General features: G+C 41.0%; 1 protein-coding gene and 1 long non-coding RNA gene across 3 annotated transcripts; both read left to right on the forward strand.

Moving 5' to 3' along the window:
• Nucleotides 1-25853: 25853 nt before the first annotated feature.
• hes4 (hes family bHLH transcription factor 4) lies at nucleotides 25854-28203 on the forward strand. 2 transcript variants are annotated; one of them, XM_086068574.1, is made up of 4 exons: nucleotides 25854-26228; nucleotides 26317-26412; nucleotides 26517-26604; nucleotides 27238-28203. In XM_086068574.1, exons 1-4 carry the CDS (start codon nucleotides 26121-26123, stop codon nucleotides 27807-27809), a joined length of 864 nt encoding a protein of 287 aa, XP_085924700.1. In that variant the 5' UTR covers nucleotides 25854-26120; the 3' UTR covers nucleotides 27810-28203. The 2 variants fall into 2 exon arrangements, with proteins under 2 accessions (XP_085924700.1, XP_085924699.1); XM_086068573.1 differs by having other exon boundaries at nucleotides 25865-26228; nucleotides 27235-28203.
• An 874-nt stretch (nucleotides 28204-29077) lies between these two features.
• On the forward strand, nucleotides 29078-34563 carry LOC147178504 (uncharacterized). Its single transcript, XR_015094261.1, has 3 exons — nucleotides 29078-29397; nucleotides 31721-31940; nucleotides 34061-34563. It is a non-coding gene; the product is annotated as an uncharacterized LOC147178504 (long non-coding RNA).
• Nucleotides 34564-69419: the final 34856 nt, after the last annotated feature.

Below are 69419 nucleotides of genomic sequence, written 5' to 3' on the forward strand. Positions count from 1 at the left end.
TAAGTTCACAGATGCAAATGCCAGCCATGTGATAATAGAGGTAAATGAAAATTAATTGATTCTCATTCAAAGGTCTTTTCACTTGTTTGTTCTCCCTCCGTGTTTTCTTAATATGCAAACCTTGTCCCCTTAACAATACAAGCTCTCCCTGAACCTTAACTTCTCAAACACATTGCAATGTGCTGGCCATTGCTATGTAGAGAGGACGACACAAAGCAAGGGAGAATGGTGCCCCGCCGTAGCTAAGCAAGAGATGCATATCTTTGCTTTCTTTTTTTTCTTCTTTTTTTGAGAGAGCTCAGTATTGTTCATTGTTCGACATGTCATCATCATTGCTCTCTCGCTCTTTTTTTAAAATTTTATTTATTGTATTTTGTATGTGCATGTGCGTGTGTGTGTGTGTGCATGTGTGTGAGTGTGTACTCATTAGTTCCCCTAAAACCTATTAAAAATCCCATACCGTTCACCTAAACCGAATACTTCAGAATCCAGCTAGAGTCGTGAGGTTGTCAGGAGACCCGAGGAAGGATCAAAGAAAAGAAAGGAAAGTGAAATCCAGCACCGGCCAGACATTACCTACTACTACCCACCGGGTTACCAACCAGAGTCTTTCACCAACCCCAGAAACATCTAAATTCCAACAAATTAGGGAGACCTCAAGAGACCAAAGGAGAGACTGATCTTTGCTTGCTAATACTGGCCAAAGTGCAGAGGCATGGCCTGCTTGGTGGACGTTTAAGGCAATCACTGCTCGAGGTTCTTTATTTTTTGGACGCCACATTTAATAACCTGTTTCCACTTATGCGACAGGTGGAAAGCATTAGAGACCACCTATAAATGTTCTCCCTTTGCCAGACCTCACACATTAACAACACATTGATTCCACTTACATTATTCTGTTTTATATAGTTTATTGAAGGGTAAGTTCATATTAGTTGAACCATTTTTAACAAACGTGTAAGGACGGTTGAAGAAAACTGGATTCTAATGATCCAATCTGGGCAACATATTCTAGAAAAATATGCCACTCAAGGCACAACATGGGCAGCCATGCATGTTATTGCACGTGTTTACATGGCCTTTCAAAACCCGAATATTGCCAATATTCGGGTTTTAAAAGGGTTATTGCCTGCATGTAAACGCAGTTGGTGCGTCTCAGCCCAATTACCATCGTAGAGTCAATGTGTGTCTTTTTGAACTTACAGTTAAAAAGTGACAGTGATGATGTTTTTGTAGACGGTGACATGTCTCCCAAACAGTAACATTTGTCTCTATCACTTGTCACGAATCAAGTAAAAGTTAAAAAAGCGATTTATTCACTTAAGGTTTTATTTTAACTTTGTTTTAGTAAGTAAGCTTTATTTCTATAGCGCTTTTCCCAGACAGAACTCACAAAGCGCTTCACAAAAAGAGGGCAGCCTCGTACAAAGCAACATAAAATACAATGCCATATAACAAAAACATACTGTATATATAGACAAATGTGTAAAATATATGTACAGCATAAAAATGCAATAAAAATCTATTCATTCTAGAAAGCCTTATTAAAAAAAAGAAAGTTTTTGAATGTTTTTCAAAAGTCTCTACACAATCCAGGGAACACAGAGGGAGAGGGAGTTCATTCCAGAGACATGGAGCTACTGCTTTAAAAGATCTGTCCCCTCGCGTTTTATAACGTGTTCCGAGGGACCATGAGCAGGTTCTGGTTTGCAGACCTCAGGCTCCGTGCAGATGTGTTTGGCTGGATTAGGCCAGTAATATAACATGGAGCCTGTCCATGCAGAGCTCTTAAAGTCAAGACCAGGATTTTAAACAGGGAGCCAATGCAGTGACTTCAAGATCGGCGTGATATGGGCCTTCCTGTTGGTGCGAGTCAAGAGCCTCGCAGCAAAGTTTTGCACGTACTGTAGCCTGGTCAGCTCCTTCTTGTCTTTGAAAATCCAAATTTGGACCAGCACTAAAGTGAACGAAGGAACTGTTTGGGGATACACACCTCTAATTTACTGTATGTCTGAATTTGGCATTTAACTCTTTTACTGCCAAAAACGTGAAATAACGTTTAGTAAAAACCTACGATGGGACGTTAACTCTTTGACTGCCATAAACGTTATAAAACGTTTAGCATAAACCTAGGGAAGGGCGCCGAGGACGTTAAAAGACGTCCCCTATGTTTTTTTTTTTTTTTTTCAAAAACGGGTGCAGGAAAGCCTTGGGCAGCTGTGCTGAAAGAATCAGGCTGATCTGATTAGTCAAAGACTCGTTTTGGCCCCTAGAGGGCAGCGATGACTCTCTTTGCACAAGGTTGGATGGGCCGCCCACCGTGGGCGTCAGTAGAAGACGTGAGGCGGAGCTAGAGTGTTGAGGAGACAATGGCTGATCCAAGCCACAATGGCTTGACCAAGCAACCGGTTACAAGCAGCTCAGCTTGAGCATTTTTTTCAAAGACGGAAAGCATCAATCAATACTAAAAAGCGCATTGATGTCAACGATGATGATGACAACGAGCTCTACGCCAAAGTTGGAAGCTTTGGCCTGTTACTATCACGTAGTAAGCCTCACCGGCTACGCGCGGCTAGCGCGGCTAGCGCTGCTAAGGCCGGAAAACGCGCACAATAGCCGGCCGGGTACTTCTGCACAAGCGGACATTCGATCGGACGATGGAGAGTAGTCGAAAAGCATCGACCAATGCACATTGATGATGATGATGATGATGACTGCGAGTTTGACGCCAAAGTTGGAAGCCTGGACGTGTTTACGATCACGTTGTAAGCCTCACCGGCTACGCGCGGCTAGCGCTGCTAAGGCCGGAAAACGCGCACAATAGCCGGCCGGGTACTTCTGCACAAGCGGACATTCGATCGGGCGATGGAGAGTTGGCATCGACCAATGCAGATTGATGATGATGATGATGATGACTGCGAGTTTGACGCCAAAGTTGGAAGCCTGGACGTGTTTACGATCACGTTGTAAGCCTCACCGGCTACGCGCGGCTAGCGCGGCTAGCGCTGCTAAGGCCGGAAAACGCGGAGCTGCACAAGCGGACATTCGATCGGACAATGAAGAGTACCCCGAGTCCAATGCATATTCATCGGAGGAGCGGGTACAGTCTGATCACGGAGAAGACACTGTTTCTGGACTACGATGCCACCATGAATGGAGTGGATAAAATGGATCATGCAAATGCTGTTGCGTCTTCTTGCACGCAGGAGAGTGTTACACAAAGAAAAACTGTCGTTGAAACATCCACATATTTGTAAATAGCACCACAGTTGCACACATTTGTAAATAGTTTGCCAAATTGTTGTCAAATTGTTACACTGTTGAATGTAAATAAACGTATTTTGCTATCAAAAAACACTTTTTCATTCTTGGTGGTAGTGTTTTATAGAAGTAAAGCACTATTTAGGTGTTTGTGGCATCATTCATGGACAAAAAGAAGTGTCAAATTCACTAGAATGCATGAAATAATATCGTTTCACTAAAAGCTTGATTTCTCCGTATTTTGGTCCAACACAGGCGAAATTGGGTCAAACTAACCATTTTCTATTGTTGATTACTAAAGAACGGAATAAGGTAGAAACAAACTCTTTTTTTCTGATGAAAGATGAAAGTCCAATCTTTCATTTGGTAGTACGTGTGTTTCCATAGTCCAAACAGAACATTTTCTGTGGACCTTGAAAATCAGTCAAAATGCTTAAATCGGCTGGCACTGGCGGCATCCCTTTTCTGAAAACGTCTGGCAGTCAAAGAGTTAAAAGACGTTCACTATGTTTTTTTTGTTTTTTTTTTAAACGGGTGGAGGAAAGCCTTGGGCAGCTGTGCTGAAAGTATCAAGCAGATCTAGTTAGTATAATGACTCGTTTTGGCCCCTAGATGGCAGCGATGACTCTCTTTGGACAAGATTGGGTGGGCGTCAGTAGAAGACGTGAGGCGGAGCTAGAGTGTTGAGGGGACAATGGCTGATGAAGAAACAATGGCGACCGGTTGCAAGCAGCTCACGCTTGAGCATTTTTTTCAAACACGAAAAGCATCGATCAATACTAAAAAGCACATTGATGTCGACGATGATGATGATGGTGACTCCCGAGGTTGACGCCGTAGTTGGAAGCGTTGACGCGCGGCTATGATCATGTCATAAAGCCTCACCGGCTAGCGATGCTAACGCCGGAAAACACGGAGCACAACGGAGCACAGGCGGACGTTCAATCGGACGATGAAGAGTAGTCGAAAAGCATCGACCAATGCACATTGATGATAACGATGATGACTCCCGAGGTTGACGCCGAAGTTGGAAGCGTTGACGCGCGGCTATGATCACGTCATAAAGCCTCACCGGCTAGCGATGCTAACGGCGGAAAACGCGGAACACAACCGAGCACACAGGCGGACGTTCAATCGGACGATGAAGAGTACCCCAAGTCCAATGCATATTCATCGGAGGAGCGGGTACAGTCTGATCACGGAGAAGACACTGGTTCTGGACTACGATGCCACCATGAATGGAGTGGATAAGATGGATCAGAACATCTACCACCCGGTATAGGAACTGAAGGACATGAGGAAGCCAGACGTAACACCACCGTAACGTAACCGTAGCATGATCCTTAGTAGACTTGATGGCAACATGGCCAAACACACACTGCAGTATATACTTGCTATTCCCCGGAAAAAACGGCCGGCAAGAAAGTGCACGCGAAGGGGCAATCGCAGTGAAACTAATCTGTTGTGCAAATCCTGTTGCGTCTCCTTGCACGCAGGGGACTGTTACACAAAAAGAAAAACTGTAGTTGAAACATCCACATAATTGTAAATAGTACCACAGTTGCACACATTTGTAAATAGTTTGTCAAATTGTTGTGTCAAATTGTTACACTGCTATCAAAAAACACTTTTTCATTGTTGTTGGTAGTGTTTTACAGAAGTAAAGCACTGTTTAGATGTTTGTGGCATCATTCATGGAAAAAAAAGGTGTCAAATTCACTAGAGTGCATGAAATAATATTGTTTCACAAAAAGCTTGATTTCTCCGTATTTTGGTCCAAAACAAGAGCATTTGAGTGAAACTAACCATTTTCTATTGTTGATTACTGAAGAACGGAATAAGGTAGAAACTAACTTTTTTTTTCTGATGAAAGATGAGAGTTCAATCTTTCATTTGGTAGTATGCGTGTTTCCATAGTCCAAACACAAGCTTTATTCAGCATACATTAATTTTTTTTTTCTTGCTCTACAAAATTCCAGTTAAGCTGTTCCATAGCATTTTACAACATAAGCTTATGATAATCAATCTTAAATACAGGAGAGAAAAAAAGGTCATCTCTGAGTGGTAAAAGACCAGTTTCCTTTTTTTAATCAGGCCATAATAATAATGATGTCACATGTTGACGATTCTCCGCCGCTGCCTGTTTGTTTACCAATCAATTGATCACCCTCTACCTTTTGTCCTTAACCAAGCCTCCTCGTGCACCATTTTCCTTCTCGCCTTCCTCCTGCGGGCGTGGAAGCAAGGATTGCTGGTGAAACATTAACCAGTAGGAGGTGAGGCGACAGCGTTGAAAAGGGCCGCAGGGATGATGCTGTTGTTGTCTACCAATAGGACGATTGTTCTTGGGCCTCTAAAATGTTACTGAGGGTCAGCTGAGGGGTCACATTGGCTTTTCAGCCAGTTTTGATGAGACAGACGCTCATTATGCTGATATACAAGCACATGTTAGGCAACTACAGAAGACTTTATGGCTACAGGCCTACAAATAATTGGAAGTAGTGTGATGACCCACTTTGAATACTAAACTGAAAACTGAACTCCCAGAATGTCTCATTCGCATAAAAGTAATGCGTTAACTAATGAATTAATCACAAAAACATTATCGCATTAATCACACGATTAATTTTGAGCACAGATGATCCTTTAGCTCAATGGCCGGCGTCCTGCAGGTTTTGGAGGTTTCCCTGCTGCAACGCTCGTTACCAAGCTTATGCAGAGCTTCCTGATGAGCTGATCATATATCAGCTGTATTGGAGAAGGGAAACATCCAAAACCTGCAAGACTCCGGCCCTCGAGGACCGAGTGTGCCCACCCCTTCTTTAGCTTGACAGCGGATGGTTACATTAAAGGTAACACAAGTTGTGTTTGAACAATAAGCATAACTACATGCACAAAGTAAAGCATTTAATAAATGTTTGCGTATGACATTCAAAATATTTCTTCATGTCAAACTATTGTTTTTTTTTTCATTTTAAATTATGCAAGTAATTAACTGATTAGAAAAAGACGAGGATGAGCGGGTGCAGTGGATACACAATTTTGAAGACGTCCTCATAACATTAAATGTAAAAAAAATTAACACATAACAGGTGCTCTTTAAAAAAGTTTTTTTAATGAAGCGATTAATTGCGATTAATCAAAAATTCCAAGACGTGATTAATCTGATTAAAGACTTTAATCGTTTGACAGCTCTACATAAAAGTGAATCACATTCCCACTTTTAGCCAAACCTGGCTAGCTCTACATCCTTCCAAAGACCATACCGTGAGAGCCGAGCACCAATCAAAGTAACTTGCACAAATGTGCAAAAATAACTGCCTTCTAATGCTCTCTACGCTCACACATACAAAACGCGACACGTTGCGGAATCCCAAACCAATCAAAGCCAATAAAACCAACAAAGCTGGGCGTGTTTATGAAAGAAAAAGAAGAGATGGCCCTTCAATAGAAACTAGTGAAAGGACAGCCATTTGCTAAGCTATCATTCATTGCGCTATGGCTCCCATGCCTGTACAAGCTTGCTCCCAGCTCCACACACTTGTTGTCACTTTGACACGCTGGCAGAGTGAAGCCTCTGTAGTCTCGGAATCAATTGAGAGCCTGACAACACCACACTGAACCAGTGTGCCATTTGTTAGGGACCACCACCCCCAACCCGCCCCACATGGAAACCCCCTTCCTTCTCTTCCCATCTGTCAGGAGGCCTCCGAGGCACTTTTTGTGTCCTTGGTGGACGTGTGAATGTAAGTGGGTGGGAAAGCGGAGGTTAATCAAGATTTGGATGCGGCGGAAGAAGGTGGGAGGAGGGTGCGCATATGAGAAATTGAATGTGTGTAAGTCATTATGTTGATTTCCTTTTTCTCTCTCTCCACAAGACATTGAAAGAATACTTTCTTTAATGCTCCTTTCTTTTCAGCCGGACAATCTTCTACCTCCTGTGCTGCCCATTTTTGTGCCCAGAGGGGCGGATATCTGGGAATCGGGTCAATTAAAGATGATGGCGTGCTGATAAGGGTCAAGGGAGTAAAGGTGCTGTTATTTTAGAACTCTGCTTTCACTGTATACATCTATGGTCATCCCAGTATGTCCAAACAAACTTCATAGCCTCCCATAACCCCAGCATATAGCTACACTAATTAATTAATTAACTAATCAACGCAACTAACTAATTAATGAAAAAATAATAATCATTTGGTGTAACCTGAAAGATTTACCTTCAAGTAATTGTATTTATTTTAAGTAAAGCAAACCAATTATTTTGGTTGTCCTAATTTAAAATATTTCGATTGGATTCATTACATAATCCTTTCAGTTTAACCTGAACATTTTTCCTTCATGTAAACCGCAGATAACAAACTCAAGGCCCACTCTGGTGGCCCACAAAAGCAAATCATGTGTGTCGATTTCATGTTTCTTTTAAATTGTCATTGAGATATAAGCTATTGCAAGCAATTTTTGTTACCGATCCCCCCTTTTAAATAAATTAAAGAATAATCAAACAAACATTTTTTTTACTGGCTTCTGATTTTAAAACTAGTTATCCATCAATTTGTTGTGTATACAGTATGTGATAATATAAGACGATCATGATCATGTATGCCGGTTCACAGCAATAATTGCCACCAGAGGAACATCATAACAACCATGTGGCCCACTATAAAAATGAGTTTGACGGCCCTGACGTATACTATTTTCACTGGAAGTTTTAAAGCTGCGCATGCACAAATTATAAATCCTTTGGTCAGAATGAAACATTTAAATTTGGTGCTCCACTGTCAATTTACAGTACATTTAACCATAAATATAAATTAAAAAGTTTACTTGAAATGAACAAACTACTATTTTTAAACAATTTGAATTTAAAAAAAATTTAACAAATGAAATTTGTTGTATGCTTTTTTTGTCAGTGCACCATGACCTTGAAAGCCCCTCACAACCTACAAAAGCAACGCTCTACTTGGCTGACACCCTCCAGACTAGGACCATTTTAATAGTAGGTTTATTGTTGCTCTGGTGTGCACACTGCATGTTTGACAGCAAAACAAAAAACATAAATGTCATTCATACATCGTGAAATTTAATGACTTTTCCCAAAGTGGCCAAAAATGCACACCAGCATCAGATTATGAACCATATCAGGATTATTTTCAATGTATTTGTTTAAACCAAGTATCAATAGACAACCATTGAGTCTTTATTTGAGTCAATAGCAGTAGAGTAGTGTTTTCATGATTGAACCACAATCTGCTGCGATGCTCCATCAGCAACTTTTTGCATCCCTCATGCACGCACACCTGCAAAGAATTAAACCCACAGTGCTCACTTGGACATGTCTGCGCTATTGAAGATTCACAAAACACAGAACAACTGTTTGTTCTTCTCCTCTCAGGCTAAGCTCACGAGTCGCTGGCCCTAAAAACAAACTGTTTCCTGCTGACCGCAGCCTTAGATCGGGGTTCATGTTGGTTCTAGTTCACAATGGGACACGTGGTGACCTTTGAGCCATGGTACTGACCCCACTCTCTTCCAGGGGTTAGGTGGAGAAACAGATGTGGCTCGAATACCAGCATGAACAACAGAATGAGGCCCGCTTGTCAAATAACTCGGTTTTCTCCTTCATGTGGGTGAAAGTGAACCTCAAAGTGGAAGAAGGTGGGTCTAATTGGGATATTGCATTCTGCTTGTGTCACTAATTGGTGCATGTTATTTCACTCTTTTGTACACAGCCAAACAGAATACAAAGCTGGATTTTTCTTGTGGTGAATACATTGTTCAGTACTCAGTTCTGAAGTGTGCAACTGGCAAGGTCCGTGTTACACCAGTAGGTGGCACTCTAGGCCTGAAGGCTGTTCTTGTCTCTGCAGTCTGGGAATGGACCTGTCACTCATGTAATGAATTGTGGGACATTAAGTTCCACCAAAAACTGTGCATTTCCTTTTTTTTCTTCTTTTTTTCTTTTTATTGAGATAAGTAGGTCAAAGTATTAATTGATCTCATTCGTCTCTTGTTACCTGTTATTATTTTTCGAGCACATAGTTAAGCAATGGTTCTCAAACTTTTTACAAGTCGTAGCAAAAAAATAAAATAAAATAATAAAATAAAATAAAAGCATTAAAGCATTAAAATGCAGCAACATAGTCGGATAAGTGTTCATCAAAAACAAAACAGAGGTGTTTTGCCTATAAAGTATATTTAACATTATTAAAGGCCTAAGGCACAGTTGAACATTAATACAGCCCTTAGACATACTGTATAGATAAATCTTAAATGCTGATTTAAAAAAACGTATGGCACGTAAAATAACCAAGACTTTTTTTTTAAAGATAGATAAACACAACTATCCGGAGGGGGGGTAAATACTGTTAGAAAAATCTGGTAGTAAAACAAATATTCAAGAAATTTACATTGCTGTTGCGTACATGGTAATAATGTAGTGTAATGTACAACATTGTTAATATCCATAACCCCATACTAGTGCCATAAATGTGTATTCAATGTTAAGATACGACCACAAAGCAGTGGCATTGATCGACTTACATTAACCTTCATTCATTGCTCTTATAAGTGTAGCATCTCAAAAAACCTCAGGAACTAATACTCTCTTGGAGCGCAAGCATTTCAATTAACCCTCCGTGTTAGGTTTAATTTAACTGGCTATCAGGCTCAGTATTGGCAGAAGACATGTTATTATTTTATTTGCCTGTTTGTGACCTCAATGTGATGCTAAGGCGAAGGGTCAAGGGTCATTACGTTAGTTCTACACCACGTATCCATTCAGAGGTGTTTAATTTTTTTAGCACAATTTAATGTGACTGCAAGTGTTGCACTGGTCATTTATTTGAACAAAGCTAAGCTACACTTTTATTTGGCGTGCGCACGCCATGGCACACGTGTGTGAACTTCTTTGTTGTTTCTTCAAAGTGTGAATTTGTGATACCGGTTGCCTGGGTTATGGCCGCAAATGTTTAGCATGCCGTTGAAATGCCATTCTGCACTTCCAGTGGCTCCCGTCTAATGAGTCCTGGTCCTGCTCATAATTAAAAGCATCATGAGACTGGAAAGCCAGTCGAGGGACAATAGCTGGGAAAGGTAATAACAGGCCATTTAAATCACCCGAAATGGGACACATGCTTGGACGTAGGGGAGACTTTTTCTTTACTGCCTGAAAATATAAGAGCCCGGAGCGGAATCTCTCTCCCAGCATGCCGCTGGAGCTATAAGGCCCATGAGCATCCTCAGCGTGAACCCTCTCAATTTTTTTCTCCAAGGCCAGAAGAGTCATAAATGTCTTGTTCCTATTGTGTGGGAACTCATCTTGGACATTGTCCAAGTAGCTCTGCCCACCAGTAGCCAATAAGTGGAACATGATCTCCTATCGAGCAGCAGTCTAGCATTCCTGACATTTCCAGTCGGCTGTCTGCCATAAGGTCGCAAGAGACAGCGTCACGCACCAAGACACCTTGTTGTGGTCCCTTTCCCTGGCGAGCGTGTCTCCACACTGGAATGCTTTTGTCTTGAGAGGAGGAGCAAACAACATCTGACTAACTGAGATGACTAGAGACATTTGAGATGTTCTCTTTCAGCAGTTTGAAAAGCTGCTGTGAGTATTTTACTGCTGATCTTAAGGTGGAACAACAGACCATATAGCAGTGATGACTGTGTCCCAGAAACTCGGAATACATTTTGGGGAAAAATTGTAATGCAATTTCTGATTAACAACAATCACAAAGTGCAATTAATTCGGCAACTCACATCCATGAGTTGTTGACCCGTTGTCCACAGCTTTTGCTGCAAGTTTGGTTAACAACAGCAAAGTCACAGATGGAACAGCCAATGGATAATGGATGGGCTTTTGCCAAAAACACATGTACAAATAAATATTTGGTAAAAGTCACTCATAAGCAATCCAGAAGTAGAGTAATGCATTGCAGTTCCCATAGAATATACATTGAAATTACTATCAACTGACATGTCCAAATTGATAAAAGTGCCTTTTTCGAGAAATAATTCCGCTTTTAATAATCAGCATCGCTGGGGTTGCTTCCTGTCTCTACTGTGCAAGTCTAAATTGAATGAGTGCATGCAGCAGCCTTCACTGCGCCGGATCCTGCCATGAATTCGACAAGATAAATGAAGTGAGAGCCTGGAGGACAAGTGATGAGCCTAATGTTCGCTCCGCAGAAGGGATCTGTCTGATTAATACTCGCGTGGGAGTCCTTTTTTCAGTTAAAACACCAAATAATTCCCAAGAAATGCAACTAATTGTGTATGGGTGTTTCTGTGTTATCTGTGTGCGTTATTCCCTTTCCCAGTTGTATCATTTTCCAGTTTCTTAGCTAGAATAAAATTACTTCCGTACTATATGTTTAGGGTCTACTGATGACTAAAATGAACAGGGAGAGTAGCCTTTTCATCGAATCTGGCGCACTTCAACGTGAATTCGGCAAGAGTTGTATTCCCTCATCTCCAGGCAGCTTCAGGAAATGTTCCTTCAGTTTTGCAACATAGCCAGTTGCTCTGGACTAGAATTGTTCAACTTGGCATTGCAAATCATGATGTTGAATCCTATCATTTAACTCAACTATAGCTCTATTCATAGAGCACGCTGTTTTCCTACGAGAGAAGCAACAGATACAATGAAAACGACAGAGGCCCCAGAATTGAACCTTGTGGAACACCACATGTTCATTATACAGGTGAAATAATTTTACACATTTTCGTTAGATCACTCTGTTTGACATATTAAGTGACTAAGAAGTACTTAATAAGTTGAATGAATCTGCATTCTTTATCTTTGTAAAGACAGAGATTGAATAAAAATGCCCAAATGTACCTAATATGATCATAGAGTTGGAGTAGGCTACTTATCTTAAACACATTAGTTCTTGCTGATGAAGCATATTTTCTGACTGTTCCCCTCACGTGCTCGTTGCTGCAATTCAACCCATTGAGGTCTCCCTCACTGACTCTCTATTCTCTGAGATGAGGAGAAAGTTGATGGAAGAATTTAACTCTTACTTGTGGTCATAAAATAAAGTGTAAAAAGGATAACGGCATGTATTGTGGCTTGTGAGACCCCAGGGTCTGGTGTTTTACCGCTCTGGGTTTAAAGTCTCGTTACTGGCAGATTATTAGACTTAATCTAGTAAAGAAGCGTAGCGTTGCAATCACCCTGAAGGCTCCTGTGAGACTCGTGGAACAGTAGGGGGATTCATCTGAGGCGGCCATATGCTGCCTCCCGCTCTTCAGGGGGTTGGGGGTGACTCAAGTGAAGTCCATTCAAATATCACCTGAGGCACTTTGCTGGCAGGTAGCGCCTGCGCTAGCAATTTCATGCAATGCAAAATGGCTGGGATGTTGGTGATGGAGCAGCGGGTCACCCACGGTGTGCACACAGATCAGGGGGGTGAGGGTTGAGCTTTGCCTCAGGGCAGGTGGAGGCGGGTTAGCTGTGGCACAGTGAGGTGCGGTGGAAGATCCTTTTTGAACTGTGGGATGCAAGTGGAATGTGCTGAGTCAGCAGGTCACTTTTACACCCTGCTTAAAGGATGAGCCTGGAGAGTCAAGCTAATGCTAATTGTGCTTGATGTGATGTGCGGCTGTGACGGAGGTTTACCAGTCATCATGACCTGTCCATTGTCCTCATTCAACACAACCAAACTCTCAAGATGTTTTCAATTCATGAACATATCAAATGATACATGGACGGCAATGGCTTGTTAGGCTTTTGTTTTGAAGTTGGACTTTGCTGCACATTCGCAGCGTTTCCTTGATGTATAGTACAAACAATCGTGACTCTTCAAGTGCCCAATTCACGCACACATGTGCTTCTGTGCGGCGAATGAAAGGTGTCGCTTTGATTGGCCATAATTTAAGTACGTTGTGACCACTCCTACAGCACCACAGTCCCCCTCTTTTAAATCCGACTGCCTATGCTCGTCTGCAAAATTACCAACATCAGGTCTAACCCACCTCTGTGCAGTTACACCATACGCCGCCTGGAATGTATGCCGGTAATGAAGAGAGAGCCGTCATACTCAAACAGAACTTTATCTACTCTGGTCACAGCCTACTGTATATGGAACTCTAGTTTGCTACAGTTTCAGCATACCTCAAACCCCTGTTTGCCCCCAGCCTACCTCCAGGTGGGCGTTACTAATGAGCTCCGATCGCTGCGCCGGCGTGGGCCTCTTCTTCCCAGGATTGGAGGGGGCCTCAGAGAGGGTGTCGGGGGTCTAAGGCTGGGTCAGTACCAGGCAGGGGGCGGTGGATGGGACAAGAGCAGGAAGGGTAGTTGGGACACTTGCACTTTTCAGGCCTTATTAATGGTGAGTTGGTGTACGAGTGTGGGAACAGCGAGTGTGATTCAAAAAGGTTGCCACATGGCACATTATAAGACACACGTCTGTTTTCTGTCCTTTCAGTTGTCTTGAGCTGAAGTAACCTTGTTAGAAAGGTTCCAAATATTAATAGTCATCATTATTATATTTGTCTATTTTCCATATCCACGTTAAGAATAGAGTGACGTCATTATATTTACTTCTGTGATGCGCGCATTGCATTCTGGGTCTATTACTAGTTGCGCAGCGTTTATTGTGCAGTTGGACGCCGCCACGACAGAATGTGTTGCGAGCTGTGGTAATTGTGTGCGTCTTTGACCAAAAGTGAGTACACTAAGTAGTGTTTTAGTTTACTTTGTATCGTGTTTATTTGTCGCACTACCGTGTGTCTTGTGAGCCTTATTAAGCTCCGACGCCGATTTGATGACAGCTCGTTGAGTACCTCTTTGAAGTTCGCTACGTAACTAATTAAGTGTCTTAAACACCATTTAATTACATGAATGTGTTCTCTTTCTGTGTGTTAGACATTAGTAGAGAAGTGCACTAACGTTTTGTGTGCTTATTTTGCACGTAATGTCTGCCGTCAGTTTGGGACATTATGCTCTCAATGCGCGGCACCATTACGCGACGAACACGGCCGTAGTCGGCCGCAATAATGTTTAGTGATTCGTTACGTGCATCATACTTTTGAGTAATTAGCTCATGTTTAGTATGTTGTACAACTTTTGTGTGTGTTTAGAGTCGTTGTGGATATACAGACATTCAAAACGGATAATGATCTTGTCTGTATGGCACAAAAAAATAATAATAATAAAATGACTGAATCAAATGAATGATTGTTACTGAGTCACATCATACCAAAGATGAAATGTTTTAAGCTTTTGGTGCCTTTTAAAGCTTGCTAGCGCTCACTCTTTGCATATGTTGGGTCTCCTGTGGTGCTGGTCACTCTGGCCTGCATCACGGGTTCAAGGCAACACCATTTGGGCTTTTTGTCACCAGTGAGTGAGGTCATCTCTCTTCTCCTCTGGCCAAAGAATGTTCATGGTCTCCACTTCTTATGATTTTGTTTAGTCCCCGCAAACAAAAGTGCAAAGCTTTGAATTATTCAGGAAAATGAATAAAGGATTAATTTGCATTGATTTTTCAGTGCAACAACGAAAAGTTTCTTTTTTTACGCCCCCCCCCCCCCCCAAAAAAAAAAAGAAGAAGGCAAAGTATTTCATTCACACACACACACAAATAAAAAACTGGACAAAGCCATCAATTGAACCGTTTAATATGGCCATCATGGTGGAAAAGCATTAACTTTGTCCTTTTTGTTATTTGAATTATTAGAGGATTTTCCCCTTAGAGTTAGGGTCAATGCTACTTTTGTGAATATTTTTTGCCCTTGTGGCAAAACTAACTTTGGCTGGAATGGATTGAACAAAGGTGATTTTTCTGTATGTGTTTCCTCAGATCATGTTGGACATTTAACAATGGATGGTCTTTTGACAAAAAAAAAAGTATTTGATTGACAAATTGGAAAAATATATAATGGTATCATTTTCAGGGTTTTTCCTGGCTGAAAATGAGGCAGAGGTGGTATCATCCTGACTATGATGGGTGACTACCAATACCTATACCAGTCTTATTTTAAGGTGTCAGTACTCACGGCAGTGACTGGCACCATTATTGGCCTCCCTCCTGCGGCCGTTTAACGATCAGACAAGAAATTAAAAATTATATGACTACAAAGTTGCCATTAACTTCATGCAGTTTTAATGAAAAACATATATTGGGGTATATAGGCCTTTCTTTAAACTCATTTGTCATTTATGGGTGGGGAATTTGATTTACTAGTGGTATCGGTATTTGGTATCAGTAGCTGTAACTAATCAAAAGTTGCGTATCGGTCGGGTAAAAAGTGGTATCGAACATCCCTAATCCTGACCCTGCGCCATGATGTGCATGTATTGTGTAAATTCAACTGACTGGCTTTCATTTTTTACAGGCAACATATAATAATTCCATGTTTCAATAATAAGAATAATAGTTCCAATAAGAATTTGACTTTTATCATATTCAAGCATTCTTTCATTATCAGTCACTCAGGCTGGAGGTGGTAAGCAAACAAGGTGCAGTTGGCTGCCTCTGAATTTTGTGCACAGGAAACCCCCAGATTTTGATGTTGTAGACTCATGTAGAGACGTTACCTATTACATAGAAGCACTAAGAAAAATACAATAAGGTAAACTGCTCACTCATTTAGGCATCCCGACAGACAAATAAAGGAGATGCTCATGGAGATGTTTGCTGAGCAATTCTGTTATTGAGTGATTATTACCTTTTTCGTCTAAGTTTCACTTGACACTTTCCTAAAAGGGAGTGACGTCTGCTTGTGTATCCTCACCACCTTATCGAAGTCTCACAGGAGTTTCCAACTTCAGAACTGATGATGGTTTGAACTTCAAGTTTAGTTTGAGTTTGGGTTCAACTCCAAATTTTGAATTTTAAGTTCCACTCTAATTCTTTCTTGAGTAATTTGTCTGATCATTGGATTTGGATTTGCCTTTCATGTAAATACAAAATGAATGCACATTATCTATCACATGATATGCTAACATACTGATCACCACGAAACCATTAATTGTCAAACCGGCAATTGCTTTCTTTCCAGCACTCCACGACCCTTGTGAGGAATAAGCGGTTCAGGAAATGGATGGATGTTTGTTTGTATTTTCGGACACAAATAATGTATCGTAGACATAAAAAGTCCAAACAGGTTTTGTCATAAAATTTTTTTAATAAAAAATCAGACTGAGGTAAATCATTGCTCATGCTTAAATTATGCTTTGGGCCTGATTTTCTTCAGCTGCAACTTTTAGGCCATAGTCAAAGTGGAAGCAAATGCGATCCATTCCAAATTGCAGTCAGCATTTGCACAAAATCTACACCCCCCCCCCCCCCCCCCACACACACACACACACACACACACCCACACACACACACAAATCGGGTTTAATCAGAGGGACTTAAATGGTGGCAGGTGTGTGCTGACTCCCATTTAGGATACATATAAAATGTGATTGGTTAATTCTGAACTCAGCCACATAGCCAGTTGTAAGAGGGTGTGAGCACAACTGGATTTTTAGATGAAAACAATAAACTCATAAATCAATTGAGTTGTCCAATTTATAGGTCGCAAAGGTGGAAAAAGTTATGAAATTATTTCTCCTGATCATTTTTTAAAATATATCACAAAGACCAGACACTTCAACAGGGGTGTGTAGACTTTTTTTTACATCCACATAAGGATACATTATTCTACATATTTTGCATACTAAACATGAAAGCATGCAAACAAATTCATATATCATGTTGGTCTCAAGACAATTTCTTTTTTTAGTCCTCCGCATTTGATCCTTTGTCTCGTCGGTGCCCACCCTCTGTTTTAAATCCAGGCCTTGTAAGCAAAGGGCTGAGTGTGGGGTGGGGCGATGGGGTTGCTCGTCCCATGGAGTGCAACCTTGTTCCAAAGTGGCCAAGAGGGCCATATCTGTCACAGTGCATTGCGCTGTGAAGCCTTAAAGCGAGGTGGTGTGCCCAAGCTGCAAGTGTGGAGCTCAAAGGGCTGCTGAAATGCTGTAATGTAATTATGTGGACAGTCTCTCATGTCCATTAGCTTCAATTGGTCCTGCAGCCCCCATTCAGCCAGTGGGGCTGCCGTGTCTTTTCACAGGGGGGGCTCTGAAGTCATCTGAAAAGGCCTCTGTACTCATTGTGTTCATTGTCTCTGTAAGCCTGTTATTAGAGGGGGCATCAAATTACAGCACACTAGTGATGAGAAACTCGGCAGACCTTACAGTAACAGGTGGAGGGACGATGGGTATGTGGGGAGTGTGGAATTCTTCACCGGACATCTGTGCATATGAATTTGATTATTTTTAAGAGGAAGTCATTATTTTCACCAAACCTCACGTCTCGTTCCAATGGATAAAAATGAAATTAATGGTTTTAGAGTTTCTTTTTTCTCTCTCTGTATTGGATTACACAGACCTGTTATACAGTATAAGACTTGTGATTTCCCCCCCCCCCTGTATACCTACATGACAAGGTTTTGTAGCTTGTTCTGTATTAATTAGAAATAATTGTGGTGACATGAGTAACAAAAACACACATTTACTTTTATTGTAATTTTAAATTTGTAGAATTTTTTTTGGGGGGGGGGATAAAATGGTAATCTGCTACTAACTCACATTATTATTATTATTATTATTAATAATAATAATAATAAACCAATATTTATGAGTGGTCTCCAGAAGTAGAAAATAACAAATGATCAAAATGTATGTAAAAACATACATTTTAGTACGGTCTGAGTATAATTAAAGGTGAAGTCTGCAATGTCCAATTAAGCTGCGAACAAGATTTGAATGTAGGCTCACTTCACTAACCCCCACCCCACCCTTGCGCCCCACTCCCCTCAACTTACACGTGTACAACGTGCGCTGTGCATAAGCCAACGTGAGCCAAGGCTTACGCATGTTGGAAAGTTGCCAAACATGAAATGTTACCGGTTTGATGTTGTATTATTTGGAATGTACATTTAATTAAAAATAGAAGAGAGCTGGTCAACTTAACTGACGATACGGTGAAAACGAGGATTGTTTTTTATTTTAAAAATATATATATTCTACCATCAGGCCATACAGACAGTTTTAACATATATGACAAAAAGTTTTTTTTTAGACTGCGTTGCCTACCTTTAATTAAATCAACACACAGTGTGCACACCGACTGAACAAAATCAATCCATCTGACTATTTTCATCATATACTGTGCATGTATAAAGTATACCTACTGGTAAATAAAAAAAAATAATAATAATCTATAGATAAAAGTAACTAACTAAATAAATAAATATGTTGAAATAACATTACAATTAGGATCTGAGCCCAACGATTCTTCTGGTCAATGGGTAGATAGTGTAAGATTAGGTAGGTACAAAAGCAAAGTCTCTTTGTCACCTAAATTTAAATATCAAGTCGAATAGTTGTTTAATGTTTAAATCCACATGCAAATGAATATCCTAACAGCAATTAAAAACAACTTAACAAGTTGCCTTGGCTCCCAAACAAGTGTGGTTACAACGATGCAGATTGCATTAGCCTTGTACTTTACTAAACAAATCGCTGACGTCTATCAGAGAATCGAGTTAAGGGTTCCACCAATTTGCGGAATTTGATTTTGCGAGTTTCAGCGCTTTGTGTTTACCTAATCTCTGGCATTCACACAGACAACCAGTGGAAATGTCCAAATGCGTCACTGCACAACTTTAAAGGCTTTTCCCATGTATTGCAGCCTAGTGACCCATTCCAAATAACCTATATCATTGGGGATCTGTGCTTTATAAAGAAGTCCATTGGGGCCCGTGTTGAAAGGTTTTTTTTGGAGGGGGTGCAGGCTTGGATAAAAAGTGCAAAGAGAAGGATAAAGGAAAAGTATAGGAGATGTCAGGACGCCTTTGGAAGGAAAACAAACTGCAGAGAGCACTGAGAGTTGACTTAATCTGATTAGGGTAACCTCATCAACAGCCTACTTAAAAGGGAGAAGAAAGACTTGAATTGGGGCGAGAAGCAAGAGAAAAGGCTCTCTCTCGGTCTGCAGAAAGCCAAAGGGGCTGTGTGAATACATCACATTGTACTGAGCATGCTGGTCTGCAGATGGCAAAATGACAACAAGCCGTTTGAAAAGTGAGGCAAATATAATTGATCACAGGATTATTTTTTTTCACCTTCATCTTCATCAGATATGAAAACAGCTGAGAGTGTAATAAGATTAAGGAAAGTATAAAAAAAAAAAAAACACCTGTGTGGGAAAATAGTAAAAAAATTTGCATTTGTGGTGCCTCACAAACATATTCCCAAACTTTGGCTTCACATCAAACAAGAGAAAACTGCTGTTTTAACACCAGTGTCAGCTCACGAGTCCCAAATTTGACAAATCCCTATCGCAGCAACACAAATGACAATTCTGATGTCGCCTGGAATAATTCCAATGGCTGAAGGGTTTTACTAAGCCCATGGCTTTACGTTTTAACACGTTTGTATGCCTTCATTTTTCTCTTTAATTACATTCCATAATAGGTTCATCAAAGCAGTGCTGTATGAATGCAGCAGCCACAGGTGTCCCCCTCACCCTTGAGCACAGATCAGCAGCTCTTGACGCAAATAAGACTTGAAGAAGCGGAAAATAAGTGAACCCCATATAAACACCTTTGCAAATGTTCATTTCTACTTTGTACTTATGGACATCCCACAAAAAGAGAAGCACAGAGCCTTCTGGGGTAGATGCCACGGACTTCCGACTTTCGGGTTTTACACATCAGCGCCGTTTCCGGCCACTGCTGACCGCGTTCCAACACTCGCACCCCCCCCCCAACCGCGCGGGAGGGCGTCTCGGCTATCTGAAATGCTTCGGACACTGAGACAGACACTACACACTCGCAGCCCCGCACCCGTCGACGGGAACGAGCAACCGAGGCGCACAAAGGCGAAAGCGCAAGTACTGGGACGCGGCCCACACGTCGCAAATCGGAAACGGAAACAAAGTTGATTGGTGAAAACCCGGAAGTCGGAAGTCGGAAGTCGGAAGTCCCGCCTCCTCCGTGGCATATAGTCTATTGACCAATTTGACGAATAGACAAATTTGATTGGCCGGCCTGTTTTTGGCCGGTGCCGAATGGCGTCTATGGACGCCTGTTCAGACCCACTTTCTTATTCAAGAAAGTGGGTGTGGCTTGCCAGGCTAGAGAATCACTGCATGGGAGTATGCAGGCATTTATAACGAAGAGTTAAATGAGCAAGGTTACTTTTAAAATGTAATCCGTTACAGTTACAAATTACCTGCTAAAAAATGTAGTTAGTAATGTAATCCAAGTACCAAAATATTAAAGTAATGTAACGTAATGTAATGAGTTTGATAACTCCAATATTGAGTATGCTCATAAAGACAAAATAAAAATAAATATCACCACAATATATATTCTATACAATGTGCCCCTGCTATTTGCGGGTGAGAGAGACCCGGGCAGCCTACAAATAGCAAAAATCTTTGTGTAATTAAAAAGCATGAAGGCGATTGATTGATTGATTGATTGATTGATTGATTGATTGATCGATTGATTGATTGATCGATCGATTGATTGATTGATTGATTGATTGGTTGATTGATTGATTGATTGATTGATTGATTGATTGATTGATTGATTGATTGATTGATTGATTGATTGATTGATTGATTGATTGATTGATTGATTGATTGATTGATTGATTGAAGGCCATATGCTGCTTTCGAACTGTCACTGAAAGCAACCACACCTCACAGTTTGACAGCTAGATGGATGGATGGATGGATGGACACAGACAGACAGACAGACAGACAGACAGATCGATCCAATGACGATAATGCGTGACATCAAGTGCAAAATGAAATTTTATCCCAGTCACAAGTTTAGCCGTGTATATGTTGTGTATGATGCTTAAATAGTGAATCGGAAGGTGTAACTCACATTATGGTTGTAGGCTAGCGGGCTAGCTAGCAAGAAGCTACAGCTCTCTCTCTCTCTATCTCTCTCTCTCTCTCTCTCTCTCGCTTTCTTTCGCACTCTCTCTCATCGTAGAAATTGTAATCCCTCGAAATAATCCCCATTTTTAATAAATGTATCTGTGATCTGATTACATGTTTTTTTTCCTGAAACTGTTATGGAATACAGTTTTAAAAAAAATGTAATCTGATTATGTACATGTATTCCGTTACTCCCAAGCCTGCAAATGAGCACGCTTAACCAATTTACTGTGATTTGTTGTACCTGTTTTTCGCCTGTTGTCAGGCGGTCATCTGTAGGCACGGGCTCAATGAATGACCTCTCTTCTTTTGTGTGGAATGTTTTGTGTTGAGTGACACACAGGGGGTTAGGAGGGATTTATTAGGTTTACTCGGCAAGGTGATATTTTCATAACCTGATTTGCCGCTTTGTCTGAATGAAATTTCCACAGTATTCAAAGGAGCATTATAACTGCATTGGTTGCTGTAAACATCATGTGAACACCTAATTGGAGACTGTGTACAAAGATTGGCCAGGTGACACCATCTAACACAGATTGAATTGACTCCCTTTCTGCATTCTGCGCATGGATTCCAAGAGGAACATGGGCTCATTGTGCAAGAACAAATTAAGCAGGCGGCAGTGAAAAGGAGTTGCTGAGCACAGAGCGGCTCCGGACAACAGACCACTGAAGTCTGCTAAATCTGCAAACACTGCTTCTCCCCGCTATGTGGGGCTTTTCATCTCCCCAGACATCTCCTCTATAGCTTCCAAGTCTGAGTCAAAAAAGCAAGTACTTTTGATTCTTTTCTGGTGAATGTTGGTGCAGTTCCTATTCTCTACATTCCTCGGCAAAGCCGAGTCGGAAAATCAGCTTTCATGATGTTCTAATGACAGAGTCACTCCAAAAGTGTCCTTGAATGAGAACTCCTCCAGTCTTTGTTGCCGCAGCCGGTGGACCTTTTAATATGCACAAGTGAAGAAGGGTGAATATAGTAAGAGTTGCCCGACTTCTTCAGGTTCGACAGGTGTGACTCCAACTATACAAAATGATTCAACCAAAGCCTGTTAACTCCAACGCAGCGATAGGCAGTTGTGTAATATTTGCATCATTTGGGGCAGATCCAAAAGCAAATAAAGCAAACGTAAGTCCAAGCACACACAGCTGGCCCTTGAGACTCAGGATCCTGGGTAAACAAGCGTCCGGCATGCCTCAGCACAGCTCAGCCTTGGAGGCACATGAACCACCCAACAATGGCTGATACACTCCACTACAGCGGGGCTTAGCAAAATTTTATTACATTTGGCCCCTTTCAATAGACTGCTCACCAAAAGAGGATCACAGAATTTGTCATCAGTTTTAAGATTATCTCGACATCTACGCCTTCTCACTCGGTAATGCTCCTTTTGTTGGAGAATATCCTCTGATTTAACATGGAAATCTATTCTTTTCATTTGGAGTTATGGTTGCAAAAGGTAGAAACAATGTTATTTCAGATTCTTCTCATAACGAGATTGAGTTTGTTATTTTTTCAACTTGTGGTTAAATGTTTGAATTATAACAACCCCCAAAAAATCAACTCTATCGTGCTATCATTTGACTGCTTTATTCTTCATGTTATGTATGTAACATATGCTGAAAATCAGCTGTTCTATGGCCTATGTCGGTCCCAAGACATCAAAATACAGATTTTTGATGCACTTTGTCGATTTTATGCAATAGTCGTTCGACATGCAAAAGAGGGCAAAACGAGCCATTTGAATTTGCTTGTCAGTGTAACAGAAATACCTTTCTCGCTGTTCCAGTATCTGCCCACTTCGTGGCTGCTCTACGTCTCGGGAAAAATGACTGAGCAACAATGTGGCTGCGTCTTGAGCAAGCTAAAACTTTTCGGCATCACCTGTCAACCTAAGAGGAGTTGAGGAATAAATGGCTTAAATTTATGTATTTTGGAGAAATTCCTAAACATTTTAGAACCTGTGTTCCGGCACAGAGCAATACTTTCTAACTTCTTAACATCAGTCCTAACATCTCTGTTGTTACTTTATTATTATTTTTTTATAAAGGCTCATGCTTCCCATCTCGCGTGTCTTGTCTGCGTTTGGGTCCTAAATGCACAATCACATGACAGTGATCCAATTTGAGCAAAGCTGATTTATTTGCATATCAAATATTCATGAGAAATCCATTTGTCAGCCAGGCATTTTGGACCAACTAGAATAGTTTAGAAAAGGGCATCCTAAATTATCTTGCAAAGCCAAGTTGGCATGACATAAAGGATTTTGTTTGAAGTGTGGTATGGGAGCGTTTAAACATTCTTGGGTAACTTGAAAAGCACTGAATGAATTATTTCTGGGATTTTTTTTTTACTATCATTAACTCCCTTCAACCCTGAACAGAATAAGCAATAGAAAAAAGGTCAACAATATATTATTGTTTTTATGATAGTTTTCACTGAAATGTCAAGTCTATTGTCACAGGTACAGTTTTAATGTAGTCATTATTTGCAAAAGGTTAATGTAAAAACACGGGTGATTATATGTTTAGGAGCATAACTGGTGCGGCTATGATATGATGACTTATTTTATGAGTTATTAGCAACAACAAACAGAACGTCTTCAGAACGCCTTTTACATCACAAAATCTACTACATATGCTAATTTTGAAATTTGACTTCCATTTTGATCTTTGGTTATACTGTCAGAATGAAGCAGGCATTTTTAAAGACATTGTTTGGTTTTTTTAAAAGACAAATTGCGTCCTTTACATCAGTGGTTCTCAACCCTAGTCCTTGAGGACCCCTATCCAGCCTGTTTTCCATGTCTCCCTCAGCCAAATCAGGTGAGGATCATTATCATGCTTCTCCTTAACGTGCTGATAAGCTGATCATTTGAATCAACTGTGTTGGCTGAGGGAGACATGGAAAACGGTCTGGATAGGGATCCCCGTTGAAAACCCCAGCTTTACATGGATATGTGAAGCGTAAAATCTCAAGCAGCAATGTTGTTGTTCTCTTCAAATTTACATACTGTTTTACATACATACTGTACATGTTTTGCAAAGTACGGTATTTTTTTGTATATATCAAGCTTGTTGAAAATGTGTTAATATCAGAAAATAGAACACCTTTGTCATTATTCCTTTGTAATCAGGCGACAGTGTCATTCATATGCATTAGTACAATCAAATAACTGGATTCCTGTGAGGCACAATATAACAAAAAACAGTCTGCTATTTTCTTCATATGATTTTTTTTTATTTTTTATTATCGTTGTGCATTCGATTAGATACAGATGCTCCTCCTTGTGGTTAACACTGAACGCACGCACGCAGACACACAACACACAACACACTCGCACGAACTCACGTTTTACAAGACTGATACATTTTTTAAATAAGATCTGCCGTTCTATGGATAACGTGCAGATGATGACAAGTGAGCACCACATCATTAGTTAGTGGGAAGTAACTTGCTGTCGATTGAGAAACGAGATTAAGTTTTCAAAATGGACGCCAGGTGGCAACCTTCTCCCTCCTCAAACCCTGGCGCGTTCAAACATACTGTTTTGTTGTGGGCATGGATGTGTGAGGATTTTTCTCCCACGTGATAGATAGATAGATAGATAGATAGATAGATAGATAGATAGATAGATAGATAGATAGATAGATAGATAGATAGATAGATAGATAGATAGACAGATAGATAGATAGATAGATAGATAGATAGATAGATAGATAGATAGATAGATAGATAGATAGATAGATAGATAGATGGATAGATAGATAGATAGATAGATAGATAGATAGATAGATAGATAGATAGATAGATAGATAGATAGATAGATAGATAGATAGATAGATAGATAGATAGACACACACGACCTGTTATATACTGTGCATCATCATTTACATATTTTATTTATTACTTGTGTAGAGTTGTATGCGCTCAGAAAACCATTTGCAGATTATCTGAGACTATTGGCACGCGGACAGACGTGCCCCCCACCCTTTCCCTGCCCACCCCTCCAACCCCTCTCTTACCCCGCCTGCCTGAGTTTCTCCCGTGTCAGAAAGATTGACACGGAGCCGTTCAGGCAGCCAATCGGAGATAAAAGCGTCTCATTTGCATGAAGCAGGCACTCGCCATTGGCTGGCTGCATGCTCCGGCTAAGTCCCTCGCGTGCCATGATCCAGCAGACGGCGCACGTCCAGAAGTTGACATAAAAATAGAAATGTATTCAAAACTAAAGCTCGTTCGTGTTTACATATATTCTTTGTTATAAGACCAAGAAGTTGAATTTCGCTTAAGGCAAATACTGTAGTGAAAACATGTAACAAACAAATAAATAAACAAACTGATAAATAAATAAATAAATAAATAAATAAATAAATAAATGCGACGTATGTACTTCGCTTGTGTCAGAGATGGGCGCAGATCAAAACAGGCGTCACGACATTTTGCTTTTTTCACGAGCACCGACTAAAGTTGGAAGCAAACATCCAAGCGCATTCCCTCGCTTCTCACCACCTCCCGACCCAGCCGGTCGCTCCGCGGGCTTTGTTGTTGCTCCCGGCGGGTTGATTGAGCTGCGCGTGACTGACGGCGCGCATGGAATGTGGGCCAATCAGCGTCCGGCCTCGCGCCCACTTGACGCGGCGGCGCTGCCATTGGCTGGGTTAAGTGTGGGAAAGAATGCAGAGAAGCTTTCACACGCTGTGTGAGCAGGCGCGCAGATATAAGTACGATGGAGTGTGTTGTTGGCTGCAAAAGTCGAGAGAGACGCCGGAGAGACAATACTAACGACGGGAGGAGATTTTCTTTTTCAACGAGGCTGCTCGGTGGACGAAAAAGAAAAACTTCCGTCGACACCTGAGTCTTCCAGGAAAGGATTTATCGATTTTCGTTGCTCATAATTGATTAACGATGCCAGCTGACACCATGGAGAAGCAAACGGCGTCTCCGATGGCTGGTTCCCCTGCAAACGGATCACACACGCCGGATAAGCCCAAAAATGCTAGCGAGCACAGAAAGGTAATTGACAATTTATGTTTCACGATGTACAGTGCATCACGTAACATCGACATTTGACTTACCGTTATCTTATTTTCATTCGTTGCAGTCGTCCAAGCCCATCATGGAAAAAAGACGCCGAGCAAGAATAAACGAAAGCCTGGGCCAGCTCAAAACGCTTATCCTGGACGCACTAAAGAAAGATGTAAGTTCGACTTTGGCATTTTCACCTCGAAATATTACAATTTTAAAGCCAAAATGAACACACACATGATTGCCATTAAACATGAAATGCATCTTCCCATGCAGAGCTCCAGACACTCCAAGCTGGAGAAGGCAGACATCCTGGAGATGACAGTGAAGCACTTGAGGAACCTGCAGCGAGCTCAGTTGAGTGGTAAGTTTTTCTCTACTTTTGTTGAGCCAAGGCACATATTTTACATTAGAAAACAGTAAGGGCACACCCCCAAACAAACAAAAAATAGCACAAAAATTTAGATAGTAATATTGCACATTTCACACTGTAAAAAATACAACTTGTTTTTTATGACCAAAAGCAGTTATTTAAGTTGTAGAAGCTTTACAATATAAATGACTGGCATTGAGCAACAATGTTAGTTCGTGCAACAAAGCAAGCAAGTTGTTTTTACTAAGTTTGGCTTCAATAAAAATGACAACTCTTATTTCTTTGTTATGAAATGCATCAAAACCATTTCCCCCCCAAAACTTAAAACATGTAGTTGAATTAACCAAATTAATTTGTTTTTTTTTTAAAGTTGGTTACCTTAAAATTTTCAGTTCACTACTGTCACTATTCGTCGCCATTGATGATACGTTATTTAGTGTAAATGAATGATAATTTCACAACCAAATAAGTGTAACCGGATAGTTTCCAGCACGGAAGTTTGGGTACTGGGCCACATTAAAATATGTACAGAATGTTTATAGTGAGGCATTAAAATGTATTGAGTAAACACTAAACAGTGAGAAGGCATCGCTAACATCAGTGTGTCTCCTTCTTCTCCAGCAGCCGTGCTCTCCCCTGATGCCAGCGTGCTGAGCAAGTACAGAGCCGGATTCAACGAGTGCATGAACGAGGTCACGCGCTTCTTGTCTACTTCAGAGGGGGTGAACGTGGAAGTGAGGTCGAGGCTGCTGTCTCACCTGTCCGGCTGCATGAGCCAGATGATGGCCGTCAGCTACTCACAGCAGGCTCCGTCGCAGCAAGCTCACATCGCCCAGCCCCTGCACGTCCAGCTCCCATCCACCCTGCCCATCATCCCCGGCGCCGGCATGGCCTCCAAACACAGCCCGGCCGAGGCCGCTTCGCCCAAGGTGTTCGGCGGCTTCCAGCTGGTGCCGGCATCCGACGGACAGTTCGCTTTCTTGATCCCCAATCCGGCTTTTGCAGCAGCAACAGCCCCGGTGATCCCCCTGTATGCAAACGCGGGGCTGCCCGTGGCGGTCAACGGGCCCTCGGCAGGCACCGCGGCTTCACCCGTCCATGGCATGACCTCCTTCTCCGGGGGATCCCAGGCGGTCAGCCCGGTAGGAGGGAGTCCCGGTCCAGACAGCGGCGAGGCAGTGTGGCGGCCCTGGTAGCGCCTCACTTGCCACAACATGGAAATGCGGGACTGCCAACGTTCCAATTCAGACCTGCAGCTGTTACGAGGATCTAACCTGTGATTTTTCAGTTATGCCGCCCTAAAAAACGTTCATGTGGCACTTCTTGTTGTTTCGTTTTATGGAACAGAAGCCTTAGATGGAATGTTATGATTTATGACCAGTTCCGGTTGGATGTTGGTGATAAACGACCTGTACATGCAGATATGTTGATTTATAGGATTTTTGCTACAAAGTACTTTTTATAAAAAGGTTTAGTTTTGTACAGGGTTGTTCTTTATTGCTATACCAAAGCTGTTTTATATTGTTTTCCTGTTTGTTAAAGGAAAAACTGGTGTTCTTCCAGTGGTTGAATAAACAATGTTGAAAAATACACTATTACTTGTAAAGTCCATTTTAGGAGCTTATGCACACACACACACACACACACACACACACACACGATATTGACTTGCAAACCTGAAGTAAAAAAAGCAAAAAACATTAATATTTTCTGTTTTTACTTATGTGCAATTTGAACTGGCAACTTTTTAGTCAACTTGGCAGGATTTCTTCACATCTGGCTTGACGTGGGACAAAAGGGGAGACATTATTTTCCTCTGTATCTGTCCTGTTTTAAAGTTAAGTTCTAAAAAGGATGTCATCCAATATACAGAGATCAAAAGTATTAGTCTATTCATGAGCCCAGAAATGTGCTCAGACTGCGGTTACTGTCACTAACAGATTAGCCTAATGAAAGAAGAATATGGAAGGATTTTGTCTTCCTTTTGTCTGCCAATTGTTCAATTCCACTCCCCTCCAGTGGGCATCGGGTAAAGGAAGACATTTAGCCAAGCAGTTACATAAATGTTTAAGTCTGACTGCAACCTTCGTTTACACTGCATATCAGTTGCACACTGCACTCCATTGTAATGTCACCTCCCAAAACGTTACCCCTCCCTGCGATAAAGTGGGTTCCAAATCCGGGGGATGTATTTCTGCGTGTGGCAGCGTGATGCTTGCCGTGTGTCAGCCACCAGTGTGATTTGCAGCCCCCCACCCCTTAGGGATTAAGTCACAGCAGCTCCTTTTTTTTTTTTTTTTTACGGGCGAGCATGCGCGAGCGTGTCTGGTGCGGAGAAATACGATTTTAGATTTGAGTGAGAGGAATTTTGTCATTGGGTTATTAGTTGTTTTTTTAAACAGTTGGGTCGTGTTTGCCATTGCGTGCGATTCTCATTTCCCTCTTCCGGTGCAATGCCCTGCACATGACACCCGTGTCTGAACGACACACTGAAAGTCTCCTTTGCAAGGAGCCACACACTCAAACAGCAGTTGGCAGCGTGTGTTGCCTCTGCGGTTTTTCATACTGCCTGCGCGTCTGAGGCAATAGTTCAACGATGCCTTTGAGGAGCTGAGGTCGTGAGAACTGAACGAACTAGTCCGCCTGTGGTCGGGCACGGGGCCAGCCATTAAATCCCCGCCCGCAGGCCGAGAGCGCAGCCGCTCGGCCGAGGTGTGGAGGCGGACGCCCGCAAGTGAGCCTCACGGTCCCGTGGAAATAAATAAATAAATAAAAAAGACTCAGGTGGGTGGAAATGTTTATCCAAGAGTCAACTGTTAAAACAAGTCGAGTGAGTCTATTTTTATAGCTATTAAGGCAGCACTTAAGCAGCATACGGGCTCGTGTTACATGAAATTATTTGACTGGCGTCCAGATTTGGTTTCACGAGAGGGAATTCGGTTGAACCAAATAGGCGGGAAAAAAAAACCTTCCCCGATGATGAAAAGGATTCCTTTGGAGGGTTGAATGTCCCTCGGGGATGAGACCGTCACATCCCATGGGAGTAGTGGCTATTGAGGGGGTAGGGGTCGTCAGAGGAGCCACAATCTATCACTCTCATTAGCGACTCAATGGGCTGAACGCGCGCAACGCGTTGCCGCCGAACGTTCACCATCAAATCTCCCTCCAAATTTACAATTGCTATTGTTGTTTAGACGCGGCTGTGTTTACAGCCACCACTTGAGGGCTTTTCGTATGCAAGTTGTGCTGCTACAATGACAAGTGCATCGCTCTCACGCCCTAGCGCAGTTCTCCCCAACTTTTTGCGAGGCGGGGAACACATTTTACATAAGAAAACAATTTATGGCACGCCATTAAACAATGTCACAAAAAATAGAGTACAATGATGTTGATAATGTTGATATTTTTACATCCATAATTCCTGTCTATTTCTATGAATTGCATGTATGCATATAAGCAAACACCTGTGTGTAAAAGTTGTGGTGTCAAACTATATACTGTAGGCTATTCCTAACCATGACTACAAGTTTTTCCCCTTCAATGTGAACTTGATAATCAACCAGCTCATTGAGAAACAGATTCTGCTGTTTGCTTTGTTCAGTGCACAAGAAAAGGTGAGAGTTGGGGCAGGACAACTCACGGCTTTGCAGTGATGAAACATTTCAACATAGTGAACAGTGAACCCAAAAATGTTCTTTACAAAAATATATTCTATACAGCTCCACTACGGCATTGTGATTACTATTACGTTGCGTTTGTGGAATATGAGATAAGCAGCAAAAACCACCCACTTTTGTCCATCTCAATGGGCAGCCATTTTGCCACTTGCTGGCGACTGAAAATGACATCACAGTTGCTCGGAGTCAGGTAAAGACCAATCGCAGCTCATCTGTTTTCTGAAATTGGTCATGTGACGTTCACAAGCTGAGCCCTGATGGTAGTTACCTGAGCCCTGATGTCATTTTCATTTGACAACAAATGGCAAAATGGCCACTCCCCCAGAGATGGAAAAAACAAGTGGATTTTGCTACTTTAATTCATATTACACAAACGCAATATTAATCACAATACTGCTTGTCATGGTTTGGGTTGGTTTATGGTTAGTTTTGTTTGTTTCTGTCATGAGTTGGATTTAGTTTGGCTTTTGTTTGATTTTTGTCCTTAAGTTTAGTTTCTGTCATGATCTGTTGTGTTCTGCGACGGGGAATCTTAAGTTTCAACAGAACGTAATCGAGAGGAAAAGAATTACCTGCAAATAAATAGCACTTGGACCAGGAATTGAACCGAGGTCCCCTGCGTAATGGACTTATCTCAGTACATGGTACAGGTGCGATACCACAGAACCGACCACAGCACTCATAAACTGTATGACAATTTATCATTTAGGGTGATGAATGAAAAATCAGCAGCCAAGGGCAAATTATTTTACATAGAAAGCATACTTATGTTGGATATATTTTACATCTAAGACATTTTCATATCAAGTGCAATGGTAGGATTTTATTTAATTTTAGAAAAGGGATCAAATGTTCACTTGCTGAAACAATGTGACGTTTGGAAACATTCAGGGGCGTAGTGGAACGCGAAAGGCAACAGTGACGTGATATTGTGTTTCTCGGACAGATGTAGGAACACGATTCGAATCACGTTCTGCCGGGGTTTCTGTACGTACCAAAACGCCGTTTCGATTTTGCCATCACAGTTTGGACTTGTGGGGCTGCGTAGAACATATTCTAAAGAAAGGTTTGGGGTTGACTTTTAAACTCAATCTATATTTGCTTCTTAAAGTGTAAACAATGCAGCTCCGAGAATTGAAATAAAATTTCCACGCAGGCATCATCAGTGAAATGTGTTCAAGTGTCAGTCTGTGTGTGTTCTGGTCAACCTTCTTTGCACCTGTTTACTTGAGAAGCAGATGAGGGCACAGGCGGATATGGAAAAGGAGATAGACAGGCGCATGGGGGTGGTGACATGTTAAAAAGCTGTTGAAGCTCAAGAAAGTACAATTTGATTCCTCGCCCCGTGTGTGACATGTTTGCAGGCAACACTGTATGAGGAAACTTAATCTTCATGACTTCACATTTCCTGTCTGTCTTTGTATTTATAGCCCGACAGCGCCGAACGTGGAGGTTATCCCGGGTGGCCATGTCGCATCAAGCCTGCTCAAGTATCACACGGGCCGTGTGCCACTTGGGCTCCGGTCGTTCCCACCAGTTGGTTACAAGGCGTGTGTCTGAGGTCATGTTTGGCTTTCCAGCTGCTTCTCCACATTCAGTGCACGAGGTCCGCAGCCTTTGTAACTCGTGCAGATTCCAGTAAAGAAAGTAGTAAGTTCCACTTGACACGGGCCATTCTTGAGACTTATAGATGACACTGAAAGAGCCTAAGCATGTTTGATTTATGTATTTATCTAGCGAGGGGTCATCCCTGCCTGTTCCCTGCAATATGGGCAGCTGTTATTCTATTTTAGTTCTAGATTGCTGCAGCGTCCCAGAGATAAATGCTCGACTAATGGCTGGCAATGTGAAAATTAAACGGCTTTTAACAGTGTTGAAGTCATGACCTTGGAGTTAGAACACCATTTAAATGATTTTTTTTAAAATGAAGAACCAAGGTAGTTGTATTTGGATTTGTACCTGCTATGAGTACACGGCAGACCTCCAACACAATCTGTCAATGTGGCATATAGTGCTGTCACTAATCTTTTCAAAATCGATTTTCCTATCAAATATTCCATCCATTAATTGAATTTAAAAAAAAGTTTAACCTCCCCCACCTGCCAGAAAATAATTGTTGGTGTTGTTAATCCCCTAAAGTTGGACGTAAATTTAATTGAGTGGCTATATCCATCCATCCATCCATTTTCTTAACCGCTTGTCCTCACAAGGGTCGCATGGGTTGCTGGAGCCTATCCCAGCTGGCTTCGGGCATACCATAAATACATAAATCAAACATCACACCTGGGGTCAATTTGGAGTGTTCACTTAACCTGCCGTGCGTGTGTTTGGAATGTGGGAGGAAACTGGGGTACCCAGAGAAAACCCATACAGTCACGGGGAGAACATGATAACTCCACCCAGGAAGGCCGAAGCCCTGACTGGATCTCACTTCCTCTGCACTGGGAGGTTGACGGTGCTAACCAGTCAGCCACTTCCAACTCCAACAAAATGTGCCTATGCTAACAGGTTAGCAATCACGATTAGCATTAGTGAGGTAGTGATAATTTACCACTTAAGGTAAACAAACACTAACCACCATTTAGTTCACACACATCATTATATCTACATTACACATTTAATACATGATCTCAGCCTCCTCAATATTTCGAATCAGATGCAATGCATCTATAACTGTTTTTATAGGCCATGGTGACATTTCTCTTAATATAAAATCACTTAGGTCATACCTGTTGCTATACGGAACTGAGCGGCAACCAAAATAATTCATTACATTCAAAGCGATGTTGACACATGTTCTCAGAAAAGAAAATACAGGCTAAAGAAGCAGTAGCTCCTGTGAGAAGGTGCTAGCCAGAGGCTATGTGGGGCCTCCAGACAACTTCTTAGCCTGCTTGGTTAATCCAGCCTGGGTAATGGCCACACCTATAAAGCCATGTCAGTATCAAGCACTCCCTGAAGGCTTCCGACGTGGCAGCTGGAGCTCGCTTGGATTCAGAACACTCAGTGGATTTCGTTGCACTGCAGGAGCACTATCAAATGTCTATGGAAGCTTACTCATGTCATATTTGGCAACAATATCATTACTAGTTTTTTTCCCCCACACATAGTTGGGAAAGCATTAGGCCCCCACAAGATCCAGCTGTTTTCCTTTCTGTATTTTATATTTAATACGGATTAGAGCACAGTGATAAAGTGGAAGGCACGCATGCCTCACAGTGGAGAAGTCTCAAGCTGTCAGTTTTCTCAGGCCTCCTCTACAAGACGAAACAAAACAAGACATATATGTTAGGTCAACTATATTTTCCATAGGTGAACCGAATGACTTTGGCTTAACACAACAAGTTGGCAGGCACATTGAAAGTGATAAGAAAAAACAATCAGAGAAACTTTCCTGATCTGTGGTGCTGTCTTTCAATGTTCTAAAATTGATCGTAATGTGTTGTCTGTTTGGTTGGTTTTGTTTATTACAGGTGTGTTTGTTGTGTTTGTCTGTGGTTGGTGTTTGTCATGTGTTCCTGATTTATTCCCCTGTCTCGTTATGTCTGATCACGTCCACCTGTGTGTTTCTTCCCTTCCCAGTGTGTGTGACCAATCAGTGCCCTCAGCCTATCGTGTTCCCCACGTGTCTCTCATTAGTGTTGGTGTATTTAGTCTGTTGTGTTTGTTTGTGTGGGAGCATTGTCAATGTCATGGAAGTAGTGCGTTTCGTCTCATCTCAGTTAAGTCTCCTTCGTCTTGTCACAGACAAGTCTTTTTCGTCCTTACAGCTAAGTTGCCTTTGTCCTCACCATTAAGTCTTCTTCATCCTCACTGCCAAGCAGCCTTCATCGTCATCACTAAGAAGTCTTCGTCACCGCCAAATCACCATCATCGCCACAGATAACTCAGACGACGTCCACGTCATAGTCAAGTCATCTTTGTCTCGGTCCAGTTGTCCACGTCACTGTTAAGTCACTTACAGCTCAGTCCAGTCATGGCGACCAGCCTCCTCTCGTCCAGTCCAGTCTTGGCGACTGGTCTTTGCCTCAACCCTCACCCTGCCCAGTCCTAGTCTTTGCGACTGGCCTCAACCCTCGCCCTGCCCAGTCCAGTGTTGGCGACTGGCCTCTGCCTTGGTCCCAGACCTCGCCCTGCCCAGTCCAGTCTTGGCGATCGGGCCTCGGGCCCAGCCCTCGCCCTAAGAAGTCTTCGTCACTGCCAAATCACCATCATTGCCACAGCTAACCCAGTCGTCCACATCAGTCAAGTCATCTTTGTCTCAGTCCAGTTGTCCACGTCACAATTAGAACATCTCCTGTCTCAGTCAAGTCATCCACGTCACTGTTAAGTCACTTAAGTCCAGTCCAGTATGGCGACCAGCCTCCTCTTGTCCAGTCCAGTCCAGTCAAGTTTAGTCCCATCCTGGCAACCAGCCTACCCTCGCCCAGTACAGTCCTGGCGACCAGTCTCTCTGCATGTTTCAATAAACATCCTCACATTGCCCTTTTTTCTTGTCTCCCTGCCGTTTCTCCCCGCATTTGTGTCCAACCTCATCCACGCATGCCCATTCATTACAGTTATTATGAAATAGCTAAGAATTTTTGTGTCATTAAGTGCATTAGCTTACATAAGTAGCTGTAGCCTAGAGTGTTTTGGGGTTAATTAAAAAAAAAAGATTGAAGGATCATATTAACATTTTATTTTGTAGATGGAAAAAAATAATCTAGATTTGGGAATAGACAAAACGATGCAAATAAATACTGTAATTTTACTATACTACCATTACACTTTTTATCTTGCGCACAAGGCTACTCTGCATAAGCCTGATAACGGTCCTGTTGATTGTAATCAGCTTGTTCTAAGAGGGAAACCTCCCAAAGCTGGAGGACTCCGACCCTTCGAGGGCCGAGTTTGCCCACCCCTGCAGTATACGCAATCAAACCTGTCACACTGTTTCCCACCATCTAAATCAGGGATAAGTGTTGTATTTGGCAGATAACATTCTGGCACCTGAGGGAGGGGTAATAAAGCTGTGCTTTCCTGAACAGCCATCCCAGAACACGGAGGCCTTGTCATCCACTCCAAAGCAAGTGGTGACAGCCGCGCTGTCTGTTTAGCAATGTGCGTGGAGGGTGCGGGCGAGTTTGGGATGAGAATTGACCCTTAAACAGGATGTCCTGGTGATTGCTCCCTTCTCATAGACTATCCTGCGTGTGTGTGTGTGTGTGTTTGTGTACATTTGGGAAAATCTTTCAAGCAGTGGTGGCCAGATATGGATGTGGTTTCAGCCACCTTTTAATGTCCATGCTCTTCCTTCTCTTCCCATGTCAACATATCACCTGAATCAACGTTGTCGTCCTTTTTACTGCTTTAGATTTTTACCCAAAACTATTGACAGTATCTCTTTTGTTATAAAACGATGGCATAAGCCATTACTAAATGATGACAATGAGATACTGGCATGACTTGTTAGGCACAATCTTTACACCGCATATATCCCACCATTTTGTTATTCTCTTAAATCTGTGATCCTCTGCCATCTTCATGAAAGGCAAATAACACCACTACATTCTCTTTCTGCAGTTGTTTTGGTGAAAGTAAACAAAAAGCATTGTGATTTATGGACAGTAATATTTAAATAAAAGTACTTCCTATCAAAAATACAGCAACTATATTCATATGTAAATTAACCATCTGCTTAGAAGAGGATTTTAATGAAAAGTGCATCAAGGGAAAATGTGTATTGTGAAATTGCACACACTGCATGCGCCAGTTAAGCAATGAGACCTGCATTTCCTTTTTATTTTTTTCTTCTTCCCGCTTCTTTATTTTCATACCCTGGGAAGGTAAACACTCTTTGTGTCTGCTCATGTTGTTCTTGTAGCAACTGTTGAACAGTGTGTGCCCCACTTGTGGTTTCATTGGCCGGATTGTCATGCAGGAGGCACAGGAGACAAGTGTCAATAAGTGGATGGGCCCTCGCCAAACAAATATGGCCAAAGAATGGGCAAGAATGCAGCTGGGTACACACACATATGCACACACCTACACGCACACACTCAGATTGCTGTTTAAAAAAAAAAAAACATTGAATAACTCACAGTCTGACTTTCTGAGGTTTGGATTAAACATACTTCTTTGAGCTTTTAGCAAAACGGAAAATAGTTTTCCTGAAAATCTCTTAAGCATTCTTAAAACTTTTTTGTATCATATTCATAAGGATCGAGGTTAGAGTTTAGGTTTGAATTGGGTTATGGTTGAGGTTAGGGTAAGGAATGGGAGTAGGCAATCATTTTTGATGGTTGAGGTTAAGTGAAGGGGCTAGGAAATGCATTCTGTCTATAGATGTCCTCACAGTACAAGTATGTGTGTGTGTGTGTGTGTGTGTGTGTGTAGTGCGTGTGCGTGTGTTTTGATATCCATAGGATGGATCACCCTTCCAGCACAACCACTCATCTCTGGTCATAGTCTGAAGAGACTGAATACATGGACCCATGATAAGATTAGCGCTGGGCACACACACACACACACACACACACACACACACACACACACACACACACACACACACACACACACACACACACACACACACACTGTCTGGCATGTTATTCTCAGTCTCAGCCCATTCACGGGGGAATCCCACCTTCTGTGAATGTCTAGCTCTCACCTCACGAGCGCTTGCTTCATTGCAGATGTTTGGAAACGATGACATATTTGGGGGTTTTCTTTGACGAATGTCTCACCTGTCAAAAAGGAATAAAGGAGGTTTTATTTATCTTCTCAGTCATGATGCAGTCTAGGTTTTGCCCAGTCATCACCGATTTTTGGGATCTGTACGGTTAATCCGTGGAAAACACTGAGCCATGCATGTTATTACTGTTGGGGAATTGGGGAAGTACAGGAGTGATTTAAGTCATTGCCATATTATTGAAGACAGTTGCAATAGTCAAGACGTGAGACAAAATGAGCAAAAAAATGCCATTTTAATGGGAAGCTCCTGTGTATTGAAGAGAAAAAAAAGCTGCTTTTAATCGAGCAACAACTTTACAAATGAACATGATGCAAGAAAACATGTTGACAACATCAGACTGTACTCTCAAATAACAAAAGATTTAACAATGATAGTCGAGGGCCTGACTGCGATAGTAATAGGATAAAAAGTCTTCAATAGAAGACTTTTTCATTTGGATTTTTTTTTCCTAACTCTGTAACAGATTAGATATATAATGTAGCAGACTGTAAAAAAAATACATAAATAAATAAACATCCCAATATAGAGAAACTACTATTGCAAAAATAAGTATTTATGTTCAAAATGCAGCAACCTGTAATAGATAACATAGTTGGAAGTAACCAACTATCTACGAGTGGATTTTATTAAAAAATAATAATAATCAGAAAATGCCTATTGCACGCACTACTACAAAGTACAAATCACAAAAAACAATTAATTTGTGCACTTCATTAATCATAAGCATTAATCCATCCACCATTATATGAAAAAGATGATTGTCAGAATCTGGTAATTTGACGCTACTAAATCTCTAAAAACAATCATCCAGCCTGGCTTTGTCATTTCTGAATGTGTCTGGGAAGGCCTGATGTGTGCGTCACGGTTAACGTCTGTATATTTGTGTGTAGCATAGAGGGTCGCCTCCCCCCCACCCCCTGCCGTGCGACCGTGTGCTGACTGACAGCCCCGGTGCGCTTGTACAATAGTTGATCTTTGCTGAGCTTCTGACTGTATCAACAAAAAGTGAGATGGCTCCCTCATGCCAAACTCAGGAGTATTGATCACCCGGTTGAGATCCCACAGCCTCGCTCTTTGTCCTGCGCTCTTTTCTCGCCTGCCAATCAATACCTCTTTGTGTTGATTTGTACCCATTGACAAATCGCTCTGCTCCATTGCCTTTGTAAGGCTGTCAATCAAGCGGAAGGTGTCGCCTTATTGGATCCTCATTCAGTGTGAACTTTCACATTCCAAGCTTCAAGAGTAGCTGTGAGTATAGTGCAACCACGCAAAATGCAAAGCCTAACAAGTAAACAAAAAAGGTGAATTTCTGTGTGTATTATATGTATACATTATTATCTTATAGCGTTCAGTAAATTATAGCTGAGCAAATGACGTTGTGTGGCAAATTAAAAAAGATATTTCAAGAAAAATGACTTAAATTAGAAAAAAAAATCCTTAAAAAAACGATTCATGGCATTATGCTGCATTCGAGGATGGTCGGAAGTCGGACTTTTCCGAGTTCAAAATGTGAAATCGTAAATTACACCTGTAAAGTCGGGAAAAAAAAGTACCACGACTTCACGGACCGACTAAAATGTGACGTCACTCTACAATGGCGACCCCTTTGGAAACACAGACCGTGAATGATAAAACACAATTTACTCGAGTATAAAACTAGATGGATTTCTTCATTCATAAATATTCGACATAACTTCACATAACACAACGTACATGACAGTATGCCGCTATCTCCCTGCATAAAATTAAACGGTGAACTACTGAACTGTATGGAATGCTTATGAAATAAGATAAAAACAATAAATGAAGCAAAATTGCTGGTGGTCAAAATGAGTTTTGAGGACCAAAATAAAAAACAATTTATCACTATCCGTCATTTTTGTTGTTTACATTCTCCTCGAACGCTCGGATATATCCAACTTCTGAACATCCTCGAATGCAGCATTTGTAGGTACAGCATAAAAAAAAATAGTTTGTTCCATGAAAACGTTCTAATCATTTGATAATTTATTTGAATAAGTTGGTCTAAATGAAAACAGAGAAAGCACTCTTAACTCACTAACTCGGGAGTGTATTTATTTTAGGACAACTTAAAAATCTCAGAACCGTCCTTTAAAAGCTGCGTACGAGACACTTTTTATTACGGATAAACATGAAGATGGGAAATGTGACTTTTGTAACGAGGTGCAATCAGTAAAATTGGAATGTAAAATAAAATGTCAAATATACAGGATTGGGGAGTCCAGGTCCAGAGAGAACAAACCCTGAAACTCTTCTACGCAACAGGTGATTCTATGAGCTCGTTTACCTGCCAGTTAAGTAGAAGCACCTGTGGCTAAAGCCAATCTGTGGCAGGGTTTTGACTTTCTGGACCTAGATTCCCTAACCCTGAAAATATATGAGAATGAGAGTAGTACTTTAAACCATAGGTGTCAAACTCCGGTCCTCGAGGGCCGCGGTCCTGCAGGTTTTGGAGGTTTCCCTCTTCCAACACAAGCCGATTCCAATCAGCAGGATCGTTATCAGGCTTATGCAGAGCTTGCTGATGAGCTGATCATATATCAGCTGTGCTTTAAACAGAATCATAATAATTAGAAGTTTGTGTTAGATAGCCGATGATATACAACATTGATAGCTGATTTGAGCTCAAAAGCATTGTAAAGTGAACACATGCTCCATCTCGCGAACTGTATTGCTGTCTGGCCAGATATTTAAAGAACTGATCATAAATACAATTCTCAGCTATGGTGCTGAAAAACAAAAACAAAAAAAACAAGCCTTTTACTTCTGCAAGAACAATTAACATCAAAACATTAAAAAATAAAAACGTTATCATACTTCTTGCTATTTGCATTGTGCCGCTCAGCATGCTGGGAATTACAGCTTCCTCTTTCGCTGGAGTGTTTTAAGCATGTTTTGTCTGCACAAAAACAGGGATTTTATTTGTTTTGCAAGATTTCATAATTCTATTTGGTGTACGATTATTCTTTCATTCCTTTTCCTCCAGGTTTATGTGGCTGCACGCAGATACAAGCAGATGTGTTTATCCCACAGTGCAGTGCATCCTTTCATTCGTGGCCTATTGCCATGACTCAGCGGTGGTGGTCAGAGGTTTCCACCTGTAGACACAACAGTCCGTCCGGGAAAAACAACTCTCTGATACCTCAGTCTTCCTCAATTGTCTGGGAGGATTCCTAGTTCTGAGAGGCTTATTGTTCCAGCGCCTTTGTAGCGCAGGTTCATTGCAGTTGAGGGGATTTCCTCTCTTGTGGGTATTTTTAAACCTGTGTGTGAATTCAAGGGAGCCATCTGTATTGCTGGGGCGCACGTGTCGGGTCACGCGTTCCCAGATGATGCGCGCATGCTTGATAGCACTTCGGTAGTATCGAGGGAAGGCTTTGTTGAAATAAGATTTTCATGTTATACTCACAGCGTGCTTAATTAAGATCGACGCTGGGCGCGCACGTCTCAAATTGCACGCCGCGTTTCCGGTTTGACAGCTCCAGCGGGCTCGTTGAAGACAGATCTAGTTTGGGTGTCGCTTGCTCAAGTGTTTCAGGGAGCTTCAGAAAGCCACCTGGGGGTCTCTGACCTCTCAGGCAAATAGTCTCCTCCAGGTCCCTCCCCCTGACAGCTGTCAATGGAGGCGTCCATGCAGCGGACTGGCGGCTGGGTGACTGGGGTGAGATGAGGGAATAGACAGGTCATATGCAGAAGGGCCTCTCACCTCTGGATCAAGTCTTCTTCCGGATCACTCCCACCCTGTCACCTTAGCGGACGTCACATGACACTGCCCGGTGACCTTTTGCTATGTTGTTTGTCGAAAGACGTCTTAGGCTCAGAACCTGAAACCTGAAGATTTTTATTCCTATTTAGTCAGATTGTGACCCAAAAATTAAATGGAACAATATTACGACGTACCCGACCTACGACGTTTCGACTTTACGGCGCCCGTGCCTCGTCCCCGGCACCTTCTTTTTCACAGTTATTTCGCCTTTTTACACTCACACTCATTGCTCAGCGCTTAACGATGACACACAGACACACACAAAGCGTCCGTCAGCAAAACATGTCCATGCGGAAACACAAAATATTGGTTCCGGCAACTTTCGAGTGCCGCAAATACGTTTTTAGAAATTACTGTAAAAAGGATTTTGACGTAAATGGACTCCTTGTAATTTACTCTAGTTACTACTAAATTCTTATGATAATATGTTACATTAATTTATTTAAATATATTTAAGTCAAAATAAAAGTAGTTCCTTCTGTGTCTTTTTGTGACACGTGGCTAAAAGTAGACCAGCGGTGCTTTAGGTCATGATTTCCGCCTCCCGTATGGTGCATTTTAGCCTTCAATATGACATCATCACATAGCTTAGTGGTGAGTCATGAAGCAGGTCAACTCTTGAATGTCTTTTTCACACACTACTTAACTTACTAATGGAATCAGAAACCCCGCCTGCTCAGAGGGATTTACACTCGAACAATTACACTTCTGTGTTTACCATCTCCATTTTATCTTCATGCAGATAATCACAAGGCCATCGTCGTGTGCCCAAAAATTACAAGCTTAGTTATTGTTTTTTTTTCTTCTTGAATTATTGCTGTTTATTTGGGTTGTATATTTATTTATGTTGTAAGTTGTGTTTTAACCCTTAACAAATACTTCCTGTGTATTCAAACTATATTACAAAAGGTATGTCTGACAGCCATTTCTATTGGTTTAGACAGGCAGAATAAGTTTTACCAATAGGCTTTGGTTTCCTTTCATGAATAATTTTGAAAAAGAAAATAACTTCAAAGTTAATTAATGATTTTTTTTTAATTTAAGAAAAAAAAACAATTAAGGAATTTTAAAAGTCAAAAATGTGTTACATAGAATTCAGTAGGCAGCAAAATGGCGACATGGTGATTGAAGAGTTAGCACAGCCTCAATAATGTGGTATATAAAATGGTTGGATGGAGGCCCATGTTCAAATCTTACCTCAGGCCCTCCAATATGGACTTGGCATGTTTTCTTGTCGCCTGTGTGAGATGGGTACTTTGACATCCTCCCACATTCCAAAAACATGCCTGTTTGCTTTTTCCAAAGGTGTAAATGGATGTTTGTCTATATGTACCCTGTAATTGATTGACAGGCCTCTTGCCCAAAGTTACTTGTGACCTTAATGAAGACAAGTGTGCTTTAAAAAAAAAAAGTATGGATAAAATCAGCGGCCCAGATTGAAATCACCTCTTAATAACGCCACTGTCGTATCACAGTTTTAGACACCAGCAAGACCATATAAATGCGCAATATGACAATATATAACTGTGCCAAATACAATATTTATGTAATAACATATGGGGGAAACACAGAAACACAAATTTTGTAGAGATGCTGATTCTCAAATATATAGATGCGTGCAGATTGCTACAGATGAGTTTTGCTCATCAAACTTGGCCTGCTTTGACCAACCAATCAGAGGACGTAAAAATGCCGACATCATGGCGGACCATCTCACTGGCCTCGGGTGGATGCATTTGAAATCTGATGATTTGAAGAAACAAAAAAAGAAACTGTCCAAATGTTAATATAGTTTAATCTTCATCGGCCAACACTTCTGATTCTAAAGGCCCTGTTCAAGATTAGATTGTCATGGCAGCACATAGAAATCTGATCGGCCAAATAAGATAACTTACACATGCAGTACTAAAAGCAGTCCAGTCAAGAGAAATGCAAACGATGACAATAAACTGTTGGGAATAAAATCATACCATTTTATGCAACAAATATTAGAATTGAGGTTGCATATATTTGTCAGTGCTAAGTAATTTCTTCATCCCCTCTTTTATGTTAACTCATTCACTGCCATTGACGGCTAGAGAGGCAAAAATTCATTTAAACTATTTCTATTAGTTTAACCTTTTTTTCCACTTTTGCTAACAAGAGTAGGAAAACCTAGAAAAAAAATGTATTGTAAATTTAGAACAGATATTAAATTTGTGATTAATCGTGAGTTAACTAGTAAAGTCATGTGATTAATTACAATTAAAAATGTAATCTAATAAAAAATATATAAAAAATAAGGGCCGTTTAATCGTAATTAATCGCGTGATAATTTTATATCTGTTATAAATGTACAATAAAAAATTCTAGGTTTTCATAAAAAAATTAAATGAAATGAAAAAAAAAGTTAAGCTAATAGAAATAGTTCACATGAATTTTTGACGTCTATAGTCGTCAATGGCAGTGAATGAGTTAAACAAAAAGAAAGGTCTGTGATATGTGGATTCATGTAGAAGCAGGTGGAAAGCAAGCCTTTGTTCATGACTTCATGATGAATTATTTTAACTTTACACAGCAGCTTTTTCACCAGCCGCTTGCTCCTTGTGCAGGGCTATGGAAACTTGATCAAAAGTGTATCTTACCATGAAATGAGTAGGCACAGATAAATGGCTAACGCGGGGTTTTGTCTATCAATGCAGTCAGTCTATTGGGGGTCCAGCGACTGGGCAGGTTCGGACCATATGTCATCATTCCGAGCCTTTGTGTGGGCGTGTCTCTGTGGCAACCGCATCAGCTGTGGTCATTGTGTTGGACCATTCAATGGCCCATATATTCATTGCGGGGCCAGAGTGGACCCTGCAACAGAAACAAATTGATACATACAAGCCCCCGGCCCCATTTGGCTCACATGACACATTTCAAATGGTTAAAAAGAAGAAAAAAAAGAGGACATTTGAGTCTGTTAGAAATGTTGAGAAAGCTGGTCACCGTGGCGACAGAGCAGCCAAAGCAGACCACGGGCCATTAAACTCCAATCAGATGTAAATTTGTGCTGCTCCCACAGCTGACACAAATTAAACAGTTTGTTTGTCAATTCACATGTCATCTTAATGGCTTTTTATTCCCCTGGCCTTTGTTTAAATGAAGAGACTTACAAACCCTCATTGATTTATTATATCAGGTCACTTAAGAAGCCTGTGGACTCACTCACTGTCTGATGGAGAAAGATGATAAAGCACATTGGAGTCCTTTATAAGGCAACGAACCAAACCTGGTTAACTCCAGTTGAAGTAGACGGCACTGCTTAAGAAAGCAAATGGCACTAAAGAAAAACAATGAAGCAGATTTAAGAGACTGAAAGTGACACTGAACGTGAAGTAGCAGTCTTGTGATATACAATACTGATCTACAATTTCTATGGGTAGGGCTTTACATTAATTAAGTTTATTAATCATTGTAATTAATTAGTCCAGAGTCTTTGAAATAATAATAATTACGCAGTCCAAGTTTCTTCTGTTTGAAATAATGATTAAATGTTTTTTGTTTTTTTCCCTTCTTCAATGATATCATGGGAAACGTAAAGAAAGTCAACAGAGACAGGAATGTTTTGAATGTGAAAAAGTGGCAGCAAATGTTCATATATGTTAATTGTGTGTTTTTTTTAGTGTAGAGCAGTGATGGCTTATGGGAAGAATCTGTCTCTGAGGCTGTTTGTTCTGATGGACCTGGTAAAAGGCAGCAGGTCAAAGAGGTGGTGGGCGTTGTGGGTGTGCCACCTCTGATTGTCTGAACACCTCTTCTGTGTTAAGTGACGTTTCTCAGATTTTAGACATGTGATCCTTTGTCAATATTTTCCTTAATTCATTTTGAACAATATCATGCCAATAGGATAGTTTGGCCTTACTGGAGGTCTGCGAATCGTGTTTGTCCAATAATTGCTTAGAACGTTGACCTCAAATTCCTATTGAGCAAGTATTCATTCTTGCCAAAGCATACTAAGCCTTGCAAAATAGTACACCTCCCATTCCCCTAAAAGAGAGAGAGTCCTCCTGCACCGTTGTCAATCACCGTCATTTATTTAATAACTTCCACGAATCTGCGTCAGCCATCAATGCTGGAATCAAATTTCAATACATGGTATGAGGCCCACGTTACCTTCTCGTGTATATTCCGATAACTAAGAGACCAAGAATTGTTAAAAAAAAAAAGACGTATCCGCTCTCCCGGCTTTAAAGGTAGAAGAGCGCGACAGCGCTCCTGGCTCTAGTGGTAGAATCCTGGTAATGCGCTCCCGGACTTAATGGTTTAAATCCATGTCCTTACCAGAAAGTAAGAGAAAACCATTTGCTTGATTTGAGTGGGTGTGTTCCACAGTTTGTGGTTGATGACAGCGTTGGATCCTATTGTTAAAGAACAAACAAACCTGCTCACTAATTAGCAGCTGCTAAACACACAACCCTAACATGATTACTCATTACGGGGGTTGGATTCACACACGCTTTGTACAGTACCGAGCGCAGCGGCAGCTTTGTACTGGCTCAGGCTCAAGATGACCTGCGAACCCGACAGTACCAGTAAAGCATCTGCCTCCCCATTGCTAGCTTTTTGTTGCACAGTGCAGCTCGCCGTGCCGTTGCGTCTTCCATGCAGGACACAGTGGATGCTAATTTGACACTGGGATGATTAACAGCCGCAGCCAGAAGAGCAAACGTTCTCATTTACATTAAGCTTTGTTTTCAGTGCATGGCTCACCTCCCAGAGGGATTTGACTGCTCTATTAATGGACACTCTCTTGGGTGTGTGTGTGTGTGTGTGTGTCACAGCCCTTCAAACATACATCCAGGTCAGCATTTCTTGCTTAGGGTTAGGAGGAGCTCATAATAGTTTTTTATTCCTGGGACAGGCGTAACAAAAAATAATTTAAGCACTGGGTTAAAGGGGAAGCCAACCTTAAACATGTCTTGACAATAATATGTTAAACGTGACCTCACATGACATTCTGATTAATATGACATTTGTGGAATATGAGTTATGCAGCAAAATCCAGCAGTTTTTATCAATATCAGAAGGCGGCCATTTTCCCACTTGCTGTCGACTGAAGGTGACGTCACAGTTACTCAGGGATAGGGCAAAGACCAATCACAGCTCACCTGTTTTCTGAAGCTGAGTTGTGATTGGTTGTTACCTGAGACCTGAGCAACTGTGATGTCATTGTCACTCGACAGCAAGTGGCAAAATGTCCGCCTTCTGATATTGATAAAAACTGCTGGATTTTGCTGCTTAACTCATATTCCACTAACTTACTTAGACTAGTGAGGCTGCATAGAACATATTAGTGTCAATAATTTTGGGGGGGGGAGTGGACTTCCCATTTAAGGTAAAAAATACATTGATATGTTATTTTTGAGAAAAAAAATTAAAATACACAGTAATACAATAATTGCAATTCTATATATTTTTTAAATTGTGGTGTATTTTAGTTGTACTGACACATTGAATTATTATTATTATTATTTTTTTTGATTATTATTATTTTTTTGGGGCCGAGTTTACTAAAGACTTTCTTAGAATCAGCCCACATGACAGAGGCCATGAAAAAGAATGAAAGGAAGGCAGGATGGAGCACGTACTGTTTGGAAGTCTGGTGTCCGCACAGAGCTGCTGCTTGTCCACTGGTGGCTGTGGAGGATGCATTAAGCTCCACATTGAGCAGCCGGCATGTGAGTGACAGGTCTCTAGAGCCGGTGTCACCCCTCTCCTAAAAGGCTCCACAGATCATTCCACTCCTCTCTCGCCCATCTGGCTGCCTGAGCCTAACAAGGCCTGTCCTTTGCCTAAAGGAGGAGCATAAAGGGAAGAAGAGAGGGCGAGAAAAAGTTAAAGACTCAAATATCCCATCAGATTCTCCGTGGTCTTTGGGCTCCAATTATTCACAGCTTATCTTTTCAGCTCGGCTGATCTCCAAATGAATAAAGCGCGGGCCGCATTACTGACGGCCGGGTGCACCTCTAAAGAGGCTGAAGGAGGATCAGGGCTGTGGGTTAGGGTGTCAATCTGGCCCTGACCCCCAGGGTTAGGGAGGTGGTGTTATGTAGTGACAGCACCTAGGTGTCCCCTTGTAGCACCTCCATTTACAGGCCATGTGGATAAATGGAAAAGGGCAATCACATTAGAGGAGGCTTCTGTCCATTGCAAACCCAAAGGCGAGAGAGAGGAAGAAATGTCGAACGACAGACTCTTGACTTTCAAGTGAGCTCCAGCGAGGCTGCGAAGGAAGTCAAAGGGTTAAATTAGCACAGCCCATTTCAGTATACACGCGCAGTGCAATACAAGTGAAAGAAAAAGCTTCATTTTCAACGTACAGAGCAAATGAAAGTAAGGAAAGTAGGTGCACATCCTCACAATAATAATATCCAATACAAAACCTGTATTTCTACGGAAGCACGGAACGGCCAATGTGGAGTAAACATTTAACCTATTCAAATACGATAAAACGTATTTGCAACTACATTCGAACATACTTGCAAATACGTTTGAATGCATTTACAAATATGTTCAAGCCTAGCGACTGAAGACATAATAATAAATAAATACATTATAAATAAACAATGTTTACTCCCTTAATTTCAGACCGTATTGATTTGATGTTAGCCAAATGCAAAAAATATGTATATATTTTTTTATATATATATTATATATTTTTTTTAAGCTGCAAATCCGCAAGTCAATACCCCGTAGCATTATGGGGAAAAAAATTATGCATTTTTAGCATTTAGCCTACAAGTCATATTTGCAAATACATTTCAACATATTTGCAATTTAAATTTAAATACGTTTGAATGTACTTGAAAATACGTTTAAGATATTTGCCTGTTGATAATGTTTAATCCACATTGGCAGTTTCACACTTCCGTAGTAATCAAATTAATTAATTTAAAAATAGAATTATCATTTTGCTGGTTGAGTCTTACACTCTGATTCATTTATTTTGTTTTGTATGGGATGTTGTCTATATTAACCACTCAGTCTGATGCATCTGATTTTGCTTACAACGAAATTGAAATAAAGAAAATGCAAATGTTGAATTAAATGATCCCGTGAGGTACAAGTGTACCTAATGGTGTGGCCGGTTTTGCATCATCAACTCACAAGAGGCCATTAAGAGTATTTCTTTCTAAAGTTTGTGAATGGCTAGCAAACGATATGGATAACAATCACACCATTATCTGATAAGTTTGAGTGTTCCCTAACATGTATAGTTGTATATTGCAGTGAAGACCAAGTGAAGTAACCCCCCAACCCCTCACCGGTCCACACCCCCCCCCCCCCCCCTCCCGCTTGTTTGGGGTCCATTCTACATGGCACCGGTACAATGATGTGACAAACTGGTAGTTTTTGGTTCTGGGGGGTCCATGATTCTCTTCTCTGCAGATTCTCATGCCAGCACACAATGCCGAAACAAGCTGCTATGTCTAATTCAATTAATTGAATTAAGTGCAGTGTGAGGTCCAAAATGAGCGGGCAGAAAGGAAGGAAGGGGGGATGTGTGTAAGAGGCGTACTTGGGCTCATTCTGGAGTTTACGCTTCATTCTTAATCAAGTCTTTAATGTATCCTGGCAAACCAAGTTCATTTTCAAACTATCTATCCATCCATCCTGACTGGTAACTGCAAATTATATTACAGTTTTTCTCTATAGGTTTGGCACATTTCTTGAAACTGAGATGTCATTTTCAAAACTGCAAGCTCATTTGGCCAAACAGACTTCAGATCAGTTCATTAGCAAAAGCACATATCTATCCCAAAACTGCTCACACATGCTTCACTCCAAGTTCCTTTCCCAAACAAAGAGTCGGTACAGTCACAACTGCAAAGATCCTCCTCAATTGCTTTGGCTCATTTGCATTCACTTTTGCCAAAAATAACTTGGATGATTTAGCGCAACTCTTTGGATCATCTGCAAAAGCTCATATCTCTCCCAAAACAGCTCATCTATGTGTCCAAATCAAATTTCTATGTCATGCAAGTAGTCAGTGCCCCCAAAATGCATAGTCCCTTTGGCATTCTGTGAGCACCACAAGTCAAAATCATTAGATGTTTTCTCACAACAGCTAACAAAATACAATTATATATAAAACTGAGGGGGAAAAGGATTTTACCAGAGCAGTATTCAAAGTTTGCGGTTTGACATACTCACAGTCAAGGAAATTGCAACAGTTTTTATTCACACAAAGTTACTTACACATTAGAGTGCAACAAAAGAAATTGTAAGCCAAATTCTGTATATCTATCAAAAACGAAAAACTAATAACTAAAATCATACGACGTGAATGTCTCAACCATCCTCTACACTGATCCCCTGTGATATGCTGGACTCATTTTGACAATTGAACAGATGATTTAGCATATTATGACTTACACACTGACATCTTTCTGACATGTTTTGGAGAGGATAGACATTAGAATGAAAAACAACTCATCCGGTTTGATCAGCAAGATCTATTCATTTGGAAAATGTGCTAAATGTGGGCACATTGTGCTAACTGTAGGCTAAATGTACACAACCGTTTGCACAGATCCGCTGGGGCATTTGAGACATGTACGAAGACATTGGCAATTTGATGAAAGCAATGAGAAATGCCAATCAGTTGAGACCAATTGTAAGGTAGTTTGGGGATTTGTCCATGGTATTTTGAAAATGCCATCTCAGTTTCAAGAAATGTGCCAAACCTATGGAGAAAAACTGTAATTGTCTTAAAAATAAGTTTTCGTAGTATTTACATTGACGCCATGTCTGCATATTTTTATATGGAGACTAGATTTCACCTCTTTTGAGAGAAATACGTAAGAATCAGTAATGCTCTTCAACGTCTTTACTGACAGCCTTGCTCTCCACATACTTAGCCTTTGTCACAGACGCTAAATAGCAAAGCAGTCACGGCTGACAAGAAAAAAACGATATTGTTTGAGAAAAGCTGCCTTTCTGCTTTTTCAACACTTCTGACTTCAGCTGTGAAGTATCTCAGACCTATGAGGCCTTTAGTTTCACCCAAGCTCCCAAAAGGCCTCCTGCTGCTCCTCCAGGACCCTCATCTCAAGCAGCACAAAAAAACCTCTCAAACATTTGACTTTCTCACAGAAACAGCTCGCTAAATGGTATTTCTCTAATGGACTCCTGCTAGGGTTCATATGCCTTGTATAGCCACATTGCCCAAAGTTGAGTCAACACAATTACCATGAGAATGCTCAAGAAGAAAGGCCCAAAAAGGTTGTTTTTGAATAAAAATCGGAAACTATAGAATTCTTTGTTTTCAGTGTAAAAAAAAAAAAATCAGACATCGATGGTCATTTTTTTCTATTGGAAAAGTGCTGCCGAATGAATGTCTTATTTACATGCCAAAGGGAAGGGCGGTACGAGGATGGGAAAGCGGAGCCTCCTTTATGGACGCGCTGGTCGCACAGGCCGTAGCTCAGCCTGCGTCCTCCCTGCTGGGCCGCGGTTAACAAGGCCTGTGCTAAATTCAAGAATGGCAACGAGTTTTTAATTGGTGACACATTAAATTTATCAAGCTGACAGCTGAGCGAGTGCACAGCAGCCTTTCTTGTTTTGTCCTCGCGGGTGCACTACTTCCCTTTAAGTGCCCCTGTGCGACCCCCCCACCTTCTTGAAATCCCTCACGTGTGAAGAGAGAAGAAAAACATAATAATCGTGCATGGAGTTGAATGATAACACTGAATTATTCATAAGGCTCTCTTTAAGTGTTGGATAAATCAACCCCCCCGCCTCCCGTTTCAACAAAAGCTTCCCTTTGTGACTCAGGCCAATCAAGCTTAGCATAAAGACAAATACTATTCAACACTTTTTTTATGCATGGTGACAGAAGTTGTGCCAGAGCCTGAAAAGTTATTAAGAAGTGTTTAATATTTAGATGAGGGTGTTTTCTACTTGCCGCTTATGTGTGGCCCTCCCATACAAGGCAGCAGCTTGTGGCTTAACACTTCATCATGACACTCAATGTTGCTAATGTTGTCTTTATGTCATGAATAGATTTGCATTTTAATATATATTAATACTGACCTGACACACCAGTCTTACTTCTTGCACAAGAGGCACAGCTTTAATTAATAATAAATCAAACGTTTATACACTCGTGAAAACTGCAGCCACAATCCTGCACGTAGAATATTGTAACATGATGCTGCGGGTCAAATTGATCCATCGCAAAGTATTTTTTTAAGAAGTGAGCGTACTTGCTTACTATGTGTCACTTTAAATATCGATTGAAATTGATAGTAATTGTGCTAATAATGTAAAATTTCCCATTTCTGACACTTTTAGATAATTAAACATGCCTCGGGTCAAAATGGCCAAGAACGTCATTGTTGTTCTTGAGAAATGATCGTAACTCGAGGGTTAATACAACGAGTTAAGCAGACATATCAACCCATTTTTATCCATCTCACGGGGCGGCCATCTTGTCATTTTGGCAGCATGCGAACGATACATGAGCTAGTTTATGTGACGTTCACAAGCTGAGCTGTAATGACGAGAGCACAGTCAAAGTTTATTTGAACAATTATGAGAATATGAATTGTAAAAATGAAGAGTACAAAACAAATGAATTTGACTATCTGTCATATTATCTGAAAAGTCAGAATTTAAACAAGCATAACATTACACTATATTTTTTAGAAACTCTCGAATAATATAATATAATATAATATAAATCATAAAGCCAAGATAAGGAGATAATAAGACATGGTACAAGACAAATTTTCTTTCTTTTTTTTAAAGAGATCGTAATAACGAACTGCAATCACGCTTGAACTTGTGTTTATAATTATGAGTTGATATGTCTTTGAATTACCATTAGCAAGGGCAAGGTTTACAAAATTGAATATAAAATGTAAATGTTAGTTTCAGTCACATTAAAAAATAACAGTCATTTCTATTTGTTTTTCAATTGATACCTTAAAACTTACCAAAACCAGAGCCAGCATTGCTAAGCATCAATTCAGAATCAGAATTCAGAATCCTTGTATTGTCATCATACACACAGCATGGTGAGATTACAGCAGCGACCACTGAAAACGGTGTTCAAGTCATTAAAAACAAAACAAAACAGTGCAAATATAAAAACTTTTCGTAAAAAAGAGAAAAATGTAAAAAGAGCATAGAGATTGTCAAAAAAAAAAAATCGAAACAGTATACAGAATATAGAAGTTTGTATTTTCTCTAATATACCCAAATTGCATATTCCCAACAGAGCCCCCACTTTATAGACAATTCCCACGACCCATATTCCTTGTCCAACATTTAAAGTAGTGCTTGTTTTTGTATAACATCCCGTTATAAACAGTTTAGGAAGAAAGCATTGTTGCCCTCGGGGGCGTCACTTCAAGCGAAGGGGAGTAAAGTGCACTACTCTTGAAAATGCGAATGAAAGAAAGGGAGCTGGGCGAAGGAGGTCTAATGAAATATTTAAGATTGAGGCTAAAAAGGGACTCTGAATAAAGTTTGCAACAAAAGGAGTCTGCCGAGGGCCTCCATTGTGCGTGGGGCCAAGCGGAAGCAGGGGCCAAGCTGCTACAGATGTGAGGAGGGCCCATATTGAGGCGAGATGTGTAGGCTCTGCTCACAGCTGTGTTGCCGCCATCCCACCCCAGCCACCAGCCCCCTGCTTTTGTGGCCCTTTGTGTGGACCACAGAGCGGCGATTTTACACCGAGCTGATTGCACAGCAACGCCTTTGTGTCGCCAACAAGAAGGCCCCGCCTATTCTGGACCGTCAAGGCGCACGCATATGCCTTTTGCGTCAAACCTGCACATTCAACCCATCGCTGGAATTTGTTTCTCATTGCTTTTTTTTTTTTATTGCAATCAAAAAGATGAGGTGATGAATTCACTTATTTTAGGCTGATGGGAACTTCATGGAATGTTTGGATGAGGGGGCGGGTCCTTCTCATCCAGGAGCTGCCTATTTAGCGCTTACTGCTTTTGATTAATAGCGGTGCCATTCAATGCAACATATGCCATTTCCAAGGCTCAATAAGGGGAGCACATTTGCCCATGTTTGTGAGTAATGATGTCATAAGGTCACAGGGAGCAGTTTTCACACATAATGAGTGAAATGAAGGAAGAAATTGTCTTGCAAAAGAGCAGTCAATCTCTCTTCTGTGAGTAAATGTGTTTAAGGCACCGCGTATGTGTTTAAGCTGAAAAGATGCGAATGAGAGGCACATTGAGTTAAATCTGTTACATTTACAGCCATTTTTATGTTGAACACTTTGGACAAGCCACAAAAATAGCTTCAGATTTTACTCTTCTGTTTCTTTGACCTGAACTGACATGGCGGATTAAACTCCATATCTTCCGCCCGCTCATCCATTCGCACTAAAGCTCCAGCTGTAATTTGAAGCTTTGAGTTGAACTCATGCCAGCGCGCAACAAGAAGCTTAACACCTGCCTAAACATGTCTCACGCCTTTAAAATCTTGCGGCGAAAGTGATGGAGCGTTTAGCCGAGAACATGAATCAAATTGTGTGTTTTATTGTCAAAACAAGTGGTTGTTGATCATAGCACACAGTTTTAGAAAGACGAGATGAAAAGGTTTTTAGTTCAAACCCTTTCAGAGGAAACTTAAATATATTGAATGTATAAATATATATTTAAAAATTGTATTAAATAAAAACAAGAAAATACAGTCGAACTTGCGTATGCTGAGCCCAACAAAATTAATAGTGCTGTGACAACAACATTGATTACTAAGTTTTAGATGAAATGTCTTTTGGCCTTAAAGTTGAGACTGTTTTTTTTTTTGTTTTTGTTTTTTCATTTCTCTTAACAGTTGACCTTTATGTCTTTAAACAAAACAAGTGAACTTGACTTAAAACATTGTTTGCACTGTATCGTAAAGTGATGTGTGGCTCCATTGATCCATATGGGAACCATTATTTTGAAATATGACCAAATCAGACTGGATTATAATACACTGGGAAATTCCACTGTAAGAAATTATTACTTGACAATTGAAGCTCGCATCCGCTTCAACATTCTGACTGAGTTTGCACACCCGCACTCAGATGCACACACCTTTAAAAAAAGATTTAAAACAAAGCTATCATGCACAAGGCATTATTTAGTTATTCAAACCTGAAACTGCAACTGAAAACTGAACAAATTGAAACATTTCATGCATTTTTTATTTAATCACTTAAGCAATTGGGAATATTGCTGACATTGCATCACTTTACAGGGAGGAAAAAAAGTTAAAGTTACTTACAAGCAGTAGAGGAAATTAGCTATGTTTATGTTACAATGTGGAAGAAGACAGGCTGACTTCAATAAAAAGTACAAAATAAAAATGAAAATAAATGCAATGTAGTAAATAAATATATGTAACTTAAAATAGATCAAATAAATAATAATAATCATAATCATAATCATAATCAGAATCAGAATCATAATAATAATAATAATAATAATAATAATAATAATAATAATAATAATAATAATAATAATAATAATAATAATAATGTATAAACTGGATAAGCATATGGACAGTTTAACTGTTGAGCAGTAAACAAAACACTTAACAGTGTGTTTTTAAGTTCAAAATCAGAAAGCAAACTGCCTATCAGGCTAGGGGCTTTTGTTTGGAACTCTGTTTGCCTCGGTATGCTGTAAAAAGGTGACCAGTACAAAATGTCACCATAAGGGGAAGGTTGTAACACTTTTTAAAAAGAGTTACAACCTTCCCCATGCCTGACAGCCATTAACAAGCTAACCATTTTTAGCATTTAGCTTCAAAGCTAGCGCTAATGCAACACACCAAATTAAACTAGAGAAACGACTAAATGAGTTTATGTGAATCAAACAATTGTGTCTACAACACAACATTTGGGATGTACATTTTTGTTTTGGCTCCAGAACAGACAGTTTGCTACTCAAAAGCATGAATCTTCACCAGTAATGTAATTGATGATGATGTCACACTATCTAATTTCTGATTGGTTAAACTAAGAGTGTTACAACTATCCCTTTGTTACAACACTTCCCGGTCTACCCTATTTATACTGGTGTAAATTACGTATTTTATTATGTGGCTTAACCCCCCCCAAAAAATGGGCATGTAAAATGCAGAAAGCAAACCTTTCTGAATGGATTTGGTATAACTGGAATGGAACATAGTTTATAAAAAAAAAAAGTCATTTGGAAGATGACACCACTGACACTTTTACTACAAGTAATCCTCCTATGTTGTGTCTGTTGCAGGTGGGACGTGCCAGAGTTATGTATATATAACCCTTAATGTGTTTGAGGCTATGGAGCCAAGTCCGGCCGCAAGGTGGGCTTGATACAAACCAGACAAATGACCAGCTAACCTGTTCGGTTAACCCCCACCCTTTCTTTTTTTGTTTTGCAAGCACAGTTTCGCCGGCTGCACTTTCCTGGGAGCTTATGTCTGCGTGTGTGCGTTCTTCACAAAGACCTGTCAGTTTTAATGGCCTGTCGGCTGAGTGGGCTGCTGTAGCCTTCTCTGGAAGGGAGCTGCACCAAGAAAGGCTCATGGTCAGATAATGCTGCTTAATGTTCTTTAAAAAAGGATGGGGGGGACAATTAAGAGAGCGTTTCCCATGGTTCTCCCCCCAGCGGTGCGTGGCTGCCTGTGTATCAGCTCATCTGTTTGATGGACTCTGAATGCGTCTTATTGATTGGGGTCAGAGATTAGAAGCAGCAATGCGAGGGGAGGTGGGTGAAAAGAGGGTCCCACACGGTGGCCACAATGTGGTCCAGACACACACAAACGTACACGTCACTCGCACCTCTTCCACTTGTCCATTCTGCGATTGGAATTCGTTTAAGTGCATTGAGTATTTGAGGCCTGAATATTCTTGGACAAATTCAGAGAGAAAACTCAATTCTCACCTTCCCTGTTTATTTGTTTATATATTTGCTCTCATTCACCAATTTGAGTTTGTTCAAAGTCCCCGCCTGTGGAAATACCTGCCTTTAATTAGAGCAGTAATTGGATCTGTGGCATTCACCGGGTTTTTTCTTCTTCTTTTTTTTATCTGCAATTTGTAATTGGTATTGAACTCTAAACAGCATACTTACACAAGTGAGTGAACAAAATTCAATTCCATATTTCACTGCCCCTGATGTCGCAAATGATGAAAATTATTACCTTGACAGTTCCATGTATATTCTCTTAAAGTCTAAACTGTTTACAGGTGAAATTTGTGTTCAGTATAATTAAAACTAGTCTTTAATAATTCATATTGAACAGCTACTGTTGTATTGAATAGATCAGATGAGGACATATTCACCCAGACAGGGGATTTTGTGCCTCAGCTTTAGTGCCTCAAGGTTCAATTTTAGGCCCCCGTATTGTTAAATATGCTCCCTCTTGGTGGCCCTATCAGAAGGCACAGAGTGAATTTCCATTGTTACGCTGATGATTTTAATCTGTAAAGCATTTTGAGCTGCCGTCGATGTATGAAAAGCGCTTTATAAATTAAGTTTTGATTGATTGTTTTTTTTTTTTTTATACACTGCTGTATCTCCTGATGACATTGGATGCTCTTTTAAACTGCATTTTAGACATCAAATCCTGGATGGCAGAGAACTTTGTTTGATTACTGCATTGGGTTTCCATATGTTGTTTATGTTTTGTGAATATGAGCAAATCCCAAACTGAATTGCATTTGTGTTCCATGTGCCATTGTATGTTTACCACAGCGGGTCCAAGGATTATTTGCTATAGGCTATCCATCTACAGTTGTAAGGTGACCTTCTGAGTGGTTTAGGTCAAGGAGAGAGTGTGGGTTTTGTTTGCCTCCATCTCATGATTGAATGGGCGTACATAGGGAGAAGAAAGAAAAGAAGCCAATTAAGTGTGGGCTGGTTGTATTTATTTTTTTTTGTCCCCTGTTGCAATTAGTACCAGACTCAAAAAAAACTTCCTCAAGTACCTTTTGGGTTGTTTTGTTGTCAGGCCATACCATTAGGACCTAAATGATCCGCCCAGGTGCTTCGTGTCTCAATAGGTTGAGGAGGGATGTAAAATCAGCCACCCACCAGCCTTGTGTTTGGAACCCACTCTGTAGATCATAGAGCACCACGAGTGGCATCCGAAAAGCCCGCCAATCAAGCCACCTCCAACAAGGCCCAACATTTCAGGGAACAGGTCACTGCACTTCTCATCAAAGAATATTTTATATGTTGTCCTTTATGGATCATTCTATTGCTTACTCAGTCTTAATTATTGCTGTAATTTATTACCGTAAGGTTCATTCCACATGTGCCATGCACCTTGTGTCTCGACCAATCACCTATAGTGTCATGTAGCTTGCTGTTGTGTTTGATTCCTGTGTTCGAGCCTTATTAGCTTTTTGCAGTTGCATCAGTTTGTAATATTATTTCAGAAGTATTTCAAGAAGGTAACCCATTTATTAGATGGATTACATAACAGTGGACACTTACTACTTGTGGGGGATAGAGAGTGAAAATCATTGATGGAGATACATATGCCTCGCAAAAAAAATCTTGCTAATAGTTGAACCTGTGGGTGCCACTGCATATAGATGACACAACACGGAAAGCATTGGGAACTCAGCGTCATCCTCAACTGATTCTGACTGGCTGTACATTTTGTTTTGGGTGGTTTTGGGTGTGGTGCCATCAATTCTTCGATAAACATTTGAAACAAAACGGCTCCTTGCCGCAAGAAATTGTGAAGGTGGAGGGGAGGAGAGGAAAGAAGAGAGAAAAAGAAATACCAGAGCTGGTTGCAAAACCACCGACTTGCTGCTTTCAGGGCGAGCGCACTAACCTCTACATCATCTGTCAAGTTTTACTTAGTTTACACAAGTATCAGCCAGAACGGATTTTAAGACGGCCAATTGTCATTTCATTGCACTTTGGCATTGAAAATGTGAATGATAATTGATTGCTGAAGCGGTACGGGCGTGGAACCACTCTTAATGACGTCAAAAAGTGCCAACAGCTCGTTTTCTCAGGTTGGGAGGGGCTGGTGCTTGGAGGGCAGAACGACCTAGAATTACTCATAGAGGGGCGAATGGAGGAAAACACAACTTTGGTTTAAAATTTAAAAGCTCCAAAAAGTAGATTTTTCATGTTGCTGTCCCTTTGCAATAAAAAATCAAGCATTTTTTCCATTTACTGTGTTAGAATAAAAAGCAATGAAGAAAATACTTGGACAATTTTCCATCTTTTGATTTTCTACAGTGGAAAATGAAAAGAAGAAATGATACACAGATGAAAGTGGCTGACAAATTTATCATCCAGTGACCCCATAAACTTCCCACCCTAAAGTGCAGACGAACACATGATGGCACACGCCCCGACTCTGGGAATCCGAGAGTGGAGCAGCTGCTGTCAAACTAGTCGGGAGGAGTGACGAGTAGAGCATGGGAAGGACTCAGGTTCACCCCGTTAATAACGCACAAGCGGCCTGGGACTATGTGGTCACTCCGTTATTAATGTGCCACTACACTCCTGGCATCTGACCCCAGGATACATTCCTGGTGTAATGGGCAGCAGCTGAGCCGGGGTTTCCGGCTGGGGTGCGTCGGGGGGGACAGCTGAGAACAAGCAGACATGCTCCAATGTTGGGGAACACCCACCATTATCGGTTGCACCCCCCCGGGGAGGCAAGGCTACTCACTTCCCTCCTTTCTGGTGATCCCCAAGCACGGAATAATAGCATAATGTCTGTTAATAGAGGTCGAATGTAACTGCTGGGAATAACACACCACGTGTGGATTTGCCTGAGGGCAAAACAGCTCTGATTTCCTTTTGTTTGATTTTTATAGATTTGTTCACATTTGGAGAAAGTCAATCCCACCATGCACTTAACAGCCTACTGCTGTTTTTGACTGAGTCAAAGCTACTGAAGTTGGCTATTGCTATTCAAGAACAGGAAACAATTACACGTACATATTGAACATTTGAAGTAACTCCAACATGGGCTCCCCCCCACAAACAAACACAATTAAATGACATGTTCTAAATATCTGCATTTTACTGTTTCAGCTTGTTGGAAGTTTAACGTGTCATAATTTATCCATGTGATCAATTATGTCAGACATGGACGACCCCGCCTCCCCCTCAGGCCACTGAGCCTGTGTTCTTTTGAATCAGTTTGGAAAAGCCCACCGCGGTCAACTCGACTAGGAGCAACTTTTTTTTTTTTTTTATAGCACCCTCTTCACGTGTGCCTCGGCAGATCAGAATTAAGGGACTGACTCACAGACCTCAGCCTTGGCAGACGACCAGTGGCTGCTGGAGTGGCGTTGGCAGGAGACCATGAGAAACCAGGGGGCGACACCCAAATGTCTTGACAGCTGCAAAAAGTACAGAGCAGAAAAGCCAAATTAGAGAAATATGCAACCCGAGGGCCCCGGCAATGAAAACAGAGCTGCTGTTGACTGGCTGCTGCTTGGGCAGCGCAGTGGAAGTTTGGGGATTTATTTTGAACTCCAGCTGCTGGCAGACATCATCAGAGTGCACGTGTGGCTGACTGCGGGGGAAATCATCCTGGATTAGCCTCTGCGCATCCTCATACGTGGCAGAATGATGGTCAGTCTCAGATGAACAGTACATGCTTGGAAATTGGCTTTTGACATTTCACTTCTTTTTAAGAGAAATTATACTCCTGATTAATTAATAGAAGCCTAAATTCCTACATGAGTTCTTTGAATACACTTTTTTTTTTTTTTTACATTCTTATACATAAAACATTTTTGGTTTGAATCAGACAAATCTATGCTTTACTGCGACTCTATAAAATATGATAAAGTATTAAGTAATGCTTATCTTGCTCATCTATAAGTATATTATATTTTAAAATATTTTTATTTAATCACTAATATTTGTATTCAAGGAATGTAATGTGGTGAACCACTGTGCATGTTGGGGCAGCACCCTCGTTCGTGCCTTCTCGTATTGACTAGCCACCACTGACTGCAACGATAAAGTACCATGAAGGCATTCATTTACACCTTGAAATGGCAGAACTGAAACACACTTTCCAACTCAGAGTTTTTGCCTCCAAGACAGATACAGCCATAGTATTATTATTATTAATAATATTAATTAATTAATTAACTAATTAATTCATGTATTTATTTATTTTAAAATGTAATGCCTAGATTGAAGATAAATTTCTACTGCAAGCCTCTTCTAACTGTGTATAATGTGGCAAAACAAAACAGAATATGTTTACATGCAGTCAATAACGCTTTCAAAACCCAAATATTGGCAATATTTGGGTTTGGTAAGGCCATGTAAACGCGTGCAAAAAAACAAATTTTTTGTTTTTTTAACAACCCAAATAGAAAATCTGATGCATCATAGCAGCCCACTTTTGGAGCGAGGAAGTCATCTTTATTATTTAACTGACTGTAGAAAGTTAAAAGCGGAAATGACATCTATTTGCATAATGATGTCTGTGCATCAAGGTTTAAGATCAGGATATGAATGCGGGAGTAATTCTGTGTGTTCTTACATGTAAACGGGTTATGCCGAATGTTTCAGAATCTGGAATTTTGTATGACCTTAACCTAAGTATCGACTGCAGGGGTGTCGCCCCCTGTGGTTACTGCTAATGCTAGTTCTGTTGAATCCTAAAATAGCGGACCCTCAAAGCTCATTTATAAGTGGTTATTTACTATTAATGGATTTCAGTCAGGAGGTTCTAGATTCAAATATTTTGCTATTTGTGGAGTTTGTATGCTCTCCCTGTGCTTGGTTGGCTTTTCTATGGGTTCTCTGGCTTAAAAACAAAAAAAAAACGTGCATGTTGATGCATATATATATTTATTTTTTTATTTTTTAAGGCTTAATTGTCCCGAGGTATGAATGGTGTCAGTTGGGATAGGCTTCAGTTGACCTGGAAAACCTTAACCTTTGCTGTCGGATATTTTTTCATCAACAAAAGACAATAGTTATCTGTCAATTTATAGTCCACTTTAAGTGGGTGCAATATTGCATGTGTACGGTGGTTGCATTTAGTTATTTGTTATGATTAGTTCATTGCTGTTGTTGATGTGTTTGTATGTTTGCCAGCATCTTGGTCTGCTCAAGCACTGCACAATATTTGAGCTGCTTATTTCCTGAATGGAACGAAGAGATGGGCTCTGAAGTGTGTTATGTAGTGTACAGAATTTCTTTAGAAGCACCAACTCTCTGTGTATTTATATGCAAGGTGTGCACCTGTGTTGTGTAAGCAAGTGCACGGAACGAACAAGTCTTGTGCACTTGTGCACGAGCGTGACGCTGGGAAAGCCGGAGCGGCAGCAGGATGGCGGGTGGCCGCCAGGGAGCTAGCTTGTGGGCTGGGGTGTGATCTTAAGAAGGCAGATGAAGAGAAAGGGCGCGCGGAGAGTGCGAGAGGGCCCGTGCTTGTGCCTTTCAAGGTGTGTTATTTGTTCAAGGCTGTACAAACATTTACAGAGCGCTGGCAGCCCAGGAATGCAGAGGCAGGGCCGAGGCGGAGAGCAGCAGCCGTGGGAAACTGCTGCTCTCCTCAACCTCTGCGCACTCGTTCGCCCTCAGGCAGAGTATCAACACAGACAGTGCCAGAGATGTGTGTGCCTGATAGTGACAGGTCCCGTCAGCAGCTGCTAACGCACTCACGCAAGCACACACACGCACTCACACGTGGTTCCAGCCATCAGGCACACTGCCGGCTGGCTGCCTGGCATGCACGCTGACACACATTAACAGGGGAGGGCAGCCTGTCTGACACACACGCGCCCAAATAGTCATTCGCATGCAGGTATATATTATCTTTTGTCTTTAAAGTGTATGAAAGTTCAGCCAATGGACACGGTAAAATGACGTCAACACACTAGTGTTATGTTACTAAATTACTTGACTAGTTGATTCATCACATTCAAGATGTACTCAGCTTTTTTTCCACCGCGAAGACAGGTGCATCTGCAAATTTGTCAGCTCATCATGGGCTAAATGTAAAAATGAGGTCAGCGCTAAAATTCACCCCCTGAAAGCTCATTAGTGAGTTCATATGTTTTGTATCATATAATGTCCTCATTGTCTGATAAGTAAGCCATGGGGATGCTAATCCTTGTGATATTGTCAAAGGTTCTGGTGGGCATAAGTAAAGATGTCCACATACATTTTGGTGCCAAATGATCGCCGTTTTTGGAAATTATTAGCAATGTTACAGTGCAATGATTTTGAACGGAGAAAATTTGTCTGGTTCCTTCCCTGATTCCCACTAAAACATGGGAAGAGTGAAGTGGCTGTGGTTACATTGGTGATTAGAAAGGGCGTTTTCAGATGAGTTCATCGACTGATTTTCTGATCCCCCCCTCCCAATTTTTTTTTATTTTATTTAAAAATAATACATAAATAGAGTTTGTGAGTGAAAAGTGGGCTATGCTGGCCGGATTGTCCCTTTATTTGGATGTTTTGGGAGATGTTGCAGAGTTTTGATTTAAAAAATAAATTAATTAATTAAATTGAAAACATAATAATACAATCAAATAAAACAAAGGAACAACGAATGAGCCAGAAAAAGCTTAAATAATAGATGGAACATGGGATTGTTGTTAACTCTATCAAGTGGAGTAATTCTGCGCATGTGCTAGTCTGCTAGTTAAGCTAATGCTGAGCTGAAATGCCAAAAGAAAAAAAAAAACAGAACTATAAGCACATTTGCAAAATAGCAATGGGTGCTTGCTTGCTGTGATGTAATTCCATCGTCTCATAACTGCTTTTCGGTCCATGATCTCTCATCTTCCATCTTTTTGCATAAAAATTCCAGTAAAGTAATTCTGAGCTTCTAAGCGCTTCAGTTCAAGAAATGTTGTAGCTCATCCATCCCGTGGATCTCCATTGTTCTTCACGTGAGTCTGCGTGTGTTGAGTGATGGCTGCTGCCATGACATCATTACTACATCAGTGCTTATCTGTCCACGGTCAGGCCTTGAATATTCTTGCAGAAAAAGTCCAATATTTCAGAAGCCACGAGCATTTTGACTGAAATAATAGCTCACATGTCCTAAACAAACATCTGTTAAGTAATGTCAAAAATGTAAATAAATAAAAAAAAAATTAAGTAACTATTAATTGCCCTCCGCTCATGAATTGCAAGTACATTCTGATATTCTGAGAAGACGAATTTTAAAAACGAGTTTATAAAATCTCATCATAGCATATCATATGGTAGTAATGCCATGATTCCATACAATCACGATGCTCTGTGAACAGAAAATAAATAACATTGGTGCAACCTGATTAGTCTTTTTGTAAAAATGCGACCGAACTGCCTTGTGTGAAAACGTTAGACAACGACATTGGAATGGAGGAAAGGGATAGATGCGTAAAGTTAAATACTAACTTATTATATGGCCGGCGTGACTGTAAACGAGTTCCAGGAAGTCAGCTACTGTGTTGACGTGATGTCGAGTGATAAGAGCGACTTGGGGAAGCAGCCCAAGAGTTCACAACGTGTGCAGGTGCACAACTAGTTTGCGCATATCTTGGTCTACCTGTTATCCATTCAGGGATTAAGAGAGAGATAATGCATGGTTGACTTCTTGAACCTCCAACCTAAAATTGACCCGCAACTTTCTTAAGGCTTAATAAAAAAAAGTTTAGTTCATCTTATTTCTAGTCATTTGATTTGTATGACATGATTTCATTGAGACTTTGAAACTGTTATATTTTTTGTGTTTTGCTCATTCAAACTGACATTTCATAGTTCGCAAAATTTGAATGTGGGCTTTAGAGAGAAGCAAAAACATGGATGCAGAAATGTCATACACTTTTTCATACCCTTTGCAAATGATGTCATTGCCATTCCCATATTGCTGACGTCTGTAACGGGCCTAGAAAGTGGACTCGCGCAAACAATTTGTAAGCGAAACGCCACAACAGTAATTCGTGCAAAGGCTCAAGCGGCCTCGGAATAAGGTGGATTGTTTTCTTCTTTGGGATTATCAATTGAGATGTGTCATCTTCTTGTGAAGTTTGAGGGCTTTGGTAGGTGGCTTCAATTGGCACAAAATAAATAAATAAATAAATAATAATAATTGGAATAAAATGCACTGTTCATGATCACCTGCCGTCAAGCTTGTGGAGCAGCTGCTGAACAGTGACAAATGTGTTCAGAGAAGTAAACGGGCATTTTTTAACATCTTATGAGTCTGAAGGCATGACGGAAGCTAAGTGAAACGAGCCCATCCTCCTTCTTATTTGTCCTCGAGTCTAGCACATCGACAGGCACGCTCCCCAGGACCTGCGGGCCTTTCATGCACCTGCCTGGAGCGCTGCATCAGTCCAGTCGCGTTTCAGCCATGACGCAATCTTCAACCAATCAAGCGTGGTGAGAACGGTTAGGGAGCGTGGTGAGAACTCTCCTCCCATGTCTGCTCTATCCTACCTGTGAACAGTGTTGCCTCAGGGAGGGGCTCGCCGCACCGGCCGCTTTCTGAATGAGGGCTCAACAAAAATCCTTGCCACCAGGTGACTTACACGAGCCTCAAACGCGCACGCACGCACAAGCACACGTCATTCACGACTGGCGTGCTGCTTTATATTTTGGCAGGAAGAAACAAAACAGACGAGTGTGGGAACTTTTTTGCTGTTCCTTTTTTCTTCTTCCAAGAGTCTTTATCAGTATTAACTCTGCTTACACAGGTATTTGTGCACCTGTGGCACTGGATTAGTGGATCACGTTCTCCATTGTGTGCAAAGATACATTTTAAAAAGAGCACTGTGAGCTATTTTATCAGTGCGTTCTCCATTTCCGAAGCTGAATCACATTTCAGTGCACTATTTTGAAGACAGGGTACGGGTTCACATGACCAGAACATGTACAACAGTGCCTCCCTCAGTACATTTAAGCCCATACAGAAAATGTTTTAACAGTGACTCAAGGCGGTTGAATTTACAATTCAACATCTTTGCACAATGCAGCTTTGCTTCTGGTTAGACACGCTGTGATAAATGAAAAAGAACTGCATTAGAGGGCTTGGAAGGTTTTTGGCAAAACAGGGCTATTGAAAGAGCAAGCGGTGTTGCCTTGTTTGTGAAGTCTTCTTTTGAATGCAAATTGATTGATGTTATGAAAATCTACTATTGTCTGGTAGGGAAGCAGCATCAGTGCCAGGGACACAAAAAGGATTGATAAATTCATTAAGACGGCTGGGGACATCATGGGACTGAAGATGGAGACATTTGAATCAGTGACTACATTTACATGCAAGCAATATTGGCAATATTCGGGTTTTGAAAGGCCATGTAAACATGCGCAATAACCCGAATATGCCCTTATTCGGGTTTCTAAAAATCTGAATAAGAGCCTTCATAACCGGAATACTGGTTTCATATAAACGCAATCGGAATACCTGGAATCAACGGGGCATTGCTTTTCGTTGTGCGCATGCTCACAACCTCTTCTTCGTCTCCGTTTCCTCTTCTTCGCTTATTTGCACTCGCAAGGAATCTTGGTCTTATTAGCAACGATCCGTCCTACGCGGGCCTGGCTTAAATACGTTGAGTTCTCCGCGGCGTTTTCACCTTATATTGTGCTTCTATGGCGAAAATGCCACCGTTTGTGACACGTTAACTATTCATGTGAGACAGACACGACATCACTCGTCATGCTTAAACAATGTTTATCTCCAGCTTGCGGTGTCCAACAATACGCGTCCGTGTAGGAACATTAGATGACGCACACATAGTTCCGCTTCATCAAACCAAGTAAGTCCGTGCTTCTGGCGTGTACCGACAAGAACCGCACTTCTGGAGCGAGTAGGAAACCGACGACTTTATTTAGCGTGGCGAGTGACATGAATATAATGTATTTTATTGACCGTTTAAAGTTAGGAGCGGAAATGACGTCTATTTCTGCCATTATTCTAAACGCCATGTATACGGAGGTAACTCTGTCAACTTGCGTATGCAAACATGTTATTCCGATTGTTCCAGAAACCCAAATTCTGACCATAACCCGAATATTGCTTGCATGTAAATGTAGTCACTGATGGATGGACCAGAGATCACTCAGCAAACTTCTCTCTATATTGGACAATCTTTCACATAAATAAATAAATACATACACCAGGTGTATTTCATTTTTAATCAGAGAAGTAAAGTATTGTATTTTCACGTAACTTGTGTTTTGTTTGTGATTTGTCGCAAGACTGACTGAAAATAAACTATTCATTCATGATAATTATTATAACTGTATCAAAAAAGCATCATTATTATTAATTATATATTTGGTTTTGTATACATGACTGCATTCTCTCATGCACGTCTTCTTTTTTGTGATCCTTTTTTCTGTCAAAACTATTGCTTAGCAGCGAGAACGTCTTCCTATGGGACTTTGTCAGTACAAATAGTAAATGCTCTCTTTTGAATTACTGAGATGATCGTTGTTTGCTTCGTCAAATTAGATGTGGATACTACGCAGTCACATACTTTTCACAGTTGCACTATTTATAGACAAGTTCTATGTATTTATTAGTTGGCTTGTGACATGGGAGATGCGTGGAAAAACAAAACCACTTTGTTGCCCTGATTAGGATCTTAAAGATCTGTAATCAATCTTTGTTGGCGTGATGGTCAAACTTGCGTCAGATGATCGAGCATGATGTGCGTCATTCAAGCAACAGTAGCTTATTGATGTCTCTGCTGATAAACTGTTGGATGACTGGAGGCATCTGAGCGGCACATGTGCACATAATAAGCTGAAATATGATCATATTATTGTGCTTTAATCCGTCAACAATGCAGCAGGTTTGTGGGTTGTTTCAACCACTGCTGTACAATAGTCTGTTAGGTTAATAAACAGACAAGGCGTTACTGGTACAGGTAGTCCTCTAGTTACAAACATCCGGCTTCCGTACATTCGCAGACACAAACAAGGGCTGACTGATGTCCATAAATGCCTTATTTCGCTCGCAAGTTAATATTTTTAAGTGCGCACCACATCATACATTACGGTACAGTACTGTACTATAGTTCCCCTCTCTGCGCCACTGCGGAGTACGACCCATTTCGCGCCGTCACGAGTTCCGATGGACACGTAAACACCGTGCGACGGTTTCTCCCGTGACGTCACCCAAGCACCGCGCGACGAAAATCACAACGAGGAAAGAGAAAAACTGGTGGTCGCTGTTTTTCTCAGCTTTTTATTTTATGTACTTGCCGTGGATGGACGGTTTGAGTGAGAGGAGACGCCGTTTAAATGAAGAATTTGAAAAGGCTGACTTGCAAGTCACACGAGTCGACACGTAATCGCCTTGCGACGGTTTCTGTAACCCAAGCACGGCGCTGCAAAAGTCAGAACAACGAGGAAAGAGAACAACTTGTGGCGGTTGCCGTTTTTTCTGTTTTTTTGTTATGTACTTGGCGTGGATGGATGGTTTGAGTGTGAGGAGTGAAAATACAAACGAACGAAAATAGGCAAAGGATTATTAAGATAATTGTTTTGGTGGAAGAGACTTAAGATAATTTTTTCATACAAAATAATTTTTAGCTAATCAGCACAAAAGCCCGATCAGGAGTTTATCGGGCCGGCGGAGTACCTACCCTCGAGTAGGACCTCCACTCGTCCCCGTAAGTTCCTGTAAATGTGGCCCGGTTGAGAAGGCTCCTGCAGTGGAGACGCGCACATACGGGGCTGGCCCCGTAAATTTACCCCGAAGTTCCTGCGGTGGAAACGCGGCTCTGGAGGATGTTGATGAGAAGTAGCCCTCAGGCGTCTTCTTTATCGGCGTAGTAGCAAAACATGCAATATATCTTCATCTTCAAAATCCCTTGAATCTGACTTGGCGGTCGCCATCTTGACTCATCATACGTGCCAATCACATTCATGTGTACTTCACGGACAGTCGGAAGACATACTTTCCTGAGACCCAACAATGCCTTCCACTTCAGCCGCTTTACATGAACTCAACTCAATAACTCCTCCACCATCTACAGTATGTACAGTATGCATGTTTATTTTGTTTTTATTTATTGCATTGCACTGTGTAAAATTAAATTACATTTACTGTGAGGAAAAGTGGTTCAGATATTGGATGGATGATGTAATTTAATGTATTTTTTAAATTTAATTTATGTACTGTATAGAAAGTATATAGCTTTTGCTTCTGCATACACCCTTTCGGTTGTATATTTATGTATGGAATTAGTTTTTTGTTTGTTTTGTTTATGACCATGTTGAATTTTTTATTTGCCAATGAACCGAATATATATATATATTTATTTTTATTTACATCTTTTTATGATTTTATTTTTTTTCAATAATTTCATAACATTTTATTTTTAAACAAAATGTAATGCCATTCAACATACAAACAACTTATTGTAATTGTGTTTGTAAGTTGAGGACTACCTGTAATTGCAAAGTACCCTGCACCGCCTAGTTAGCAAGGTTTTGTAAGGCAATATAAGTATGCGCAATAACCCGAATATGCTCTTATTTGAGTTCTAAAAAATGAGAAAAATTAGACCCCGGGGTCACCCCTTTCAAAATCCAAATTCTTGCGCATATAAACGCAGCAAAGAACCACACTACTTTATTTAGCGTGGTGCGTGACATAAATATAATGTATTTTATTGAACATACTAAGTTAAAATGACGTTATTTACTTAATTACGTTGTCCGCGCATTGCGATCCGAACGGGATATTCCAATTGAGCACAAGTGACCATGTAAACGAGAGTAGCTCGGTCCGCCACGCATGTAAGCGTGTTACCTCGATTGTTTCAGAAACCGGAATTCTTACCTTACCGTGAATATTGACTGCATGTAAACGTAGCCAATGACGCGAAACCTCGTAAAAATACACAGACTGTACACGGACCGAAACAGGCTTACATCCCTCTCATTCTGTGTATTTTTGCGAGGCTTCGCGTCATAAAGCACTCGGCGGACGGTAGGCATTGTCATCGGCAGGAATTGATGATTAACGGAAGCACCCAGCTCTGTTTAAAAACAAGTCATATAAGTGCTTTATACTAGACGGGCCTGATGGACGTGGAAGAACATTCCCTCTTTCAACTGCAGCCCCTGCTGAGCTGCACATCCACTTGACTGCCCAATAAAAACAGCTACAAGACTGACGTTGGACTTCATTTAACACTGTATACCCCTCACTCTTCCTCCTACTTAGGCCATTGTCATCTGCCAGGATGCTTCTTTGTTGATGGCTTCATGATGTCCATAAAGCAAAACTCCAGATGACAGTGCATGGGCAGCTGTTTCCTTGGCAAACATTTGGTATATAATATCCCCCATACAGTTGTCTTCTGATCATTTTGTTGGCTGATGATGAACGCTGCGACAATCTCCATTGATTTTTATCTTCGGCTATGTTTTGTTTTGTTTTTCATAATGAATACAAATCAACTGAATCAGTGGGAGCCCTGAGCTTAGTTTCCATCAAAATGACCAATCATTATAAACACATAATTGTATTTGGCTGGGGAAACCTGAGGAATACACTGGTTTCATTGTCTACTATCCAATTTTTGTCACATTTTTTGGGACAACATTCCTTTTAAGTCTGTCTTGAGACCGAAGTTCCCCACGTGTATGGATATTGGTCATGGCAGCGT

Source organism: Leptonotus elevatus, chromosome 2 (genome assembly GCF_054856555.1).
Source record: "Leptonotus elevatus isolate MCC_2025b chromosome 2, RoL_Lele_1.0, whole genome shotgun sequence".
NCBI classification, from domain to species: Eukaryota; Metazoa; Chordata; class Actinopteri; order Syngnathiformes; family Syngnathidae; genus Leptonotus; species Leptonotus elevatus.

Excerpts from the sequence above, each read along its gene's own strand:
- hes4 (XM_086068573.1), top strand. The coding sequence starts at position 26,121 with ATGCCAGCTGACACCATGGAGAAGCAAACGGCGTCTCCGATGGCTGGT. Across the intron at positions 26,229-26,316 it reads ATGCTAGCGAGCACAGAAAG|TCGTCCAAGCCCATCATGGA; the intron begins GTAATTGACAAT and ends CATTCGTTGCAG. Across the intron at positions 26,605-27,234 it reads GCAGCGAGCTCAGTTGAGTG|CAGCCGTGCTCTCCCCTGAT; the intron begins GTAAGTTTTTCT and ends CTTCTTCTCCAG.